The 71,447-nt window shown below is 44.2% G+C and overlaps 3 protein-coding genes across 5 annotated transcripts in view; 1 reads left to right on the forward strand and 2 right to left on the reverse strand.

Annotated features, from left to right (window-relative positions):
• Positions 1-1,006: 1,006 nt before the first annotated feature.
• Positions 1,007-19,837, forward strand: MTG2 (mitochondrial ribosome associated GTPase 2). 3 transcript variants are annotated; one of them, XM_066625123.1, is made up of 7 exons: positions 1,007-1,071; positions 6,576-6,767; positions 10,928-11,075; positions 15,257-15,372; positions 16,362-16,580; positions 17,027-17,165; positions 18,231-19,837. In XM_066625123.1, exons 2-7 carry the CDS (start codon positions 6,582-6,584, stop codon positions 18,623-18,625), a joined length of 1,203 nt encoding a protein of 400 aa, XP_066481220.1. In that variant the 5' UTR covers positions 1,007-1,071; positions 6,576-6,581; the 3' UTR covers positions 18,626-19,837. The 3 variants fall into 3 exon arrangements, with proteins under 3 accessions (XP_066481220.1, XP_066481221.1, XP_066481222.1); XM_066625124.1 differs by lacking the exon at positions 1,007-1,071 and adding an exon at positions 1,860-1,917; XM_066625125.1 differs by lacking the exon at positions 1,007-1,071 and adding an exon at positions 1,943-2,000.
• Positions 19,838-33,452: 13,615 nt separating this feature from the next.
• LOC136648603 (zinc finger protein with KRAB and SCAN domains 3-like) lies at positions 33,453-40,409 on the reverse strand. Its single transcript, XM_066624724.1, has 5 exons — positions 39,996-40,409; positions 39,657-39,777; positions 34,767-34,831; positions 34,358-34,484; positions 33,453-34,048 (listed from the first exon to the last, which is right to left on the reverse strand). Exons 1-5 carry the CDS (start codon positions 40,407-40,409, stop codon positions 33,453-33,455), a joined length of 1,323 nt encoding a protein of 440 aa, XP_066480821.1.
• Positions 40,410-70,436: 30,027 nt separating this feature from the next.
• HRH3 (histamine receptor H3) overlaps positions 70,437-71,447 on the reverse strand; it is a 13,308-nt gene continuing 12,297 nt past the window's right edge. The window contains exon 3 of the mRNA XM_066625666.1: positions 70,437-71,333. Within this exon, the coding sequence (XP_066481763.1) occupies positions 70,437-71,333 (897 nt within the window). The remainder of the gene's footprint in view (positions 71,334-71,447) is intronic.

Consider the following 71,447-nt stretch of genomic DNA (forward strand, 5'->3'; position numbering starts at 1 on the left):
TAGGATTTAGGCCTAAGGCTGTTCATGTTGCTACAATGGTTGTATATTTTGATGGTCTCTCTATAAATCTGTGCTTGGTATTGCTGTTCCCTCGCCAAAACTTGCATCTGGGCCAAGCTGATTCAATGCCCCGTACTCCAAGTATGCTCAGCTACTGCTGCCTTCTCAGCCTGTCCCAGTATACAAAATCTTTGGTGTTGCTTGATTCCAGTGACCTCCTAGTGGTGGCGATGTGAACCTTGCCACACTTGCATGGTATCCTGTGGACACCTGGTGTCTCCCAGGTGTCTGGGGTCTTTCACAGAATGCAGACACTGATGGTCTTTTCCAGTTGGTTTAAAGTCAGATTCAATGTCTGCTCGTCCCAGGATCTTACTAATGTGGTCAGTTACACTTTGACTGTATGGTAGAACGACCCTCATCTTGTGTCCCCTTTGTTCTTCCATACACAACAACCTACCCACAAAAGTGGTGCTCTGGTGGGGAGGCTCTGCCTCACCTGCTTCCCACCCCCCATATGTCCCTGGCCTGGGCGTGTGGGTTGAGAGTGCCTGGGCACCTCACATGGGACTCTGGTGGGAGGCGCTGCCTCACCTGCCTCCCCACCCCCACATGTCCCTGGCCTGGGCATGTGGGTTGAGAGTGCCTGGGCACCGCACATGACGGAGTCCTGTGGGAAGGCTCTGCCTCACCTGTCTCTACCCACCACATGGCCCTGACATCTCCAGTAACAGTCATATAGGGGAGGCAGCCAACTGTGAGGGAAAAAACAAAGAAATGCAGGTGCCTGGTCATTCTATGTTCACAGAAGGGTGAGATGAGAGGCACAAGAGCCCAACATAGAAAATACGTTGGCAACCCCGAAGGCATCCAACACTTAAGGCCAGTAAGTTGCAACCCCGAAGTCGGAGCAACCCAGGCCCTGCGGCGCCCCGCCTCCTCCGCCTCGACCAATCAGGGCGCCACTGCTTCCGCCCTGCCCAATCCGCCCCAGAGCCGAGGAGGCGGGGCAAACGGCGCTCCGCGGTCCACAGAGAACAACCGCTTGGGCAGCGTGGGACCGGCCAGGCGGTAAGTGCGCATGCGCCTGTGCGAGAGAGGCCTTTTGAGCGTCCCACTCTCTCCTCTGCAGGGCTCACTGACGCTGCAGCGCCTTCGCAGTGGGTACTGCGCATGCGCCAAGGCGTGCTCTTCCTCTTTTTGCCTTCGCTTTTGGTTCGCGCGGCGTCACAGGGTACGCGAGTGTGACGTCACTCTACGTGACTTCGCTGTCCTTGCTGGCCTAGCAGAAAATGACCGACCTCGGCTGAGGTTTTGATCACTGTGACGGTCGCTCAGGCCCAGCGCGCCTGCGCAGATCCCTCACGCCGTCGCGCGCCTGTGGAAGGAACGGCTGCGGTGATAGGCTGGGCCGTGCGTCACGTGCCCGCCGCCTCAGGGTGACACCGCCCATCACCCCCACTCTCCGTATCCCCTCGCCCAGATGTTCCCCATCTCGCGAGCGTGTCGTTTGCCGCGCGAGGAGCTTAGCGGGCCTGCGCGGCCCCGCCCCCTCTGGCGCCCCGCCCTCCGCCGGAGCCCCTCCCCTTCTGTCTTCCCGTGGCCTATAAAAGGAGCGTCTGGGAAGGTTTTCCTCTCAGTCTGCCGTGGAGGCACGTGGCTGGCCTGATGTGGCTGAGGCTGGGGTGGCAGGCGTAGAGGCGGTAGGCAGGCGTCGACGCGAGGGCTGCAGTGTGGCAGCTGGGTCTCGGCCGGACCCCCGTCCCAGTCCCCAGCTGCGAAGGCTCCGCTCTCCTCAGGGCCGCCCCGGTCCTCCTGCCTCAGCCGGCCCCCGCTCACTGTAGTCAGGGAGGGAGACGCGCCTGCTGTGCAGAGTCACGGGCGGGAGGCTCTCCCGACAGCCTGGACTCGCTCACGGTGACCGTCACTTGCGCACCTGAACCACCTACCCGGCATGCTGCAGTGTCCCCTGGCCCGAGGGGCTTACATTCCGGAAGACGGTAGAGAAAGATTGGAGGATTCGAGCCCAGGGCTGGGCCCAGTGTCTGCTCAGAAGTCAGTCCCGTTGGAGTCGGTGGGGCTTCCTCCCAGGGAAGTGTGGCTGGGGTGGGCTCTCTGGCAGGAGTCTTATAAGGCTGTAATCCTAACCACACTTTCCTGTGAGTAAGCCCCATTGAACAAAATAGGACTTACTTGTGAGTAGACCAGGTTAGGATCGCGCCCTTTGTTGTGCTGTATGTGGCTTACTGCAAAACAAAGTGCAACAAGGCATGTTTGTAGGTACCTGTGTGGTCCTTTCAGACCGTTCAGGATACTTCTGCATTACAGGTTGAGTGGACTGCTGAGGTCAGAAATGTGTCTGGATTTTAGATTTGTCCAGTGGTGTAGCTGGAGGAGGGTGGAGCACTCAAGCTGGCCCTCCCTTCAGAGGAGGGAGGTGGGCAAGCAGCCCCTCCTTTCAGAGCCATTCCTGGCACATTTCCATACGACTCCTCCATACTCCATAGGACTCCTCCGTTTTGCTCCCCCTGCCGGGAATGGCTCCGAAGGGAGGGGCCGCTTGCCCACTGTGCTGCCAGCTTGCCAGCTTGAGTGCTCCACCCCCCTCCAGCTACGCCACCGGATTTGTCTGGACTTCAGAATAAATGCATAAATACAATGAGAAATGCTTCCTCTTGGTCTTTTCCCTGTTACCATAGTGATGTCTGTTGGCCTCTTGTACATTTTTCAACAGTGTCTGTACAGGTGCACACTGCAGAGCAGAGCATGGAACTTGCAGCCCATGGGCCCAGTTTTGTCCAACTTTCCAGCTCTGATGTAGCCGTGCCAGTGAGTCTTGTGCTGCATCCTGTGGTAGGGGGGCAGCCATGGAGGCCTCCTCTTGTTTAGGGAATGTTTGTTCCCTTTTCTCAGGGCTGCATTGCGGCTGCACCTACACTGGAAAGTTGGATAGCATTGGGCCCTGTGTTTGCACTGTATGTGGGAATGATTACAGTGATTTAGCATTTATGTAACAGGAAGCAAGTCTTGGACAGAAATATCTGTATTTTAGAGTAGGCCAGATTTAGGATGTCCAGATAAGGGTTAATGTACCTGTATCTCTTACTTGTTATTGCTGAGAAGTTGCTTCTTGCATCAGCATCAGTGTGATGGGAGGACCCTTTATTTCAATAGAGAGGCTAGATTATAAATTGGACAGACATGCCTGTTTAAAACCAAATTGTACAGTATAGCAACACTGAAAAGTTTAATAATGAAGCAGTTGGTTTTAGAGATCTCATTGACTACTGCCTCTGTGTGGTTAATCATAAAATGTATAACAGACTTGACTGAACATACCAACTTTCCAGGACATGTAACTGCGCTTCCTCTCAACTCACCTTTTCTGGAAGGCCTTTCACTCTTAGGCTGTGGTACTGTACACAGTCATCTGGGAGGAAGTCCTGTTGAACTCAGTGGGACTTATTTCCGAATAGACATGCATAAGAATGCATTACTATCACTTAATTCTCACCCTCAATTGTTATCAAATTGACAAGAGCAATCCTAGGCATGTCTACTCAGAAGTAAAGTCAATTGCATTTAGTGGCACTTGCTCCTAGGAAAGCATGTAGAAGGTTACAACCTTAGTAAGCAGCTGCATTTGTTCATTCATACCTTACTAGTAGAGGTGTTTGAAAATTGTGTTATTTATCTTACTCATCCCATTTAATTCAGTATGACTTAATCCTGTTTTATTGGAAGCAGACATCCCTACTTACTAGTTTTGTCCCCATCTGGCTTTTCCCCTTCCTGTTTTCCTTTTGTATCAAAATTGAAATTATAAGTAGCTTTAAGGCAATGACCTGTTGCTTATGAAACAACATAAGTTTATTATTTTGTATTTATCTGGGTACTTGATGCTGCCTTTCCACCTCTTAGGAAAGAGACCCTTAAGGCAACTCGCATTTGGTTAAACACACAAAATGCAATAACTAGTATTATAACAGTCATAGGCAGCAAGAAATATATAAACTTAGCTTTCTTCTCCTCCTGCCCCCAAGTCAGTTGGTATTTCCCGGAGCGGGGCACATCTCACCTTTCAAGAGCACCAGCAAGTAGAGGTGGCAGTGGTGACTGACTTTCCTTCTCACAAGGCAGTTGATATTTCCCTGGGACAGGGTAACTGCCTAGTTCAGCTTTAATAGGTTAAATAATATATATTGTTGGTGCTATTTATAAAAAAAGATATTTGCTGGATGAAGGGGTGAAGAACTAGTAGGCTGGGGTGTGGGAGGTTTGAATAGGAGATTATTTATTGATTTGATTTGTAATCTGCCTTTCTCCCTGAAGGGCACTCAAGGTGGATTAAATGAAGGTTATATAGTCAGATGAACTGCATGTAAAAGGTCAGGCAGCAAAAGATCAGGCTTCAGTCCTGTGCACACTTGCTTGAGAGTAACTCAGAGTTTACTTGGGGGTTTATCCTTCTGTAAGCATGCATAGGATTTGGCTGCTTCACGCATGACATTGGACAAATGTGTTTTGTTTTAAATATACTTGAAAATCTAAAACATAACTGAGAAAATGTGCTTGGAAATACATCCGTTATATGTAAACTCAAGACAGTTTTTCCTTCCTGTTTTCCCAAGTCTCCCTTTAATGAATGCCTATGTTTATCACATTTACTTAATACATTTTTAGGTGTACATTAAAGCATCATAGATATACATCTTAGGAAAAAAAAACCAGTGAATACCTTCTTATCAGGGACTGGTTGTGAGTTCCTGTAAAATAGTGGTCTTTAACGGTTTTTGCGCCATGGCCCAAACAAACAGGAAATTAAGAAACTGGGGACTCGCTGTTGTTCTCATCCCCCTCCTGGGACCCTATCCATCTATCTCAGCCCTGTTGCTGCCCACTCTCATTATACTCTCCCAGCTCTGTTCACTGTAACCAAATATTCGTATTAGAGAGAGAAGCGAAAGATACTATGAGGCCTGGCACTAGTGAAAGCTGTTTTAACCGAATTGCTAAGAACCTGAGCAGGACTGGGTCATAAATCTCCTGATATCTGAAGGGGTATGCCAAATGCCTTCCCCTTTACCTGGTGGTGCACTAGTCCAGTGATCTTTAACCTTTTTCTTTTCCTTAAGTTACCATGCCCCCAGAACTGAGGTTTCACAACGCTGTAGGGGTCATGCCTCCAAGGTTGAAGAACACTGCTATAAAGCATACACAACATACAAAATCTATGCCTATCACTGCCAGGTGCCACAAATTAGAAAGTTTTGTATCAAAAGAAACAGTGCTGGATCTAGAGAACTACAGAGTTCTGCTTACACAACAGGGTTCCTACCTCTTTCCTCTTTAGTCCCTGAAGAACAACTCCTGAGTGTTGGGAGACCCTTCAGAATGACAAGTGAGGTGACTCAAGGGACTGCAGCTGGAGGGAGGAATCACTGGAAATCGGAGGAAACCCCTGCCCCTGCATCCTTGTACGAGGACAAGGGGCTTTCTGAATCCAAGTTGTGATACTAAAGGGTGTTTAGTTATGGCACACACTAGGGGTAACAAAAATGAGAAGGGCTTTCAAGAATGCATCGGATGTTAAAGGGATCTGCTCCCTGGAGACTGGGGACCAAATTCAGTGGAACGTGTTTAAGAATGGCTATTAATAAGTTGTGATAATTGCATGATGAAGATATTTTGGCATTTGGGAGGATTTCTGGCTGTTGAGAACACTGAATGCAGCTCCAGTAGCCAAATCATATGTTGACAATTGGTGAATCGGCTTTTAATTGCTTTGCCATGAAGCCCACATTTGCAACTTGATCCTTTTTACTCTGACTGCACAGCTTCTGAAAACCAGTTCATTGTCAGGACAGTGCACGTGAATTGAGTTGTGAGCTGCATTAGTAATAATAAAAGCAGTGTACTGGCTCAGTCTGTGAACTGGAAAGCCCTGCTCAAAAACTCCCCTCGGCAATGAAATAATTATATAACCTTAGGCAATCTATTGTCTCTCACCCTTGGCTCCCCTCTCTGTAATTTGAGGATAATATAAGCCTGCCCTGAATGGTTGTTGTAAGGATTGCTGTGATATTGCATCTGAAGAAGCAGTTGTGATATTGGCTTTTATATATAAAAGAAGTAACCAGTCAGCAGTTCCACCACTTGCCAAAGTTTGACTATGCTCAACCCATGTTCCCAGCATACCCATTTGATTCTGTGAATAGTTTCTGAGTAGAATGCACAAAGATTGGTGTTCGGATGAGATCTGAATCTTTATTGTGTACATAGAATAGTAGGCCTGATTTGAGGGAGTTCCCCAATAAAGAAAGCATTTATGAGAATGCACTTTTCTGGGCAGCAATTCATCCAATTTCAGCGTCCTTGATTTTCTAGCCCTATGACAACCATTATAAATCAGAAATGAGAACAACTGTGCATGATTGGTCTTTTCAAGAAGGAATTTGTGCCCATTTTTTGTTGTGTTATTTTTAACAGTGCTGCTCATATTCCTGATGTGTGCTGTGTAGTATGTTTATGTTACCTCGTTCTATATGTTACCCCTTTCCTTCTCGTCCTTCCAGGCAAATATGCTGCAAATAAGGCCCCTTGGGACTTTGCTGGAAAGCCACTGGAGACCAGCACATTCATATATACAGAGTTTCTTGTTTCAAAAACTGATTAAAGACTGTCACAGGAATCTTTGCACAACCAGCACAAGGTGTTCAAAGAATCGGCGAGTGGGTTATAAAAAAAACATTTCAGAGAAGAAGCTGGTGAGTTTTAAACAAATACTGATTAGCAGCAAATAATACATCAGGGGTCCAATCCTGTCCAACTTTCCAGCTCCAATGCAGGTTCAATACAGCCCTGAGATAAAGGAACAAATGTTCCCTTACCTAGAGGACACCTCTGTGACTACTGCCCACTGCATGATGCAGCACACGCCCCATTGGCATGGCTGCATCAGCACTGGAAAGTTTTATTGGAGTGGGCCCCAAGTGTGTGGTACAGTGATACACTAATTTTTCTTTGTCCTGTGTTAAATTATCTTTGGAAGTAATCTGCTACCAATTTCCTATAACATCGTGACTATCAGCCCAATCCACAGCATGCTGGTGCCAGCAGAGCGAGCAAGCATGGTCAGAAATGTGCTGTAAAGCTGTGGCAGTGTGGGTGAGAAGGCCTGTGCTGCCCTGCTGGTGCCCGCAGAGGAGCAGCATGTGCTGGAGGAGAGCAGAACAAGTGTGGGCAGGGGGTGTAACAGGGTGGAGGAGGGTGGATCAGGCCTGGGAAGGGGGAGTGGGATCAGCAGGACCTGTTCCCACCATCCTACCCCTCTCTGGGGCCTGATTTCTCAACACAAGGCTTGGATTTCTGTCAGCTGGCACAAGCCTGAGTTAGCCCCATTGTGGGTGCTGGGGATTAACCTGGGGCAAGGCATAAATGTTCCCTTGCCTCAGGGAGACCTACAGCAGTCTCCTTCCCCATGCTGGGTACAGCTGAGGCTGTTCCAGTGCCACTTTATTGCAGGACAGGAATTCAGTCAAGATTTTGTTGTAAAAGGCTTTTGACATTTAAGAAAATGATTTTTTTAAACAAATTTGAAATGGTTTGATTACTGTGGAAAGCAAATTTTTACAACGGTTATGCTGGCATGACTACGCTTTGAGAGATCCACAATAGACAATTCCATAGATGTGTACTGGTAAATGTTCACTTCTTCCCCACCCCCTATGTACATAATGCATTTACTTTCTCCTCAACTAGAGCCATTCAAATTTCTCGTTACCATTTTCGTGTTCATCACATTGAAATTAGTAAAGATAAGCTGTTTTCATTGTAGAGGCAAATTGTGTGTTGTCCAGTGTTATTTATTGAAACATTTTAATGAACTTAATTTTCGATCATTTTTATCTTACATTTCTTAATCTGGTGGGAAAGCTCAAAGCTACTTTCCGAATAGTTTAAAGTGGTTTGCATCATTTAAAAAAATTAATGTAATATTGTAATGCAGTTTACTTAAAATCCTGGCATTTGTCTTAACATCCTGTTTTCTTACCCCTCACTTTAAGGCATAAACACTGATTTTGTTAAAAATTTTAATGGGTGTATTTTTTACAGCATAGAATTTTTTTTTCATTAGGCGTGATGCATATAAGTGTTTTCAGGATGCAGATCTCCTCCGTCAATTTTGGGTGCCCATCTGCATGTGCTGTCATTACCAGAAGCACTGTTGGTGGCTACAAGTGGAGGGCTTTCTCTGTAGGGGTGTCTCATTTATGGAACTCCCTGTTGAATTATAAACTGCACCCTTCCTGTTGGCCTTCTGGTGGGAGCTCAAGACCTACTGTTTTGTTCTGCCTTTCACTTTTATAATTTTCTTGTTAGTTTCTGATGCTTATTATAATTGTTCTTTATTTATTTGCTGTTTTGTTTTATTGAATTTTATTGTATTAATACGTATTATTGCTAGCCATTTGGAACCTTTGTTTTGAGAGATAAAGGTGGGTCACAAATGTTTAGTACAAGTTTACAGTACTCCTGCATACAAATTGTCTAAGGCAGTGATCCTGTGCATGGATGCACATACTTTTGTACTATCCATTAAATTGTAGACTTATTTCTGAGTAAAACATGCATAGAATTGGATTGTATGTCATTGTGTGAATGAATGAACCTATGCCCAGGCCATGATCCACTCTGCTCAGAGCTGTATGTACTGGTTGGCTCACATGATATGTTGGCATCCTTCAGTCTCGGTAGACTATGGTGTCACGCTCTGAATGGTGGTTCTGGAACCGAGTGTCCTCTCCAGTGCGCGAAGCCTGGGTAAAGTAGGTATGGAGGATAGGCTGTTACCCATGCAGCAAATCCCCCCTCTCCACGTCGCTGAAATGGTCCAATGGAAAGGCAGAGGCCAATACGGTTGGATCCAGCGGCGTCGCAGGAGTTGCCAGAACGTGACTGTGTTCAGCCATGAACTGCCTCAGGGACTCCGGCTCCGGATTTTGCCTTGAGGTTGACTCCTGAAGCCTTTTCCACAACCGGATGTAGCCACAAGGCAGTGGAGGTTTGGGATCAGAGTTTTCCTTCTCCCAGATGAGCTGCCTTCCCAGGCTGACGAGTCCCATCTACCCGGTGGCTGTTTAGTCGCCTCTTACGACAACCTGAGTAGTAATTCAGGGTACTAGAGTATGCAGGGATATCTGTAAAGGGTAACAGGAGATACCTTGCAGTGGAAAAATGTGGTTGCATGAATCCACTCCCTGTGTTAGGAGGGATACCTTAGAGATGAGTAAGGCTGCAGCTGGTTGACTTTACTAATCCTTTCTGGTAATGTTGAACACTGCAAAGGCAAGGGTTTCTTGTGCTCTTTAAGTACTGTAATTTAGAGCAGCAATTTGCACTTTTAACCACTTGGTGATGCTATGTAAATTTGTAAAAGGTGATGTTTTTGAATACTATTGCTGTTAGATTTATAGATGGCTATCTGCATCTATATTCCTAGCTTATATTACTTTCACTCAAATCACTTTCAATAATTTCAGTATTACTTTCAATCTTAAACGTAGACCTTTGGCAGCAGTGTTTAGTCTGATTGGTTGTATGACAATTCCCTTCCAGCTGCTTGAACTTAAAAAAAAAACTAAAGTCTTGAGTGTAATTGCTAGGCTTATTGCCATAAATTGTTTATTGATTCAGAAAGCAGAACAGAAAGCAGTTAACTATATCGCAATATACCAGGGGTGTCCAAACTTTTTGGCGGGAGGGCCACATCTTCTCTCTGACACTGTGTTGAGGGCCTGGGGAAAAAAATTACATTTCAAATTTGAATAAATTTACATAAATGAATATATTAGAGATGGAACTTGTATGAATGAATGAAGGTCTTGTAATAGCTCAGGGCCTATAAAAGGCCTTGCACACAGCAAGACCAGCCTTTCCTTTCTTGCCACTGCTGCATCACAGATGTGGAACAGCAAGCAGTGGAGGGAGCCCTCGTCCCACAGCTCATGCAAGAGGTCAAACAGTTGGCTGTCACGCTGAGAGCATTTGCATCAGGAGGGCCAGAGGCTCATTGGAGACTGGGGGCTCCCTGAGGGCTGGATTGGACCAGGGTTTGGGCACCCCTGCAATATACAGAAGAGGTGAAAGTGAAATCAAATTGGGTATAATTTTTTGTCATAACTGTGGGCCTTTGCCTCTTAGATTTGTTGATGAACTTTGGTTCCTTCCATCTTTCAGGAGAAAAATTTATAAATGGACTTCATAGATCATGAGATGATGATTGGTATTTACATATCACTTTTCAGCTAAAAGTTCATAAAGCGGTTTACAGAGAAAAAACAAATAACTAATGGCTCCCTGTCCCCAAAGGGCTCACAGTGTTAAAAGATGCAAAACAATACCAGCAAACAGCCATTAGAAAAGACACTGCTGCAGTGAGGAGGGCCATTTAGTCTCCCCCTGTTAAACAAAAGAGGAGCACCCACTTGAAAAAAGTGCCTCTTACCCTAGTTAGCAGGGATATTGGTCCCTAGACCGAGTTTAGTGATCAGTAGAAAACATTTTGAGTTGTTAGTGTTTAATTTTAAGCAAGACAATAGCTAGATGTTTGTTATGGTGCAGCTTAACTGTACAATGAGGGGCATCTTAAGTTCTTGCTAAGCAGCAAAAACCTAAGTCACCCTGATGAGTTTGTGGAGGTGGAAGTTTAAGAGATAAATGCTAGTAGTTTAATTTGTTTGAAGTGTATAAGTTATAACTAACTTATTAATTTAGAACTAATTTGTATAAAATATTGTTCATAAAATTGGAAAATGTGCCATACAATACATATAATTTTATTTCCTGTGTACATTTGAACCTTTACACTTGTTAAAAGAGTATCATGGTTTGCTTTCTTTGAATAGTCTTTTTTTCCCCATTACAGTCCCGACATTTTGTAGACCATCGGAAAGTGTATTTGGTAGCAGGCAAAGGAGGTGATGGCATTACATGTTTTCACAGTGAGCCTAGAAAAGTATTTGGCGGTCCTGATGGTGGAAATGGAGGAGATGGGGGACATATTGTATTGAAAGGTAAGAGGGAATTATCTTTTGTTTAAATCTTGAGGGTTATCTTGTGGAATAATCTCCCATTCTTTTCTATTCTTTTTCTCCCAAGTTGAGTTTTCTGGTAAATGTATGTGCCAGAGAAACTCCTAAAGGTATGTTCTCACACACTTTCTCTCTTCTTTCCCTGTGTTATATATGGCTTGTACTTCAAGCTACTGTGATGAGGCCTTTAGAGTCAGTTACTTTTGTCTGGCAACCCAAGATATTTTGCTCTTCTTCACACACCACAGCCAGTCAAACAGAACACTGTTCTAAATCCATCTCAGTGATCCAGGTTAGGAAAAAGAGATGTAGGGCTATCTGATAAATTCAGGGAAGTGGGAGCAAATGTGAATTCAGGGAGATGGGAACAAATGTACAGGATGAACAGTGATGATCTCAAGTGCTAGAAAGCTAAGTGCCAGAACCACAGATCAGAGGTAACCCACAAATAGGAACAGTTTATTTTTCAGCTCATTTGAAATGCATCATTTCAAATAAGAAATAATCCAGGAAGCATGAAGACGGAAGGAGAATAAAAGAAGGCACATCCCAGCTAGTTGGACAAATTGACTTAAGTTGTTTGAAGTACTACTTACAGGCAGAAAACTACTAGGGAAGCGTTGATAAGATTTATTCACAGAAACTGAAATACAGCAAATATCTTTGACCTTTTCTTCATTCGTGAACATCAGTAATGTTTTTCCTCTTGAAAGCAAAAGCATTATAACATTTTTTGTTGTATTTCTGTAAAGTGCTTCAGTATTGGGATGTTTAGAGGAAAAAAGAACCTGACTTGTGTGGAACTGATTATACTTGAGAATCAGTACAGAACGAACTTAAACGACCATCAGCAGCTTAGCAGTGGATGTCCAACATAAATGTAAGCAAGCTAGATGAAAAGTGTTGGATGTCTTATTTGACATACAGCATTCTATATATAAGTACCTTCTGTTAAAGAACTTCATCTTGTTTGATATAGCCCCAACACTCACTGAACTTTGTAGAACTAAAGTTGGCAGTTTAAATGCTTTAGGGCTCAATTCTGTTGGCATCTAATGCCTTTGGAATGAGTGTCCAGTGGCATAAGGTACTTTCCCGCTATTGTAAAAGGCGATATGCCAGAATATGTGGCCTGGCTGCTACCACAAGCAGCCAGCTCCACACGCCTGTGGACAATAGATGTCCACCAGCACCAGTGAGTATGCACAGGAGGTTGGAAGGGGGCACTGGTGTACAGAACAGGGCAGTGACAGTTGGTGAAGAGGGTAAATTGGGACAAATTTTCCCTCACCCCTAGGAGGCTTGAAATTCCTCCGCAGGATGCAGTGGGTGCCACATTGGCACTACTGCATTGCAGCTTGGGGAGTTACAGTGGGTTGGGCTGCCTGTTACATTAATTTGAATGGCACTTGGACACACTTCACTGTTTCTGCTCAATGTTACATATATGAAACAGGGACCAAATTGTGTACACCTGTTGGCATCCCTCAGTCTTGGAAGACTATGGTATTGCGCTCTGAATGGTGGTTCTGGAACAGAGTGTCCTCTCCAGTGCGCGAAGCCTGGGTAAAGTAGATATGGAGGATAGACTGTTTCCCATGCAGCAAATCCCCCCTCTCCACATCGCTGAAATGGTCCAATGGAAAGGCAGAGGCCAATACGGTTGGTTCCAGTGTCGCAGGAGTTGCCAGAACATGACTGTGTTCAGCCATGAACTGCCTCAGGGACTCCGGCTCCGGATTTTGCCTCGAGTTTAACTCCTGAAGCCTTTTCCATAACTGGATGTAGCCACAAGGCAGTGGAGGTTTGGGATCAGAGCTTTCCTTCTCTCAGATGAGCTGCCTTCCCAGGCTGACAAGTCCCATCTACCCGGTGGCTGTTTAGTCGCCTCTTACGACAAGTACAGCCAAACTGAGGGCCTATTCTTATCCCCAGCCCCCAGGGGAAGTGTACACCTGTAGGACAGGCAAAAGTGGGTTAAACTGACTGCATCATCCTTATTGATCTGTTTGTTGAAGTGATAAGCAATCCAATCTTATACATCTTTACTCAGAAGTAGGTAGGTAGGTCTACATGTTCGTAGGAATTTAATTTCACATAAAAGTGCATCCTTAGCTAGTTTGCTGCTAAATGCTCAAACCTGTATGCCCAAATTACATTTCATGGTTATTTCATGGTAAAAGCTTGTTATATTTGTATTTTGACTTGTATTCAAGAAAGTGTGTTAAACTATTTATGTACTTATCTGTGTAGTAATCCATAGGCCCACATTGTGGTGGCATTGTGTTTTAAGGCTCTTAGAAGCACTCACCCCAGTAGTATCTACTGAACACTTAAAAAACTAGGTACTGTGCAGAGAGAAATGAAAACCACAGGTACTTGAACCCAGGACTAGTTTAAACAGATGAGTCTTGAAGTATGGTTAAACAGAAATAATCTGATAACCATATATTGGCAGATGGTGAATCCCAGTAAAGAGGAGAAATAAGTAGAGGTGGGTGAAAATGGTTTTATGTTTTCATGGATTTTGATGTTTTCCAAATTAGAAGTGCAGAAAGCGGTGTTAAGTGTTTTTATTCCAAGGGCACATTTTTATAAATTATAATTCATAACTTAGAAACACTTTAAAAATGTATTGGGTAGGTGATACAGGTGGTATAGTGTGAACAGATACAGCCACATGCATATCGAGGTGTTAGAGAATGGTTTTTTCGCAGATTTTGGTTTTCTTTTTAAAGAAAATTAGAATTGTAGAAAGCAGTGTAACGTGTTTTATTTTGTTACCACCAAAAAAGCGAAAACCTTTAGTAGTAAGAAAGAAAGCATGAACCAGAAAAAAACAGTGCATAGCATAATAATCTACAGAGAAGTAGCAGTACACAAAAAATAGAGAAAGAGAATAGACAGAAGTCAAACATAAAAGATACATTAGAGCCGGGGTTCTCAAACATTTCAGCATCAGCACAAGCATGGAATGGCTCGATGCCAGGCAAATGGTGACCACTGACGGTGTGCTCATGGAGCTCCTGAAAGAGCCTTAGGGAGCCCCAGGGCTCCTAGGAGCTAATTTTGAGAAATGCTGTACTAGAGAATAGATACATTAAAATGTCCGTTTGGATCCAAATATCCTATTGCAAAAGCAAATGTTGCTTTCACTTCCATAGCACTGCTGATTCTACCCCTTTCTGCTCCTCTGGAGAATCCCCTGTTGTTCTGGATCTAGTTTTCAAAAGATTGAAGACAGGGCAATCTTTGATATATACCTATCCTAATGTGAGTGGCAGTGCCTTCTGCTTGCCCAGTGGGTTCTTTGAATCCATGCCAATATCTTAAATGGAATGTGAAATTGGAAAGTTGTTGGCAACCTTCAATCTCGAAAGACTATGGTATCGCGCTCTGAAAGGTGGTTCTGGAACAGCGTCTAGTGTGGCTGAAAAGGCCGATTCGGGAGTGACAATCCCTTCCACACTGGGAGCAAGTGCAGTCTGTGAAAAGAAATTGGAAAGATAACCTGTAGAAAGACATCAGAAGCAGAGAAACATGACTGTACCTGTATACAGAAAAAGGAAGGAAGCAGAATGCAAGATGGAAACAAAGTCTAAAGAGGGGAATAAGGAAGACCAACTAAAATATCATTATAATAACCCATAAAAGGACACAATAAGAGAGTGAACAAAAATATGTTGGGATATGAAAGGAATGGCTGGATGAACGTTGGCAGTGTTTGCTAGAAAACAACATCACTGTGTAGGATAGATAACGTGGAATGATACCTTCTGATGCAGCTGAAAATCCCCATTGAGTTGAATACAACTTTGCTAGTTGTCCTCCTGAGGTTATGTAAATATTTTTGTTTTTAGTGACCACAAAGTTATATTCTCAAGGGCATTAGTTTTACAGGTATTTTAATGTTCAATAATGTACTGTTAGAGTACTGTTAGCCTCTAAATAGTGTTTAAGAAGGTGAGTAGGAGATACAACAAATAACTTTATGGAATGTCTTGTCTCAGAATCCATTATCAAGTAACTGCAACAGGCTTTGGAATCCTTTGGTGGCTTCTGGCCATTGTCTGGAATTAATTCAATTTGTGTATACAAAACCCAAATTCCTGTATGTGTGTTTTTTTAATATGACATCTAAATTGCTGAACCTTGTTTTACAGTGGATCAACATGTCAAATCCTTGTCTTCTGTTCTCCCATTCTATCGAGGTATCAGTGGAGAAAAAGGGGGGAGCAAAAACTGTTATGGAGCTGCTGGTGAATGCATTTACATTAAGGTAGGCAGCCACCATTTGTTCTAAGGTTGTACAGATTGACTTAGGGCCCAATCCTAACGGGCCTGGGTGCTAGTGCTGAGCAATAGCGCTGAGTGTCGCAAATGTGCCATAAGGCACATTCACAACACCTGGAAAGGAGGGGCCACTAGCTCTGGACCCAGTGCCAGACAGATGCTGCCGGAAGCAAGGTAAGAGCTTTGGGCGGCAGTAAGGGCTTTTGGGGTGTGATGGGGAGGAGGTCTGGGTTGGGGGAGGCAGGGTGGAACCAACCCAGGACTGGAAGAGCCCTGCTCTGCTGTATCCTATTATCCATGACAGGCTGCAAAGCCTGACATGGAGGTTTTCAAGTGTGCTCCAGCAAAATACCTGGCGCAGACTTGAGAAGCCCCATTGCAGGGCCTGGGGCTTCCCTTAGAGGAAGGGTACAAAAGTTTCCTTCCTCTGAGGAGAACCTGTTGGCACTGTTGGCACATAATTGAGACATACAAAATTATGCAGGGGATGGACAGAGTGGATAGAGAGATGCTCTTTACACTCTCACATAACACCAGAACCAGGGGACATCCACTAAAATTGAGTGTTGGGAGAGTTAGAACAGACAAAAGAAAATATTTCTTTACTCAGCGTGTGGTTGGTCTGTGGAACTCCTTGCCACAGGATGTGGTGATGGCGTCTGGCCTGGACGCCTTTAAGAGGGGATTGGACAAGTTTCTGGAGGAAAAATCCATTACGGGTTACAAGCCATGATGTGTATGTGCAACCTCCTGATTTTAAAAATGGGCTATGTCAGATGCAAGGGAGGGCACCAGAATGAGGTCTTGTTATCTGGTGTGCTCCCTGGGGCATTTGGTGGACCACTGTGAGATACAGGAAGCTGGACTAGATGGGCCTATGGCCTGATCCAGTGGGGCTGTTCTTATGTTCTTATATGGGACACTATTTGTACCCAAGTCTAAGTAAACTGTTGGCCTTTTTTGTTGGCCTTCAAGGTTCCCATTGGTACTGTGGTTAAAGAGAATTACAAAGTTGTGGCTGATCTTAATCAGCATGGTGAGGAATACATTGCAGCTTATGGTGGAGCTGGAGGAAAAGGCAATCGTTTCTTTCTGGACAATGACAATCGAGCACCAACTACTGCTACTCGTGGAGAACCAGGTCAAGAAAGTGTCATCCATTTGGAGATGAAGACTATGGCCCATGCAGGGATGGTGAGTGTGTCATGTTTTAGGTGGTCACTTAACTCTGGATCTTCATTTTAATTTAGTGTAAGCCCCATAAGTTCTTGGGGTGACAGTTTGTGCTTACAGATTTGGTACTTGGAATAATATGTAGTAAGATTATGAAATTTGATTGGACTTATTGACTTGCAAACTCATGATATTGATGACAGTGGTAGCTTGACAACTTGGATTCACTTGTCTAGCCTTTATTGATTTGGCACATGACACAGTGGCAGAAGGAATGGCTCCTTCAGATAATAGTTCCAGCTTGCCACACTAGATTAAATAGACGCCTGAAAGCTTGTGGGCACTGCCTTTTTACAAATCAGTCTGTGCAAAGTTGCATGTGGGAGTGCAATTTTCTGGTTTAGGGCAATTAGTGAAGACTGCTAAAATAATCCAGATTTAGCTCTTATTGAATTTCTCTATTTCAGGTAGGATTTCCTAATGCTGGGAAATCTTCACTGCTGCGAGCAATCTCCAATGCAAAACCAGCAGTGGCTGCTTACCCATTCACAACCTTAAATCCACATGTAGGCATCGTCCGCTATGAAAACTATGAACAAGTTGCAGGTACAGTTTATGAGTTCATTTCTGTTATTGAATATGTTGATTTAAGCTTCTTGAAAAAGTTAAAACAACATTCTATAGGTACTAGGCTTGCACTGGACTGCAGGGGTCCATCCTGGAGTAACTTCCACCCTGTGTGAAAAAACCACAGCTCAAGTGAGTGTTTGCTGCTCTTTGCATAATGTGGTTATGTCCAACTGCTCCACAGTTCTATAGCAATTGGAAGGGATGGGAATGAAAGAGATAATGGTCAGACCAGAAAGCCTCTCTCCACCCTTCCCCACACACTTATTTCTTATCATTGTTGTCCTGCACTGGCCCGCCAGGAGACACCTATCTTTATGGATATCCTTGCAAGACAGTTAACAAATAAGTTCAAATTAAAGTAAAACATACTAAATACATTGTAATAACATTGAAATTACAGTAAAAGCAAGAGAGCAGGTCCGTCACATTAAAAGCCAGTCAGTTAACAACTTTGTGAAATTAAAAAAAAATAAAAATATTAAGGACCATTTAATTTTTTCATTTGTAATGTTATTTTAAGGTTGTATTTTTGTTTGTTGTGTGCTGCCTTGGGTCCCTTCCGGTAGAAAGGTGGCAGAGAAATGCAGTAAATAAATAAATTAAATTAAATTTAAAACAGGAAGAAACGTGGCTTGATGGGTATCCACACGGTGATAATTCCAAAGCTGGAGTGCTAAAGATCAGGTTCTAAGCATTAGATGTTAAGGCTCGGGGTCATATGTTCATAGGCAGCCTGCATTCCCAAGCTTATTCAGATTGAAGCCTCTAGGAGAAGGAGGATGGGTTATCTCTTCTCTCTCCCTGCTTTTTGCTTATAGAATGGCTTTCTTCTCTACAGTGGGATAGGGAGATATTATTCAGGAACGAATGTATGTGTCTACTTTTGGCTTTCCTGAGTTTGCAGATGAAGTTCTTTGCCTGCCAAATGGGTGCAGTCTTCTGCAAGATGCCAGGTGTTGCCCAGGAGGCAAACATGGATTTTTGTGACCATTGTCACACTACCAGAACTGTTCTGATCACTTTCTCTCCATCTCTTTGCAGTTGCTGACATCCCTGGAATAATAAAAGGAGCCCATGAAAACAGGGGGCTGGGCTTGGCCTTCCTGAGGCACATTGAACGTTGTCGCTTTCTTCTATATGTGTTAGATCTCTCAGTGTCTGAACCATGGACCCAGCTGCAGGATTTAAAATATGAACTGGACCAATATGAGGATAGCTTGTCAAAGAGACCTTATGCTATCGTTGGAAATAAGCTTGATCTTCCACAGTCTAAAAGGAATTTGCCTCTCCTTAAGGAGAGAGTAGAACACAGAATCATCCCATTGTCTGCTCTAACAGGAGAAAATCTGGAGGAATTATTGTCACACCTGAAAGAACTTTATGATGATTACGTAAAAACGGAAGAAGCACAAAGGCATAAGCCCATGAAGTGGTAGCTGGAAAGAACTCCTCACACAACCACATTTAGATGAAAAAGGGCCTGGGGGTGGAAGAAGAAATCTGTATTGTTCCCAGGATTTCTTCCTATTTTGAGCTGATCATAGAGTTTTCCTCTCTACGAAAGCTAAAAGTACACAGAAAGTAAGTCCCCCCCCCCCGAATTGGGAGCTGAGGCTCACCAAAGAGCGTTTAGTAGCTCTTAAATTGATTTGATGTACGAGGTGGGCTTGTGTGAGAAAGAAGAATCAGTTGATTTTTGTGACAAAACTGAAAATGCCTATTTCTTTTTTTAACTTCATGCATGCAGAAGCTCTGCAGAGGGCTACTCGCACCTCCCCGACCTGCCAGGACTGCAACACTGGCTAGACCCCACTGCTGTCCCTGGCAGCAGTGTGATCCTGGAGATTAGATTGCTGCTTTCCTCCCTCTCCTGCAACAACTTACAGTGCTCCCAACTCTGTTGTAGGAGTTCGGGAAGCACTGTTTTCTGTTCTGGTAGGTGAAGCTCTAGTTTGTGTCCTTATGTTAGTGGGTCTTACTGGGAGTGGGGTGGGGAAAGAGCTACCTTAGATGTCATTCTTCACATTCTCTACTACAAGGTCAAGCAACTTTTACTTTCTGGTATTACAGGTCCAGCCTTGTTATACATGGATTTTTTATACACAGATCTGACTCAACACTGCAAATGAGAAGGAATGTGCTGATCCCTGGAGAAGGGGAAAATGCATCCCTTTAAAATCAGTTTAAAAAACTGAACAGTCCTTTAACAATAGCCTCCTTAATGACAGAGAGAGAGAGGGCAGCTGGCTGGCAGTCCATCAATCCTTCTCTCTCTAGGCAACCCCTCCCTTCCCCCTGAGCAAGTGAAAGAAAGGTGATCACTTTGTGTTGGTGAAGGGAGGGACTGAGTGAAGGGCTTAAGGAGGACTGACTGATGGATTTTCTTCTTAATGACTCTCATCTTACATCACAAAGGTCAGCAAGGCTGTTTTTAAATCACTGGAGCAAAGAAACTTTGTATTTTAAATGGGTTTGCTATAGTGCATTTTTTGCCATCCAGGTGAGTGCTTGGTATGGAATCTACGCGAATAATGAGGCTCAACCTATATTGTTTCTATGGGAGATCTGTTGCTGTATTCCAACTTCTTTTTACACCCCCCAACTAATAAAACATCCACAGCTAAAATAAACATAATAATAAACTAATGAACAGCCACAGCTTAAATGTTTACTTTAAAACAAGAAGTTCTAGTGAATTCCTCCTGGCTTTTATAAAAGTATCTTCTTCAGAGCTGTATTCCCCAATTGCTTTGGTTTTCACTATTGCCTACTATTCCATCAATATTTTATTGAGACATTCCTTCTAAAACAGCAAGAAGTTGTCTTAGAGCAGTGGTTCTCAAACTTTTTAGCATGGGACCCACTTTTAAGAATGACAAATTGTCCAGGACCCACTGGAAGTGATGTCATCAACCTGGAAGTGATGTCATGGCCAGAAGTAACATCATCAAAGAGGAAGTACCATCATTGTGATGACGGAACCAGAAGTGATGTCATCAAGCAGGAAGAATATCTCATGGCGTTTTATTAATTTTTATTGGGTTGTTTCTCAGCTATTTTCCAATAGCAAAGTGTAAGATAAAAGCCTGTTTATAACCTTGACACAACAAAATAATATTCTGGACTGCAGGATTGCCAGATCAAATAGATCAGCTTACCAGAGCCACAGTAAGCCACAATTTTATGAACGGGAAATCCAGAAAAATGAAAGCAAATGCAAACAGTTTATCAGAGCCACCCTAGCAAGCAAGGGTTTCCTACTGTGCCAATCCCGAGTCAGACTTACAAAACTGTCTTGCACACTCTCCAGCGAGGCTGCAATAGAGAGTCCAAGAACAGATTGCTGTCTTGCATTTCAGAGACCATTCCTTGCAACAGATGCTCCTTCCCACCTTCAGCTCTAAAAAGTTAAAGTGGTTTCTAGCTAGAAGTAAGGCTTTCCTCCACTTTTCACGGGAAATGTGAAATGGTATAAGCAAGGAGGGGAGCAGGCTAGAAAATTAGGTTACCCGGGGACTTGGGAGTGGAAAACGGGATTTGACAGTAGTGGGAAGGGAGAAAACTGGGGGAAGGAGAGAAAGAAGTGGAAGAAATGCTCTCAAAATGCTCTCTGAGAACATTCCTGTCCCAAGAGACTGTTTTGTTGTTTTTTAGAGGGCAACTGTCAGGCAACCATCACTATTGCCATCACTATAAGTCTTTCAGCCCATTTCACATACCCCTGCAGATCACCAACTTGCTTAATTAGCTCCCCCCATTTCCCTCATCTCATTTCATGTACTCCTGCAAACCACCAACATGCTTAATTCACTCACCCTGGCAGCTCTTCAGTCCCAAAGCTTCTCTTGGTTGACTGGAAACTTTCAAGAGGGCAGCACCCAGATTTACCAGCTTCCAAGATGGTGCCACCCACCTCATTTGCCATTTTCCAAAATGGCTGTCACCAGCTTATCATGACCCACTGGAGACTGGGTTGCAACCCACCAAGTTGAGAAACTCTGTGATAGAGAAAACAATGTGTAAGCAGTACACAGTCATTTGTCCCAGTGTGCACTAGGAATGGTAGATGAGTTGCTAAGCTGGGACATGATCTCCTGGTACCTGAAGGGATACACCAGATAGTCTAGTGGTCTTTAACCATTTTCATTTAACAGGTTGCTGCATCCCCACAACTGAGGCTTCATGACCTCAAGGTTGAAGAGTGTAAAGCATACACAAAATGGAAAACCTGTGCTTATTTGCATATAATTTGCGAAATAACCTTCACATCTTATATTCAAGATTGCAAGAATATACAGTATTCTGCAATAACTTGTCCAGATTATAACTCTGTTTCAACCATAAAGCAACAGTATAGGAAAAACCTCCAGCTTTTACTGATGCTGAGTACAATAGCATAAGAAGAGCCTTGTTCTTGTTGTTAACATAAGAAGTGCTTTGCTGGATCATGTCAAGGGCCCATCTAGTCCTGCTTCCTGTATCACAGTGGCCCACCAGATTCCTCTAGGAGCGCACAAACAAGATGCCCATATCCTGTTGCCTTTCCTTTGCACCTGGCAATCAGAGATGGACTACATCTTGCAACCTCCAGGTTTCATGTGTGGGGGGAGGGGGTCAGCTCTTCGCTTAGTACCCCTGGGGCTGGCAACCTCCTGGCACTGGTGTCTGAATCAGCGCGCAATTGCCTCCCTGCCACCTCCCTCTCTGGTCTTCTCTCAACAGTCCCACCACAGCACCAGTGCCTCCCTCTTATTGCTGGATCTTCCAGTGGTCAGCCAATTCACTTCCTCGCTGCCTTCAGCCCCTTCCCTCTGGGTCATTTCAGTCTCTTGTGAAGCCACGTGAGGCCCTGGGTGGCTCCCCCAGACACTACTTCCCTGCTGATTCACCCATGGCAGTCTCACACCTGCATCCTCACTGAGCTATGAAATTTAATGGGTGATCTTGAGCATGTCACTAACTCTCAGATCTGCTGCACAGATTGTTGTGAGGATAAAAATGAAATGAGACCTAACAGTTTATGCTGTCCTGAGCTATAGGAATGGTGGGTTAAACAGAATGAATACACACACACACACACACACACACACACACACACACACACACACACACACTTAATCCATTATATTATTATCATCAAAATTATGGCCACCTGTGACAGAGGAGACTAAGCTAAAGAATTCATGAAGTATGAGTCCCACAATGTAATGCATAGTAATTACACCCATCAACTTCAGAGGGCTTAAGCATGTTTAACAGTTGAATCCCTTGGGCAATCCAAGGTATATGAAGAACAGTTTTCTGTTAGTCAAAAACATTGCAAGACAGTGACTGATTGGTTTGGGGGTGGGATAGCTTTTTTGTTTTAAGTTAAGCCTTTTGATTGAAATGTTTTGAATGTGGTCCTTAGTTACCTGTTAGAATACAAAATTCTGCGTAACTAGGGAGGCTCTTTCAGCAACTGTTCTTTCATTTTGCAAGGCAAGTATGCTTTTGTCACTCCTGCTTCCATATCTTAATGGGAGACACTGATTAATCATTGTTAATGTGCATAATTAGGATTGGGCTGTGCAGTACAAAAGAACCCTTCATCTTACATAATGAGGGCAAATATAGTTTGATATCCCCAAGTGTCAGTTGTGCTTTGTCTCCTGGATTGTTTAATGACAGGTTTTTGAACCCCTGGCAACCCAGAGGCATTGCCAGTCCATTTCCAACTTTAAGGTGAAAGCTGGTTATGCACCACCATGTGCTTGATCATGTCACAAATCCCTTTTTAGCATTGGCAACAGTATGCATTTGGAAGTGCATCTTTTCAAATGGTTATCCAAAGCTACATTCTGATCCATTGGCGACCATGCGAACGACTCAAAGTAAGCCAGATGAACAGCCATGCCTGTTATGGGTTCAAAGTATGCTGTGAGTAGATTATCAGTACTGCTAATCTCCATTCCCATCAGAATTCACTTAATCCCCCATAGTAATACTTACAGCCCTTGCCTTTACTCATGTTCCTCTATCCAATTTACTCCACTTAGAATTTACAGTGGAATTCAACAGAGTTTACTTCTTGGTAGACATGAGTGGGATTCTATGTCAATCTGGGCAACCACTGGGAGGAGTCAGTTTGGAAACAGCTGCTTAGTGGGCCTTTGCCACATGCTGTCCCACCCAATTGGGTTGCTGGGGTGGAATTGTTAGCCGCATAACCTGTGAGGCTGATGTGCGGCTGTTGTTGGGCAGCTGCTGCTTGGCGGGCTGCGTTGGGCTCTTCATGGATTCTAGTACAGGAGCAGGAGGTCTGGAGGAGGGCAGGAGGTCTGGTCTAGAGGGTAGAGCCTCCATTTGCCTGAAGATAACATCCGAAGGTTGCCAGTGCGAGGCCACCGGCACCGTGTGAACTTGAAGCAGCTGACAAGCTGAGCCGAGTTATTCCATCTGCGCTGTGCGTGGGAGGATGGAGGCCAGAAAGTGCGACCAGATCAAGAAAGAAACACCTGAATGTTGTGGTTTCTTGAAAGATAGAAACCTTCTTTCAAATTGTAAAAATCCCTACTGGGATTTAATTTGCCTGCCTATGTAAACCGCCTTGAATAAAGTCTAAGGAGAAATCTGAGGACCAAGAAAGGTGGTATAGAAACACCTGTATTGTTATTATTAGTAGGGTAGTACGTTTTACCTTTTGTATGGGGGGGGGGGCATCAGCTGCACATACTGTTGGGCTCTTTGCACTTGAGGCTGCTGTTGCATCTTTGCAGCCTCTATCACCATCAATTAGTAAGCATTTGGTGGGCTATGCTGAGGTTTCCATGGAAGCTTGCAGAGTTACTGGGAGAACTGGGCCAGTGTGGTGTTCCTGTGCTCTTGGTTTCCTCCTCCTGCTTTGTGCTGGAAGGGCTTAGGATGGGACAGACATTGTGCTAAAGTAGCGTCATTGTCAGCACAACCTTTATACAGGATTGCACTGCAGAACTCTGGGCATTAGGCAATTGTAGTGATTTTCAGACTTTACTGCGTGAAATAACAGGAAGTTTTCAGGAACTGTACAGAAATTCTGATACGATATTTTAATGTTGCTTGAAGCAACAACACATGCTTCACAGATGCCCAACACATCACCTATAACAGGTCCATTTATAAAAACAGTTTCAGACTATTCAATTTTTAATCTTCACTTCCGACACAGCAAGCCTCCAAAAATACTTCATTGATTTTTGTTATTGTATCAAACAGTTCTTGTAGCACTTTTACCCATAGTTGGTTTTAATTTTAAGGTGATTTTGATTTATTTGTCTGGACACCTGGAACAACAAAAGCAAAGAGAGGTTGCTACACAAAGTTTGAGGAGGAGAATCAAATGCAGCCACTCTTGACAAGATGGCCTTTGTGATATTTATATTGCAAATAATAAGTCTTCTAGACTGGGGGGGGGGGGAGAGTTCACACAGGTCATTTTTGGTCCAATTCAGCAGTCGCCATAGCAAGAGTTGTCTCCTGAACTCACCGGAAATAATTCACAATAAGTACAACTAATGCTCTGTAAGCATTGTTAAGCTTTAAAATAGATGGATCAAGTGTATCTCGTTGAACGACTGCAGTAACGTCACAGCTGCCCTTGTTCACCTTTGCATGCACCCTGTAAACTTAGAATGAATGAATCTGAGCAGAAGGAAGCATCAGGAGCTGGAAATAGAAAGCCTGATGGTCACTCTTAGCCACTGTGATTCAACTTTCAGGCTGTAGAGGAATAATGACAGCCTTCTGTGTTTGGGGGCTTTTCAAAGCAAATGCCTTCTTGCATCAACCTCTATAGCGTTTCCTTTTTTTTAGTGAACTAAAAATCATTAAAACGAAAACACAACTAAAATCACTCTGCCTGTCATCATGGAAAGGAGAGATAACAAAATGTTAAAGATGATTTATGGAGGACAGAAAGATTGCAAAGAAATTAAATGATCTTCATGGCATCAGTCTCCATTGAAGATGTTGATTAGACACTTTTTTCTACCTAACCCAGTTTTTGTGGGGGAGCACATCTGAACAACTAAGGGTCCAATCCTAACTTGCAGGATAAAGTTGCGAGTTATTTGTGCCTCCTCAAGGGGAAGCCAGGCTGGCTCCGAGAAGCGCCGGCCTGCGGAGGCTGACATAAGCCTCTGCGCCGGCTTCCCCTCAGCTGCTTGTGTCAGCCCACCTGCGCCAACACAAACGGAAAAGGTAGGCATGGGAGGGCTGAGAGGAGGAGGGTGGGTGGTGTTCCTGGGTGGGGGAGGACAGGCGATGGGCAGCCCTGGGGGCAGGCAGACAGGCAGGGAGCAGGAGGCGGGGCTTCAATAAGTGGCTGAAATCTGAGGAGACCCATTGTGGCCAGCAGCCCTTACCTAGAGGTAAGGGGAAATGTTTCCCCTTACCTCTGACTGAGCCGCTTCTGGCCACAATCCTGCACTGGCTTGCCTGTTCCAGCGCAAGTTAGGATTGCGCCCTAAGGGCCCAATTCTATCCAACTTTCCAGCGCTGATGGGATATTTGCTGCATCCTGTGGTGGTGGTGGGGGGGCAGTCACAGAGGCCTTCTCAAGGCAAGGAAACATTTGTTTCCTTACCTTGGGGCAGCAAAGCAGCTGCATTCGCACTGGAAGGTTGGATAGACTTGACTAAGTCAATTTCTACTTGCCTTAGAGTAAAAATCACAAGAGTTGAAGTTCAAGGGCTGATTGACAACTAAAATATTGACAAGTCGCTGGTGCTGAACAGCATACTGAGAATTCATAAGCAATTCAGCAATGAAACTATTGGTCTTCTAATGAAAGCTTGTCATTAAGATTTTAGGATTGTTATCTGTGCACTGCCTCTTAAGAACAATCTAGCCTTCATCCACACTTCTCCCTTTTGTTCCTTAGTGTAGAAGTCCTGCTGTTTGGATTTATGCATACTAACAAATAAGCAGCGGAGTCAGGCCTTTTTTCTGACTCTGGTTTTGCAAAGATTCACCTTTCATCTAATTTTCTGAAATATGTCCCATTTCAAAATTGACGGGAAGCACATTTCTTGCAGTGCTCTCCATGGCATCAGTGGCACAGCTAGAAAGGGTGCAAAGCACTAAGTTTTGCAGGGACCCTCACCACAGCCTGGAAACAGCCCCTCCCCTTGGGAGCCAGGCATATGACTCCTTTTTGCTCTCTCGGCCCAGAATGGCTCTGAAGGGAAGGGTGAGAGATGCATGCATGGCACGGTGAGGCTCCCTGCAAAACTTAGTGCTTTGCACCACCTCTAGCTATGCCACTGCACAGCATGTGCCATGCTACATGCTGAACCTTAACTATTGAATTAATGTTCCACAAAAGTTTTTGGAAGTGTAACTGATTTATTTACATTGCTATACTGTATATAACAATGTAAGTAAATCATATCTACAGTATATATACTGTGTTTGTTACTCTATAGCAGTCATTTCAGTTTTTTTTTGGGGGGGGGGGTCTCTGAAGCCCTTTACATTCCTAAACAGTCTTGGGAAGCCCCATTAGTGCATGTGCCAAGTAGCTCTAGGGCACAGGTGCATGCACAGAGTGGTGCAGCTCTAAGCAGATGGTGGTATAGTGTGCTTGTGGAACCCCTGAAAGGGTCTCAGGGAGCCCTGGTGCTCCTAGGAACACACTTGGAGAAACACTGCTCTATAGAATACCAAGTTATACCAACCTTCTGTGTGTGTGTTGTGTTGTGTCAGAGTTGCTGTAAGATTTACAGCAAAGATAGAGGCCATGTCTGACCACAGTGCTGTACACTTTATTGGCTTCTCACTAAAGAGTTTAGATGGATACAGATACCCACATATAAAACACAAGCATTTTATACCCATTGCAAATGGCACATTCTTGTCCCTCAGTTGTGGAGGAGCCCTGATGCAGGCCCACATTGTGCAATTCAGCCAGTATAACTCCCTGACAGGTCAGGACATGTCGAGGGGATCAGTAAACAGTTACTGTCAGTTACTCCGTGGTGAGACAAACGGTCTGTGATTCTCACCTTTGAAAATGTCCACCGTTAGGGCAAACCATTAGGAAATTACAATCTTCATAGACCATGGCAAATAAGCCCAAACATTTCTTACTACAACACTAATAATGGAACTTTCTTCTGTGTAGACATGCACATGATTGCGCTGTTCACGACATTCAATAGACATGACAGTTAGTACCACAGATGTGCAGAAAACGGAAAAGCAAAGTGGCTACAAATGAAGAACAACCAAAATACAGTCAGTTCTCTTTATCCTTGGGGGCAGAATTGCTACTGTCTCTCTATATCTGCACCTCTGTTCTCATTACCTGCTATGCAGAGACCTTCTAGAGGCTGCAAGGACCTTCAGAATGGTACCTTTGAGCAGTGTAGACCCCTTTAAAATGACTGATGGGAGCTTCTGCCAGTCATTTTAAAAGGGTCCATGGTGGTTGCAGGTGCCATTCTGAAGGTCCCTGCAGCCTCTGGAAGGTCTCTGCAGCATTCAGAGATATTTTGGCACTTCCTGCTGCACTCTGTTGGCTTCCTGAGGGTCTCCACTGGATTTTTCTGATGGCACCCCTTCCTCCCCCCCCAGTGTACCCCTTGAACCTAACCCCATTGATCCCATAGGATCAATGGTTCATTATCTGTGAATTTACTATAAACTAGGATTTCCAGGAACCTAACTCTAGTGAATAATGAGAACTGACTGTACATTATGAGTAGATGCTAGAACTATTTGAGATAACTGCTGACACCTGAAGTCCAAGAAAATTGCTTTTGAAGGATGCTGTTATTGTGGTCTCTCCGCTGCAGCATCACTTAGTTTGTTCTATGGTAAATGTTACCCAGGCATCCCACTATCTGTTATTAGGTATTTTCAGAATCTCCTGGGCTTTGGCTTAAAGACAATTTAGTCTACAAACTTCACAGACATACTAGGTTATTAAAACTCACATTCAAATATAAAAACAACTACAATTTGGGTTTTCTTAAGGAAAAGTATATCCTGTGAATCCAGATAACATTTGTTCTATCCAGCAGCAAATGAAACTATTTGTTTTTGTTTAAGGAGTAAAGTTTGTCTTACAAACAGAAGGTTATTGTCTTCTTTTCTTCTCAACGGGACGCAAGTCATTCCCACCAATCACTATTATACATAATAGTTCAAGAATTGAACAACTGAATTCAAATTTAGGCAAAATATACATAAATATAACAATCTTGCACAGAAATAATGTCCACTCCAACACTTCTAACAGCCTGGTCCTCAGGTCCTAGCGCTATCTGTTTGTAGTGCATTGGAGAAGTGACTTATCCAAGGGCACCATCCATCAACTGTGAAGAAATAACCCATCACAGTAGACCCAATGTTTCTTTTCTCTTCAAACTTAGGCATGAACAGTGGGGAAAGCTGGCAAAATGCAATGCCTAACCACCACACAATGAGCTGCCAGTTACTTCTTTAATGGATTTGTGCCCTGCTTTTCCCTTGCCAGAGGAAGTGTAAACAGGTGGCTTACAAGATGTTCACAAAATACAACACAACAACAAAACTCTCAGGCAGTAGTGTAATTTTAGGGAGGCTGCATGAACAAGCTTTGTAAGTGCCCCCTCCTACTCGCAATCAGATCCATTCTGGGCAGTGAGGGCAACAGTTACTGTCCAGAATGGCCCCCCACGGAGAGTGGGATGAGCTGCTTACATGGTGTGTTGCAGGGCCTGCGACGCTTACCACACTACCCTCTGTAGTTGCATTACTGCTCCCAGGCCAGGGTTGGACTCCATGCGAGCCAGTGTTATAGGCTCCCTCAGGCCTGGACTCCTCTTCTTTTTGACTCTCTGCAGGGTGCACAATTATCTCCTCTGGACTGGCAAAATGGTCAGCTAGGAAGGCCGAAGTATAGCATCATCAGAAAAGTGATCAGGTTTCCACAGCAAGTGTCAGACAGCTGAGTAGGACGTATACACGCGTGTTGCCCGAGTCGCTTTTAATAAGTGCATCAACTTTATCTCAGTGCTTCCTGTCCTTTGAGATGTTTTATGCCACGATTGTATAGGTGTTTCTTCTGCATAACTCAGTGCCAACATCATTACTCTGTATTCTCAAGTACTCTATCACCTTCCTTGTGCAATTGAGACCAAACTTGTCTTCATCGTCTTCTGCATTGCCACGTAGAAAATTCAGCTGTCAGGTGTGAAAAGAAATTGCCCAAGTGAATATTAACAGCCAACACCTTCTCCACCACCAAGTTCTTCTGTGCTCTTCTGTATGCCTTTTCCTGATGCCCATATTTTCCCTGGTCAGGATAAATGTTAAGACAGTGCTCTAATATTGTGAAGAGATGGTGCAGAGTATTAGAAACATCTTGTGCCATGGCAGGCTGGCAAATGGAAATCAGCCATGTCATTACAGTTCAGTGAGCAGCCATAGGGGGAATCTGGCTGTCTCAGCAGCTAGGATTCTGCTTTTCTTAGGAGCCCTACAGCAGGGGTCTGCAGTTCTTTCAAATGACAGCTTCTGATCCAGCTACTCAAACCATCTGCCCACTCTGTCCCCTATCTAACATGATATGCAATGCCACAGCTCTTTCTTACAACAAACAGCTTATGAAGATGCCTTCTACAGAGTCAGACCACTAACCCACCCGGGTCAGTATTGTCTACATCAGTGATTTTCAATGTTTTTCTTCTCTATGGTTTTTGCCTCTTGTAATGTCGCTTCTGCTTCTGGGAGACACTTCTGGCTTCCATGGTTGTTTCTAGGGCAACTGTCTGTAGTAATGAATTGTCCCTTTTCCTCTGCCAGCTCTGACGCAGTTGCCCAAGAAACAGAGCCACAGACCCAGAAGTTTTTCTGTGATTTTTAATGCCGTGCTCCAAACACCTGCGGCACAAGTGCAGACCTTCTGCAGCATGCCAATGTGCTGCAGCACATAAGTTGAAAATCACTGAGTCTGGCAACAGTACTCCAGGGATACAGAGAGGGGTTTTTCTAAACACTTCCAGTCATTCTTGTCCACTCACTCAGCTCCCCTGCCCTGCCTATTCCTCTCCTCCCTGTCCCACTCCTTGGACTGGCGAAAAGGGGGGGGCAGAGTAGAACGGAATATGTAGAAGCCCACCACTCCAGCTCACCCTTTTCCTCTCCTTCTTCCGTTCCAGCCCCCCTTTCCTCAGGGAGTGAGAGGAACAGACATTAGCTCTTCACCAAGTGAGGAGGAACAGTATTCAGCATTCTGCCTCAGGCATCAGAAAGCCTTGGGACAGCCTGACAATGTTCACCTTCCATTTCTCTTTCTTACACCTTGAAACTTTTAATTCTAGCAATTAATCCCAGACATCTTGTCAAAGAAATGGTCCAATAAGACATTATTTTAATCACATTATTGGCTCTCATGTCTGATGCGTTTTCTTCCAGTAAATAGTCGGACACTTGATTCAGAGTGAGACCATGTAAGTGTGAATAGGATTGCTGCCCTAGACTGTTTCTTATAGTACAGTATAGTCTTTTAGGCTCAGATCCACCATAATTTCCTGATTGCAGGCCTGGTGCTAACATTGGCATAATACTTTTTTAGTTCCTTTCCCCCTTTCCACATCATCAATTTATTGAACTTTGATATATATTACTCACCATAAATCAATATAATGGTTGCTATACAATCATAACATCTGGAGCACTGCACCCAGGTCATTCCTCCCCCCCCCCCCATCTTTGTGTACATGGCTAACTCTGAATCAAGATCCGTGTGTATGTGTTGCCCAACCATGTTCTTTTCAGACCAAATTTGTGCATTTTTTTCTCGCCAAGAAAAAATTTCAGCAGCAGCATGTCCACTACAGATGGCCAAAGTGCACCAGAAGTTTTAAAAGGCTATACCCCCTTGCAGGTTCTGGTGCAATTGTTGTTTCATGAGCAGTGCAGCTGGAGGATTAGTGATAGATTGTCCCTTAATTAGTCTGCTTCACTTCCACATAATTGGTTTTATTTACTGCTTGTATTGTTACTTCACTGTAAGAAAGCGAGAAAAAAAATAATGAAAAGAAATGAGTAATTAATGGTTCCACACTGGGAAAAGAAGCTGACAAATTAAGGAACAATGCATCACCAATTCCCCAATCATGCTGAACGGGAAGCAATAAAAGGGGCAACAAAACCTGCTAGGAGGAAGTTCTTAATTAACCTTGCAAGGAGCTTACTTGTAAGAAGGATCTTGGCCAAGGAGACAGGCAGTGCTGGATAAAATAACACTTTATTAAGTGCTTGTGTGGAACCACCAGCAACCACAATTCCAGCTGATTACAGAAACGTAAAACCTTCTTAGTGTTAAAGGGCCCTAATGTAGAAGCAATCTAGATCAATATATTGCTATTTGAATTGCTAACCACCCCCTGAACAGCTTAAAGCGGAATATGAAAAAATTCCTCCTCCAACTGGATAGAAAGTGCAAGTGTTGATGGATTTTGAAGAGCTTTGACGTGGTCTTTTGGAGAAACTGGATTCAGCCAGGGAGTCTCTGAACAATCTGGAGGTTTGAGACCTTCACATTAGCTTGAGAGTATCACTTCCTTTGTCTATAGCTGCTCCGTATCTGTTTCATATAAATGTGTGAATTTATATTCATACACAAATGTGAATTTATATTCACTTATAAATGTGTGAATATATTTATTTTCACTCCAGCACTAAAAAATTTCAGTGAAGATTCTTCAGTGAAGGCAACAGACTGTTGGAATTTTCTAGTATGACATATTGCCCTCATCTTCTATCTTCCTATGCAAACAGGGAAGGATCTAATCTTAATTGCGTATGTTAACTAATTTAAATGCAGGCAAATATATTTTAATACTAGCCAGTGCTAAGGGCAAAAGAGATGTGATTTTAAATACTTTGTTGAACCTGTGTGTGTGTAAATTCTGAGTGGTCTGGATAGGGAGCATTATGTGGAGGAAGAGGGGTTTCAGCCCTTTGTACACAGCTGCTCTCTGCTCCAGGAAGGAAGCTGCAACTTGTACCAATGGTAACTCACCTCCCAGGGCAAAACAGAACCTGAAGGAACTCCGATGTGGATCAGGACCACGGCAGATGTTTTCAATGAGAGAAGAAATCACCAAAGGAAAGATCAGGATAGGATTCTTGTTAATAAAACCTATTAGCAAGCTCAGGTTGTTGTACCTTTCTGATTGGAAGTAAAGCAAGATAATGATTTCTACATAAATAGGGTACTACCAAAGTACTCATAGCACGTAAGGATGTTATGACGGTGTTCCTGTTAAGAGCGAGTGAACCACCCCTCCAATAACTTAAGTTACCAGGGAAGCTGCTGACAACTCACCAACCACAAGCACATTCTTTCAAGAGGTCTCATGAGACTTCCTCTCTCCCAGGTTCCCATGAACAATTACCTTTTCTTCACTGGACATACACACTCTCTCTGATAAGAGTAAAAGAGATTTATGGCAATTTAAAACAGACAGATACATCAGGAGGTTGCCATTCATCTGGCAAAAGGCAGGATGCATTCTTCAAGGACAATACTCAGAGACAGAACAGCAAGAACAAAACAGAATCTAGCTCATTAGATTCTATACTCTATACTTGAAATCTAACCTTCATTACCAAGGGTTGCAGTGCAATTTCATATTAATGTTTTGAGCAGCAGAGCCCCAGGTGGCAGATGCCAGGTGTAGAGAAACACACAAGGAATACCTAGCTAGTTCTTATAGCTAGTCTTTCAGGACCCCACAAGGGAATCATGTCCAATCACCACATATCAAATCAGCTCGCTCATGTCACCCCAAGAGGAAACCAATCAAGAACCTTCCAAGCTCGCTAGCAAAACCCAAACTGTTTTCACCTGGATGCTGTTCACTGGCCCGACATGCGAACTTCCCACCACCCCCACATTAACTCCCACACTGTATGGTTCATGTCTTGTTTCTTAGACTCCCCATGGAGTCTTATTTAACTTATAAAGCAAGAGTGCAGACATCTCACCAGACTGCCCCCTCCCCAGGTTCTGGGGTCACATTAGCCCCAATCCCCCCCAAATTTGTTCCCTTTCACTTATTTCTCTCACTCCAAACCTCATTTCCAAGCCCGCCATTCCCAGGTCCTAGATAGTCATATATAGCTTTGCCATGAAATGACGATTATGCTCCAACTGAAGTGTTTGCCACATTCTAAGAATTTGTTTGGCTTTTCCCCTGAATGAATGTGATGTGAAGGCTTTCCCTCTGACAGAAACTTTCCACACTCTAATCACCAATATGGTCTCTCCCCTGCGTGAGTTCTCTGATGTCTGCCAAGTTTTCCGCTCGCACAGAAGCTCTTTCCACACTCCAAGCATTTATATGGTCTCTCCCCTGTGTGAGTTCTCTGATGTTTGGTGAGGTTTCTACTCACACTGAAGTTCTTTCCACACTCCAAGCATTTAAATGGTCTCTCCCCTGAGTGAGTTCTTTGATGTTGGGTGAGTTTTCCACTCACACTAAAGCTCTTTCCACACTCCAAGCATTTAAATGGTCTCTCTCCTGTGTGAGTTCTTTGATGGATGCTGAGGTCTCCCCTCTTCCTGAATCTCTTTCCACACTCCAGACACTGATATGGTGTCTCCCCTGTATGGCTTTTCCAATGAGCATTAAGCTTGGAATTATTACTTAAGGCTTCACCATGAAGACTGCACAGAACTTTCCCTTGGCCTGAGACCTCAGGGAAGCCACCAGCTTCAGAAGAGCCTTTTCTCCTCCTCTTCTGTTTTCCCTTCATTCTCATTCTCTGCTGTCCTCCCTGCTTACATCTTTTCATCGACACATTTTGTGATTCTCTCTCATTCTCCTGCTCTTTCTCTTCACATCCTGGACAGAAGAGGGAACATCAGAAAGAGCCCAAGCACACAATTAGCCAGAAATCAAAGGAACAAACCCCTTGAACAAATTATTTAAACCACAGAATTGGAAAGAATGGCAGTGGATCCTGCCACATATTAAGCAGATGCTCTTGATGGAGATGACACGGTGTGTTGTTGGGACTGGGACCAGGAAGTCCCACCTTCAGCAGTGAGGTCCTGGGAGGCCACTTTGGACTGACCACTCAGTGTCTGGGATACACACAGGGCAACAGGAGGGACAAAAGTTGGTAGGATGGAAGGACAGAGGGAAGCTTACTCAGAGAGGTCATGTTTTGAAAGTTCTCCTCCATGACCTCCCTGTGCAGGGCTCTTTTGTCAGGATCCAGCAGAGCCCACTGCTCCTCAGAAAAATGCACAGCCACGTTCTCAAAAGTCAACAGACCCTGAAAGAAAATCAAGATCTCCTTCAACACCATGTGACCATTATTCCCAGAATAGTTGCAGTTGGAAGAGAGAATGAGGATCACGTGACTGGTTGTGATAATGCGGGAATCAACCCTTCACAACCTTCCTGTGTGCTTCTCTGCAAATTGCTGAGAAGAATAGATTCTTTGAAGTCCAGAGAGATGTGCAAGAGGCAGACACAACCAGGTGCCCTTCTTCATCCTCTGCCCCAACCCACATGCCCCATGGGAATTCTCCCCACCTGATCCAGTGACACAAACTGTTTCCATTGCAGCCCCAAGAAGAGATGAGTCATTCAGTATTTCTGGTTTCCTCAGTGCATCTCCTGTGAAGGACAGAAGTGTGTTGGGACACTACTTAACACAACATATTTAGAAGACACTGTTCAGTCAAGTTGGGATTGCAAAACCATTTACTTTTGCCTTTTGTGAGGGGTGTTGAAGCAGCCCCAGAATTAGCCACTGCTCATGGGAAGGCTGATTGGACTCCCGAGTTCCTCGCCAGCAGTCTCCAAGCATCATCATCCCACCCCTGCTCCTGAAAGGCCCCACCCAGGCACACAGGTGCCACACAGACTGCACATGTATGTGGCCGCCAGCAGCTGCAGAGTGCAGTGAGAAGCATGTCCTTCAGCCAGTGACCTCCAACTCCTGTGTGCCAGGACTGTGGCAGCGGTGCTGCCAACTGCAGCTGTGTCTGATATGAGCCCTGCCTGCCTGCCCCTGTCTGCCAGCAGGCTCCTGACTCTCTGAACCTCCAACTCACTGTGGTCCTCATTATCCCTCAGCCAGCTTCTCTCCACCAGGCTCCTCGGTTCTCTTGCTCTTCAAGCCTGTCCATATGCACAGAGTTGAGAAGTCACTGCAGAGCCCAGACATGTCATTCTGATGGTCATTTGTTCACATCAGAATCAGGAGGCTGATAGTGTGTGTATGTGCATGTGAGTATGCGCTTTGCTTGGGGTGGTGGTGAATTATTCACTAGGTGGTGAAAGAGCAGATTGAGGAAGATGGGATATAGGGGTGGTTGGGTTGTTAATCTCCCTTTCTTGCCCAGGTTAGTGTTTTCTGCTGTGGGGTTTCTCTTGCGAAAGATGACTAAGGCTAAAACTCTTTGCACACTTACTTGAGAGGGACAGCCTTGCGAGTCGTTGCAGCAAGAACAGAAAAGAGAATTGAGGCACCTTTGGGACTAACAGATTACTGTCAACATAAGCTTCCAAAGAACAGTGGCTACCTATTACAGACTGAACCTGTGCAAGAAGGTTCCAGGGGCTTATGAATGGTGAGAAATGCAGTGGGAGATTGTTCTTATGGGAGGCCAAAGACATGAGATCTGGTTGAACTCAGTTGCTTAACAATGTTGTGAGACAGGAACCTTCATCCCTGTTCAAGCCAAACTGAACACAGTCAAATTTTCTAATCCATTGTTTCTCAAACTGTGGGTTGGGACCCACTAGGTGAGTCGCGAGCCAATTTCAAGTGGGTCCCCATTCATTTCAATATTTTATTTTTAATATATTAGACTTGATGCTACCATGGTATGTGACTGCATCTAGGGAAATGTCACAGACCTGTACTTTTAACAAGCTACTATGTATATTCTTTTAACAGTGATAGTCAATGGGACTCACTTTTGGATAAGTGTGGGTAGGATCGCAGCCTAGGATTGTTAAAAATTTTCCTGCTTGATGATGTCACTTCTGGTCATAACATCACTTCCGGTGAGTCCGGTCAGATTCTCATTCTAAAAAGTGGATTCTAGTGCTAAATGTATGAGATTCACTGTTCTAATCAATTTAAATTCAGTACTTTCTTACTCATGTCTCCCACTGCAATTCTCTTATCCCAAAACAGTGATGCTCAGGTCTTCAGTGGAACATCCTGGGAGAATAAAATGTTCCCGCAATGGTTTTGGAATGTTGCCCTGCTTTGTGGCACATGCGTGCCCACTTAATCTTGAAGGAAAAGAAAAAATCATTTGACAGAGGGTCAAATGCATGTTTGGACATGCATGTGCCACAAAGCAGGTAAACATTCCACTCTCTACATACAATGCAGAGAAAGCAGAGATAACATGGGGTGGGATGTAAGGGGTTTCAGACTATACAGCTGATGTTACCTGGTCATATGATACTGTTTGAATTGTTGCAATGCCAGAGTTGGCATCTGGGCTTCATCCAGGGTGCCTTTCTCTCTTTCTGAGAGTGAACCTCACATAACTCAATGGCACCAACTTCCAAGTACTTATGCATAAGCTTTCACTGTCATCATAATGAAGGGGAGACTGTTTCTACTTAGACTTTCTACCATGTATTCCCAAACTGTCTTTGGGGCATGCCTTGGTTTTTCCAATCTGTAAAATGGACAAAAGTGTTCTCAAATGTCTTCTGAATGCTTAATTGTTGGATCATATGCTAGCCTGCAATTTTCAGCCACAATTTGCTTCATTTTCTGCATGCAACTACTCTGCATGCTCACCCTTCATTCCCATTAATTTTTAACTTAGACAAAAATGTTCCATAAGTGGACACTGAACCAAAAAATGCCACTGGGAAGGAGACAAGAGGAGAGTTCCTGGCTAAGGGTGCATAGGAGGGGGTTTCCAGCAGGATGAGCTGTCAGATTCCTAATGTCATTTCTTCCAACACTGAGCAGTTAAGAACACAGACAGGCCTCTGACACCTCTGCTGGTCTGCCAAAGACTGTTGTTCCCCATTGCATCTGATCCACACTCATCAGGACCACACACACTGGTACGAGCCTCTCCTTCAGTTCCTGCATTCATTCATTCCCCCGTCAAGAGCCTGTCCTGCTCTATTACAAAAAACGGGCCTCTTATTTGCATTAAAGTACAACAGAGAAATATCGTGAGTCACTGAAGGTTCAGAATGACCCTTATTCACCTGAGAAGTGCCACAGTGCACAATGTCTGGTGCCATGTTATGTGTAGGCCAGTGGTTTGCAAATGTTTTAGCACCAGGACCCACTTTTTAGAATGACAATTTGTCTGGGACCCATGGGAGTGATTTCATGGTCAGAAGTGACATCATCAAGCAAATTAAAATAAATTAAAGTAAAGCAAATAATTAAATAAAGGTAGATGAGATGAAGAAGCCAGCTCTGTTCCACCAAGTGAATTCTCTCTGTAGCCTGTACGCAATATCCTCAAGCTCCTCTCCCCAAAAGATAGGTAAGATGTTCAGCCCTACCCAGTACCCAGTTCAATTTTTTTATATATTTAAAGCCAGTTCAGTGTGATTTAGGACAAAATCTATTTTAAATCAAACATGTTTCTTGTTTGGGCTGGATTGAAATTCAAAGCTTCCCTCTAAACAGCATAAGAACCCCAGACTGATGAAGAGAGGAAATGAGGAGAAGGGAAGGAGAAAAGTGTGGAAAAGGCAACAGCTGTTTCCAATAAAGCAAGGGTTCCCAAACCTATTAGCGCCAAACCCACTTTTTAAATGACACACTATCAGAACCCACCTAGCTTTACATGTCTTAAAAAGAAAAAAAATCACCTTACCAGCTCAAGCTCTGTTTTTATCCTTTTTAGGGGGGAGAGGTGGAGGCTGCCTACTGGAACATTTGTTGAGCTCCACTTTCATCAGATTGGGACCATTCTGGTGGCTCTGCATTCCCCTTTGCCACCTTCAATGCGAGCCCAGGTATGTTTGCTTAGTTGTCAGTAAATGCAAACGTGTAGCTTACTTTTGTTTTTCCATAGAGCTTGGAGGGAGGGACGTTTGTCAGCTTGGAGAGAGGGACTTCCTTCTTTGATGTTTTGTGGGGGCTGCATTCATTGGATTAGGACCATTCCAGTGTCGTTGGATTCCTCTCAGCCTGCCCTTTGCAGTAGACCAAGGCATGGTCACCTAACTGCAAGTAAACGTGCAATGTGGAAAGTTTCACTTTCCATAGGGTACCATGCATTTTCTTTCTCAGCTTGTCAGCTTCGGGACCCACCAACAATCAGGTCACGACCCACCCAGTGGGTCACAACCCACAGTTTGAGAAGCTGTGCTAAGCTGAGAGTCATCAGCTCAAGAAATCTCTCAGGCAGCTTAAATGCTCTAGTGAAATACAAACCTAGCCTTCTCCAATCAAAGGCAAACACATTATCTACTACACCACTCTGCCCATGCTTTGGATGGAGTTACAGCGGGTAAGGATGCCAGCCGACAAAAAAAGCTTCTGAGAATTTATCCTTTACATCAGTGGTATTCAAACTGGGGCATCGCGACACCCCAGCCTGAGGGTCCTGGTCTCTTTCCCCTTAAGGGAGGGGGGCAACCAGGAGGCAGGGAGGAGACAGAGGCGCAATCCCCAGGATCACGCCGCTCAGCGGGGCTGCAGGGGCTTGGGTACACTTGCCCAAACCTCCTGCAGCCTCCCAGGGGTGCAGGGAGCCCTGCGTCACCTTCGGCAGGGCTCCCCAGGTCAGGGAAAGTGAGAGTGGGGCGATCACACCTCACCTCCGCTAAAACGGAAGCGGAGCGCAATCGCTCCACTTTCCCTTCTGATGGGGCTGCAGGGACTGGGGTGCACCCTCCAGTCCCTGCAGCAGCTGTCCCTGGGTGCGGGGAGCCATGTGCGAGTTCCTGCAGGGCTCCCCAGGTCAGGGAAAGTGAGAGCGGAGGGATCGTGCTCCACTTCCGGTTTTGCAGAGACAGAGCACGATCTCTCCGCTCTCACTTTCCCTGACCTGGGGAGCCCGGCAGGAACTCGCACATGGCTCCCCGCACCCAGGGACAGCTGCTGCAGGGACTGGAGGGTGCATCCCAGTCCCTGCAGCCCCCTGAGCAACGCAATCCTGGGGATCGCGTGGCTGCCTTCCCCCTGCCCTTGTGGCCTCCCCCCACCCCCACAAAGACTTACTGTGGGTTTCAAACTCCCAGAGAGTCTGAAAACCACAACTTTACATGAATTTTGCAGGACCAGACATTCTCCCCATCACTCTCAAAGTGCTGGTTTCTACGGATACATTCTTAAACTGTGAACATGAAACATTTGTACAATACTTAATGAGTAGTTGGAGATGAGCTGCTTCCTCCCAGAAGCTTAGCAAATCATAAAAGGCTCCTGAAGATTTCAAGAATATCTGAGAAAGAGGGAGAACTACTGGCAATATTCCCCATTCACCCTTACCTAACCAGGTCACACGTCTGTCCGCATTCTGGAAGATCTTGAGGTTCCGCAGTATCTGATTGGCTTCAGGGAGAACCTTCTCTGCTACTACAAAACACGCTTCCTTTAACAGCCTCTGCGCCTGAAACAGAAATGGAGGATCCAGGAAACAAGCAGGGAGAGGAATGAGGAATGAGAGGCAGATAGCAAGCCCTGCACATTAGGAAGTCCCTGTAGGACCATTTGCACAGAAAGGGGCACAACTATAGAGATCACTACTGAAACATAACAATATTTTCAGCTCGTTATAACAATATTCTCAGCTCATAATATTATCAGACAAGGAAGAGATGCCCTCACCTTCTGTTGTTCCTGCCTCTTGTCCTCTGCCTGGCTCAGGAGGAAGCCTTCTGCCAGGGCCACTACCTGCAAACTGGTCTCTGCTCCACAGCCCCTGATCCAGCTCTCCATCCCTGAGGGTAGGATGGCCAGGAACTGCTCCAGGATCACCTGGTCTAGGATCTCCTTCTTGGAGTGCTTCTCTGGCTTGAGCCACAGGAGGCAAAGCTGATAGAGTTGGCTGCAAACCTCTTGGGGCTCCATGGCCTCTGGGTAGCAGAACTGCCGGAATCTCTGCTGCTGCAGATCACAGCTGGGGGTGTCCTCACCCAGGGTCTTGGGTGCAGCTTTTGCCTGGCATCTCCTGCTGCATGCAGCCTGGGTGGCATCAGAATCTCTTTCTGCTTCAGGGCCAGCAGAATCTTCCTCTCCCATCTCTGATCTCTGCTCTGCCTCCAAGCAGGCCAAAGAATTTATGCCCTCTTCTTCCAGTTTCTGTTTTCAGTCACTGACTTCCCAAAATGGTGGGACTTTGCAGTCCTCCAAAGTAAAAAAAAAATGCTTTGTGAGTAAACAATTTCTCTCTTGACAGAAGGAGATTTCTCACAAGCAGAGTCCAGCTGGTGTTCAGAGCTGCTCCTTGCAGGGAATGCAAACAAATGAGACTCTGGAAAGAGAGGGAAATATTCAGGACCAGCTTTAAGCTAATTGGGACAACTCCTCCCAATTGGGCCCCACACCTAAAGGGCCCCTGCACTAGGGTAATGTCCTCTAGTCTTGTCAAATACATGCAACAACACATTGCAACAGACACATAACATCACCACATTGCAGGTTTTAAAGAGAACAGCAATGCTTTTAATTTTCTGCTGAATTCTTAAAAAGTCAGTAGTGTTTTTTTATATTATGAATTCTTTTTTATTGTAAGAATTAAATATGGTAATTAGAAAACAGCATAAAATTTGATTTCTCTGAAAAACGTTTAATATAACTATTTAATTATATGTATGCAATTCTTATTAAAATGTGCTTAGTTCCATATAGGGCGCAATCCTAACCCACTTTCCAGCACTGGCATAGCTGTGCCAGTGGGGCATGTGCTGCATCCTGCAGTTGGGAGGCAGTCACGGAGGCCTCCTCAAGGAAATGCAATGTTTGTTCCCTTGGAGTTGCATTGCCCTTATGTCAGTGCTGGAAAGTTGATTAGGATTGTGGCCTTAGGGCCCAATTCTATCCAATTTTCCAGCACCAGTGCAGCTGCAATGCAGCCCCAAGGTAAGGGAATAAATGTTCCCATATCTTAAGGAGGCCTCTGTGACTGTCTCCCCACCACAGGATGCAGTGCATGCCCCATTGGCACATAGGATTGGGCCCTTAGTCCACTAACCCACAGGCACTTTTTAAGTGCACAGTTTGATTGCTTCCCATTCTACCATAGAGATATAAAGTGTATAATAAATTTATTTAGCTCTCTATGATTCTGCAGACCTTGGCTGTGAATCCCCCCCCCCCCCACACACACAAAAGGCTTCCGATTGAGCCCCGTGGCACCGAAGGCCAGCCCTGGAGTCTTGTCCCTTAGACAGACACAGATCAAAGTTCTGAGTATAGTACAGGGCAGCCCCCTGCTCACTGGCTTTTCCAAACAACTCTCCCCTTACTCCTTCTCTGTCCTTTCCCTTTTCCCTTCCAAAACACCTGCATCTGCTCCATAGCCTGATGAGGCAGTTCTAATTTCTTTGACCCTGTAACCAGCTGCTAGAAGGGGGCATCTTGAGCTCCTATCTTCCATAGGTCTTTCCCGGCCACACCCTGCTGGCTTGTCTCCCTCCCCTGGCCTCTGAGCAAAGGCAGGAAGGACTGACATAACCTCAGCCTCAAGGCCTTCTCCCTCTTTTAATAATCAGTCACCAACAGGCTAGAATTCCAGGACACTTCCTTCAGGCATTCAACACATGTCAACCATGTATTAATGAACACTTCCTGCATGGACCATGTGACTGCACCCCAAAGGCCTCCGGGCTTGGGCTCTAGAAAACAGGAGGGGCACAATTTTGCAAGCCCCCGAACAAAACACCAGACCCAACCTCCCTCTAAATGCATCCACCCAGCTAAGCCGCTGGACACTCCCTCCAATATAGACTCAGCAGTCTATGTAGGGCTTCCCCAGCCACACCACCTGGCTTGTCTCCCTGGGCCCCTGAGCAAAAGGCACGGAGGGGGTTGATAGCAGGTTCAAATTCCCACGTAGTCATGAAGCTTCCTAGGTCACTAGCTTCTAGTCACCATCTCTCAGCTTCACCTACTTCACAGGGTTTTTGTGAGGACAATGGGAAGTGAGAACATAAGAACAGCCCCACTGGATCAGGCCATAGGCCCATCTAGTCCAGCTTCCTGTATCTCACAGCGGCCCACCAAATGCCCCAGAGAGCACACCAGATAACAAGATACCTCATCCTGGTGCCCTCCCCTGCATCTGGCATTCTGACATAACCCATTTCTAAAATCAGGAGGTTGCACGTACACATCATGGCTTGTAACCCGTAATGGATTTTTCCTCCAGAAACTTGTCCAATCCCCTTTTAAAGATGTCCAGGCCAGATGCCATCTCCACATCCTGTGGCAAGGAGTTCCACAGACCAACCACACGCTGAGTAAAGAAATATTTTTTGTCTGTCCTAAGTCTCCCAACACTCAATTTTAGTGGATGTCCCCTGGTTCTGGTATTATGTGAGAGTGTAAAGAGCATCTCCCTATCCACTCTGTCCATCCCCTGCATAATTTTGTATGTCTCAATCATGGCCCCCCTCAGGCGCCTCTTTTCTAGGCTGAAGAGGAACTGTGTACACCTATGTACAACTATGGAGCAATAATGTTACAAAAAACAAAACCAGTAACCAAAGGGGGAGAGGGAATAGGCCTGCCTGAGCCTTTAACAGCTTACAACATCCTAGATGTAGGCATTACGGTTACAGTGATGCAACATTTTGTTTCAAGTCCCTTTTTGTTAAGTAAACTAGAAGCAAACTCTGGTTCTTGGGTCCCACACAGTTTGGGAGCAAAATGGGGCCACTGACAAACACATGGGAAGTTTCTGCACACATGGGCATCCCCAAAGTATGCAGAAATTTATTTCCTTCAGCCCTAATCACCCTACAAAGTGGCCAAATTCCTTCAAAAGGAAGACTCCCTCCCACTGTTGTGGAATCCTGGCAGCTTGTAAAACCAGACTCTGCCCTTTGACACACCAGGTGGCCAGCAAGGGAGATTTTCTAATTCTCAAGTTAAAATGTCAAGTTTACTGCGGTTACAAAAACCCTTCATACATCCCTATAACAATAACAAAATAGCATCTCAAAAATCACAACAGTCTTGTATAAGCTCCTCCCAAAGACTTGTTGAAACACATGAATTTGTTTCCAGGGTGGACATTCAGCAGTTCAGCAGTCTTTGTTCCATAAGAGAGAAGGTAGTGCATTTCATGCACACCCGCTGCACCACTAATGGTGAGAAGACCATGGAACAGTCCCCTGACATTGATCTCCACGTTCAGAGAGATTCTTTTGGGAAGAGATAGTTCTTGGGATGTTCTAATCCCAAACAGTTTAGAAGAACTTTAAAGGTCAACACAGTACTTTGAATTGGGCTCAGAAACAGATTGGCAACCAATAAAAACAACAAAATGTTAGTTATTGTTCTGACCTGAAAATTTCAACTGACTGGCCAGCTGAATCTTGAACCCGTTGTCATTTTCAAACTGTCTTCAAAGGTAGCCCTGTGCAGAACATATTATGTTAATTTAATCTGGATGTGATTGGAGCATGGATGACAGTAGCCAGGTCTGATGCCTTCTGGAAAACATAGGGGGTTAATTATTTTGCTTTACCAAAGACCAAACAAAAGTCAGTCAGTCTTTTCAAGGGCATACAAAGCCATTCTTGCTACCTTTTGCATGCACATTAATCAGCCATTGACGGAATTATAGTTGTTTACTGTTTAAATCCAGATGAGTCAATCTTCTCCCTAAATGTGGACAAATCTTGTGCAAGTAGATAGTGTTATTTGCATGACATAATATAATTGCTAAAGCAATGGTTGTTGGTGGAGACAGCTGCAATATTACAGATGAAATATCCATGTTTTGATTATCTTATTCATAAAATCATTCTGTTTTGCGACTATTCATTTCCTCTTGTTTTTTGCATAATAAAAATCAGAAAGTTCAGCCTGGATGTTGAGCTTCTTTGTCTAAGCAGGCTGATCATTTGTCATATTTAAAAAGAAGCAAGAAATTTGCCATTTTATTAAATAAAATGACCTTCTGCTGGTTTAATATTTTTATTTTTTTTAAGTAATTTTTTTTTTGCATAGCCTATTCTTCTGGTCTGTGAGGTGCTGGGATGAAGAAAATCAGCATGTTATTAATTTTCGATTAAAGAACGTGGCCATTGTTCCTTGTTCAGAAAAAAAACCCTTCTTTGTCAAGAAGAGTTCATTCCCATATAGAGATCAGAACTGCCTTTACAAGTAATCCAAATAATCCTGAAAAGCCTCTTGATTCTATTACCTCTCACCAAGAAAAGGTGACAGGAAGCTGGACTAGATGGGCCTATGGCCTGATCCTGTGGGGCTGTTCTTATGTTCTTATGTGACAATTCCTTACTTAACCTGACCAACAACCTTCCCATAAGATATTAACATCTTAGTTCTTATGATCCTGTGCAGTTTGGGAGTGTAATGGGGTACTATATTGTGGGTCTGTGGCTTTTTCCAAATGGTGGTCAGGCTTTTGTTCATGGTCCCAAAATGGCAAAGAAAAAAACACTCCAAAATGCTGCCAATCTTCATGTTGAATAAAGCACCCAAGGAAGTCAGAATTCTCGGTTTTCAAATTGTCCACGTTATTGAAAGGCTCCAAAGCCTGGAGTGGTGGGTACAACCTAGGACTCTGTGTACACATTAATAATAGACCAGCAACAAAGAGCACAGTGCATAGTGTATAGTCATGAACAAAAAAGAGCTCTTCCAGGAACTATTAGCTATGATAGAAAAATGGAACCTCCATGTTTCAGAGAGGGGATTTAATCTTTGGACAGTCCCATCCTATGCTGTTCTGTCAGTGGCCATTTTGGGAGTATTGCCACAAAAGGTGAGAGTGCTCCCAAAACTTCGCCGGACCTCGTCACGTTTGCTGAATTAGGTAAGGCAACAGAGGGGAGGGGCAAAATGGAGAAGGGTGGGGGGGTTGGCTCAGCGGCAATGGTGCGCTCTGGATCCTATCCTCCTTTTTGGCAGTCTCCTTGCCCCCTTTCTTTCCTTGTGCCAGCTAAAGAGATGGTGCAGGTCCAGCGATGGTGCATGTCCAGCGAGTGGGAGGCTTACAGAGGGGTAAGGGGATTTAAATCCCTTTTCCCTTCCAGAGCCTCCCAATTTGCCCCCCTTGCTGAATACAGCATGTGCCTTTTCAGCACATGGGGAGGAGGATATGATTGGATTCTGAATGGATAAGATGGGACGGGCAGCTTCCTTTCCTTCATGCTCGGCTTGAAAACTTCCCAAAGACATCTGGTGGACCACCATTAGAAACAGGATGCAAACAGCTTATCTCAGCCACACTAGCAGCAGGAAGGGCTTCCTACTGCAAGGTCAGGCTTAGAAAGCTGTGGCTACAATCCTATCGACACTTTCCTGGGAGTAAGTCCTGTTGACTATAATGGGACGTACTTCTGACTAAACATGCATAGGACTGGGCTCCAAGCCTTGCTCACATGCCAGCCAGAATTTTCACTGATGAGTAAAAAAAACCTAAACAGCAGGTTGAAAAAGAGAGCATGTACATTTTCACCCAAAAGAATGGTATGCTACAAATAGGCCTGTATGAATGTACCACAAACACTAAGCATCAATACACCCTTGATAATCCAAGTCAGTGAATCACTGCTATGTAACTCAGCAGTATGTCTACCATAATGCTCGATGGATTCTCCTCAAGTCACCTTTACAATCACCATGCTTCTCAGGTATGTAATAAAAAAGCTACAGGTATGTAGCTTTTTTATTATTTTAATGTATGTAACAAAAAAAGGTGTGTACTTAAAAAAAAATCCTATCCCATTAAGAAACAACAGGAATTCAGAAACAGCTAAAATCCCTGTGACAAAAGCAAGATGACCAAAGACAGCAAAGGGATGGATGACAGAAACACAAGTCGCAGTTCCCCTTTCAAGAAGGAAAAAAAATTCTCTCAGACAGCATTGGCAAGGACTGGCAAGCACTACCACGACCCTCTTTTACGGAACAGATGGTGGGGCCAAACAAACTGTCTTCCCTGCCACCACTCCCCTACCCTCAATGAAGTCTTTGAAGTCGAGGGGAACCTGAGACCCCCACAAGTTCTTGCAGACCTGCCTGCATAAGAACCTAAGAAGATCCCCGCTGGATCAGGCCAAAGGTCCATTTAGTCCACCTTCCTGTATCTCACTGTGGCCCACCAGAAGCCTCAGGGAACACATGAAACCACAGAGACCTGCGTCCTGGTGCCCTCCCTTGCATCTGGCATTCTGAGGTAGCCTGCCTCTAAAACCAGGAGGTTGCATGTACCCTGGGTAAAGTAGGTATGGAGGTATGGAGGATAGGCTGTTACCCATGCAGCAAATCCCCCCTCTCCACGTCGCTGAAATGGTCCAATGGAAAGGCAGAGGCCAATACGGTTGGTTCCAGCGGCGTCACAGGAGTTGCCAGAACGTGACTGTGTTCAGCCATGAACTGCCTCAGGGACTCCGGCTCTGGATTTTGCCTCAAGGTTGACTCCTGAAGCCTTTTCCATGACTGGATGTAGCCACAAGGCAGTGGAGGTTTGGGATCAGAGTTTTCCTTCTGCCTTCCCAGGCTGACGAGTCCCATCTACCCGGTGGTTGTTTAGTCGCCTCTTACGACAAGTACAGCCAAACTGAGGACCTATTCTTATCCCCAGCCCCCAGGGGAATGGAGCTTACTCCCAGGTAAATGTGGATAGGATTGCAACCTCATTCACCACAACCAAACCCTTTATGTCTAAGGAGGGCTTTTTTGGGGGGGGGGGGGGTCAATTGTGTTCCAATCCTGAGGACATGGTTTTTAGAAAGATCCCTTCAATATCTGAATCACTGATTCCAACACACCCTGTTGTGCTGTGTTGTTTTGTTGTGTTGTGGAAGTAGCAGAGAGATGTTGCGAGGTAAAATGCAAAGTCCGCAGCAAACTTCAAAAACAAACTTTAAAAGTAAAGTTGAAAACAAACTCAGTAGGCAAGAATGGTGATCCTCTGCAAGCTTCTTTATTTCGTTGCCAGCAACGGGCTTCTCAGGGACTCTTGTCCAAAGTGATGAGAGCACTAGGAGCTAGGTGGGAACTCTCAGTGTCTCCAGAGAAAAAGCAATGTTTCAATGTGAATCCTTGATTTATATAGGATTCTGACTTCTTTGTTTGAAAAATCTCACTATCATTGGCTGGGGGTTCATGACATCAGAAATGGAGCCTTTCTTAGGATTGGCTACAAGATCACAAGCATCTGATTGGTTAGTCTCAGATGACCAATAAAAAAACCAGACATTTACATTGAAACATATGTATCCAACAGCCACTAGGTGGCACTGTTTACCCATTTATTACAGGACTAATTTGAATTCTTCCTTATCAAACAATGCAGATGCTCTATAAACCTCTGGTTTTCTATCATTCTCAGTATGTATATTTACTCAATTCAGTACAAAACAAACTAAATTCCTACTGCAAACAAGGATTTTTAAGAGACTTTCTCTCTGTTAAATCCTGCTTTCTTAGAGTTCAGACAGTTTCTCTGGAATGTCTTTGTTAATCAGGGCTTCTAATGATATTTTCCAGATCAGGCAACACTCTTAGGAATGCTCTTTGCTTATCTGTTCTTGTCTCAGCTGATTTGTAGGTGTTTTGCCTGTCAAACAAGATAGACTGTCCTTTACATTAAACTTCTTCTGACCCCAGCTATCTGCTTTTGGCGCCAGGGGAAAGACATTAATTTTCTGATCACTCCCTAATTCTCTGTATGTTGTACTTTCCTAGTTCCAATTATAAGTCTTTAAATCTGTCACCTGAGTCTACAGAGTTCTTATCTGTGAGATGCAATAAATTCTGAAAGACTTGGAGTTTTCACGGTAACAGGGATACATTTTCAAACTAAAGACTTTAAGTAAAACTTAATAGCTTTCTCCTTTCTTGTGTATTTCATCTAACTAATTTTAACAGAACTATTTTAACAGCTAAAATTCACTCTTTCATTTATATTGTTAATTGTATTCTCTAACCATTAAGGCAGTGAAGAATATTAACGCACATGCTGACTTTCATGATTCATTTGGCATTTCTATAAAACTTTGGGTGTGAGGCTTTGGCAGCTTCCAGATATCTCCTTCTGTTAATTTACAACTCTAGGCACTTCTCATTACACTTTGCACAGTAGCCTATCAGTAGCAGGTTCTGTAACATTTTCCTAAATGCAGTCACACACACCATGATGTTGCCTTTGGTAGAATGCATACACAAAACATGAAACCTTCCTGATAGCTTTGCCAGTGCACAATTTGGGTTTTAAAGAAAGCTTATTTAATCTCTACATTGCTCTTTATTTAGAAACTGGCATTCAAGTTTTTAAAACAAACCTACTCTGGTCAGCCTAGCTTCATCCATCACTCTGACAGCTGGTAATTCCTGTCTCCTCTTATCTGATCGTTTTATTGCTTGGTTGGTTGGCAACCTTCAGTCTCGAAAGACTATGGTGTAAGCCTACAGTACCTGGTATTCCCGGGCGGTCTCCCATCCAAGGACTAACCAGGCCTGACCCTGCTTAGCTTCTGAGTTCAGGAATGTGCAGGGTAACAGTTGACAGGATTTGACATATCACTTAGCAATAAAACATCTTCTGATTTATGACTCTTGCCTTGCTTCTTTGCTGTTTTAAACTTCTTCAGAGGGGGCAAACATGAATCCAAGCCTGTTTTTTTGTGGACATGCTGAATATAACATTTCCCTTATTTCTTACTTAACTAATTCACCCATTGCATTAACGTTATTAAGCATTTGTTTTAAACTGATCCACTCATAAATGACTTGGGTACTCTCTGGCAAATTTGTCTCTATAAAAGAGCAGGAGGGAATGTATTTCTCCTCAAAACTCCCTTGTGTTATCTGCTTGGAAAGCCAAGGAGACATTCCTCTGCTTAATTTATTGCCTGCCGTTCGCAGTTTGCAGACAAAGGCTGTCTCCCTGAAGCTTCTGAGCAAAATGGATTTAAACTTATTTATGAAATGCTCTTTTTAAACATTTGAACAAAACATATACAGTAAGCATTTGGTCTGTTAGCATTTGTTTGGCTTTTTGGCTTTCACCAGCTTGCTTCAGAGATAGGCACAACTCCGTAAACGTGGCTGATGAGGGGCCAACATGTGCTCCAGTGGGGAGGGTGGGCAGCACAGGGTGGGGCTCGTTCCTCCCTCAGAGCACTGCCCATAGCAGACAGCTGGAGCGAAATGGTCGTGACCATTGCTCTGCTCACTGGTCTCGTGCGCTGGGCGTGGCCTTCCCCCCAACGGCTTTTCAAACTTCTTTTCAAACGGCCATTCAGCAGGCTCCCCTCAGGCTCAACTTCTGCGTCTCCTCAGGGGTGAGGGCTTTTCCTGCCAAAAAAGCAAGCTGCTGAGCCATAGAAAAAGATGCAGGGAGAGGCCTACTGGTGGGGGGAGGGGCGAGGCTGCACTGGGTGCTCTGTGCCCTCTATAAATTGGCTGGACCCACACTTTTTGATGCTGATTGCTGGATACACTGGCTTTCCACCAGGGACATGTGGTGGGTGGGGAGGTAGGTGAGGCAGAGCCTCCCCACCAGAGTCCTTTGAAAATCAGTGACATGCGCTGCGTGTGGGTTGTGAGTGCTTGGGCACTTCACACGGCAGTGGTTCTGCTTTTTGAAGGACTCTGGTAGGGAGGCTATGACTCACCTGCCTCTCCTCACAGCACATGTCCCTGGCCCTGAGCATGTGGGGTGTGTATTTGAAGGACTGTGGTGGGGAGGCTCACCTCACCTGCCTCTCCTCACACCGCATGTCCCTGGCCCTGAGCGTGTGGGTTGTGTGTGCTTGCTCACCTCACAAGGTGGCAGTGGTTTCCGGTGTGGACAGTCTGCCTCACCTGCCTCCCCATCCACCACACATCTCTGGCCCTGAGCGCATGGGTTGTGAATCTTTGGCACCTCACACGGTGGCAGCACTGCTTTTTGGAGGACTCCGGTGGGTAGGCTATGACTCACCTGCCTCCCCACGCACCACACGTTCCTGGCCTTGAGCACGTGGGTTGTGTGTGCTTGCACACCTCACACGGTTCTGGTGGTACTTTTCAAAGGACTCCTGTGGGGAGACCCTGCCTCCCTCCCCACCACACATTCCTGCTTTCTACAATATTGTAAAACACCCAGGGGATCTCCTTAAACACCAGAGAATGCATTAATGTAATACATTGTGTTGAATAACCACCGTAGATACTCAGGTATAGTAGGTGAAATTTTTGCCAAGTAATCAAGCTCCACTGCTACACTTGAGGTTTCTATTAGGCTCCTGACAACAAGACTAACCGATATAGAAAGGCAAGAGATTTTGGCTGCAGCACAAAAAAAATGTTCGCCCCTAGATTTCCATCTTAACAATACCTTTGGTCAACAACCAAAGTACCTGACCTTCTTAGAGTGCCGCTTTGCAAGGAGGGCTTTGCTTGCAACACGTTGCCTTCTAAAGACCTACTTGGTAGGTTTAGAAATGCCCTGAAGGAAGAATGATTCTGCAATTGTGGCCTCAGAGAGGCAGACTTTCTTCCACACATTGTTCTGCATTGTGCTTTCAATCAAATATCTCCCTTCATTGTCAAGAATCAAAAAAGGTCTCTCTGAGAACATGGTTTTAAAACTTCTGCTGGCGGGGCTGGCGGGTGAATCTGAATTAGTGACCCTTCCAGTTGCTAAATTTTTATATTTGAGCAACTTGAAGCGGGCTAAGCTGCTGGCCCTAAGCAACTTGGAGCAACTCTGTAAGTAAATTGTTGTGTTTTAACCCTTATTTTTTAATCTCTCTTTTAACATATACTTTCATACATGATTGTCTGGAGATATTAGTTGTAAAACTATATGCCTAATAAAGGTTTGTTGTATGTTGTATGTTGTTAATCAAGCTCCAATTATCACTTAGCCTTATCTCCTGGTCAATCAGAGGGCAGAGCCTTTCAACTCTGAACAGTTGGCAGACAGACAGGTGCCAAGTTTCTCAAGCAGCAGGCAGCTGGCACAGCTCCTTAGAAGCAATTTGTTAACCTTTAATTCTCCTTCCTTCTGCTGCAGCCTGGTTCTGCTTGATAAATGCTTGCAAAGCAGGTCTGTTTTTTGAAACACCAGGATGGGACCCTCCTTCCCAGGCTACAATTCAGTGCACCATTATTTAAGAATAACACCCATGGAAAGCAGTGGGTCTACTTCTGAGTAAAAAGGGTTGCAAATATATGCAGCTGCATTTCTCTGCTGTGAATTGAATTGCACACTCCCAGTTATGTGTTGTATGTAGAGCTTCTGGCTTAATACACCAGACACCTTAATGGTGGATTTGATTCATGGTTCAACCTTTTTCACTTGCATATCCTTTGGCAGCCCATTTCCATAAATTGTACCCTTCCTATTAGCAAAATGTTTGTAATTAATAATACAAGTCCTCATCTCACCCATATGAAAACCCAGACTTCGTGTATTTATTACAGTATTTTCTCTTTTCATCTGTTTGAAGAACAGAAGACTCTGCCTTTGCAATGTTTTGCACCAGAAGTGTGCTGAGAAACTCTGGGTGATTGATCACTTTCCATATTATGTTTCAACTTTTTTACTGTGCTGGTTTTCAATCACTGGTGCATACATGATTTGATGACCAAAAACTAGCTATTGGTGGGGCTTTCACAGTCAACTAGCTACCTTCCTTCCTGCCTAACTGGCCCTGCAAAGCATTCTGGAGCATGACCTGCCTTTTTCTGCCATTATTCCATTCTTTTTCAAGTACCCCTACAGGTCCTGTTGAGTGTCCCTGGGAGTACATGAATACCAGGCTGGAGACCACTGTTTTACTGGTATGTTGTTTACAGTGCACTTACTCTGATAGTGTTTACAAAAAGGTGGTGAAGACCAGAATTTAAAAAAGAATAAAAATGTATCTTATGATCTTTTATTATGTTTTTAATAAATTAGACACTACAGTTCTTAGGTAACAATTAGTGGTAGGTTATTTTTCAGGATCTGGCCTCAGGTAAAATCAGACAAAACTATAGTCAGACACCCCCCTAAGTTTAACCCTTAACTTATCTGAGGGTCATAGAAAATTCCATGATTGTTGGCTCTAAACCTGCCCTTGACTTATCTGCGGGGTCGACTTGTTGCAAGGTCAGCAGCAAAGTTCAAAAGCAAACTCAGTAGGCAAGAGTGGTGATCATCTGCGAGCTTTATTTCGTTGCCAGCAACAGGCTTCTCAGGGACTCCTGTCCAAATGAAGAGAGCAATGGGAGCTATGTGGGAACTCCCAGTGTCTCTAGAGAGAGAAACATTCCAGTGTGAGCCTTTTGCTTATATAGCATTTTGGCTTCTTTGTCTAAAAATCTCACACTGTCATTGGCTGGGGTTATGACATCAGAGATGGAAGCTTTCTCAGGATTGGTCAGTTTCAAGTTACAAGTCAAAATTTACATTTGAGACATTGTTTCCAATCAACCACTAGATGGCACCCTTTACTCATTTATTACTGGCCTTTGGTATGTCTTTGTTTATTTCTGCTAACCTCTGTTTAAACTAAACTTTTTGATCTTTCCTTTATTAATTCTCTTTATATGACTGTGCTATTGTGATGCATAGTGTCATAAACTTATATTTAATTCAAAACAAACTAACTTTATTGTAAATAAAGATTTTAAGAGACTTTTCTCTTTATTTTAATTAAATCCAGCTTTCTCTGTCAGCTTAGAGGCTCTGACAGAGATTCTCAGGAATGTTTTGCCAATTAGGGGCTTTTTCATATTATCTTGTTTCTGTCCATTTCTGCTTATCTGTTCCTGTCTGTTTCTGCTGATGTCTGTATTTGTCAAACTCTATTTTAATTAGCAACAGATTTACTGTCTTTTCCAAGGTCTTCTTCTCTATTAAAATGTCTCCTGACCTGTGTATAAACTCTTAGTTATCTGCTATAACTCTTCCTGATTAACGGTGCAAGTGTATCCTGACTTCTTATCTGTCTCTCTTTGTAATTCTTTCTAGTTCCAATTAATTCTGTCACCTTGAGTCTACAAAGATATAGAGTTCTTATCTGTAAGGAATACAATATTTCTTAGACTCTCTTAATTAGCTTCAACCAGACATCTGCCTCTTACAGGGATACAGCTTCCATATTCCATAGCTGCAAGACATATTACTTCTGCCAAGGTTGCATCAGACAGACTTAATAATTTTCCTTTTCTGTGTATTTCTGTACTATTATTTAACTTTCAATAACATCAGGCTTTACTCTAATAGCTAATTTATATATTGATTACACTTAAAGCATTGAAAAGTATTTGCAAACAAGCAAGCATTATCTATGAAACTTTGGTCTAAAACAGCCTTTCCCTGCATTTACCAAACTGCATTTGGTTCAAAAGGAAAGCCTGTTTGAATTATATTTTAAAATGTAAAATGCTTCTTTTCCCTTTTCAAAGGCTTGAGATGACTTGGGGTGCTTCTCAACAACTCTGTGTTTCAAGCAAAAGGGAGTATATTTTTTATTCAAAAGGGAACTAATCTGTTCAGTTTAGTTTCATTTATCAATTCACCAATTAAACTTGACAGCTGGAAATTCCAGCTTCTTAGTGCTTAGTGCTCAAACTCGTATCTAATGTCCTTGCTAGTATGACAAATGATTTACAGCCCGCTTGCAATTGCTATTTCAGGCCTCTTCAGACTGGGAGACAGCAAAATGGATTTTTTGTGAGTCTTTGTGAAATGCTAAGCATATTTGTTTGTGAAGTGAATAACATTTTGTTTCCAACTAATTTAACTATAAACATCCATAAACATAAACATTTGAACATTTTCTCCATTAAACTGCCAAACACTTGCTCTGTTTAAATGACTTGTTTTTGCTTGGTCCATGGCCTTCACCAGCCTGCATCAGACTTATAGGCAAGTGTCTAAGGTAGTTGTTTGAACTCTGGCCTTGCACTTCAGTGGTAACAGCTAGGGTTACCAGATACAAAGGGGGTGATAGAATGCCTATACCTTTAACCATTGTATAGAAGAGGGAATGTTGGCAGGTGCAACTCAGCACTGAAGGGTTTAAAATGCCAAAATTCCCTCTTGTATATAATGGTTGGAGGTACTCTGTCCCCCTTTGTGGCTGCAATCCTCTCCAAACTTTCCTAGGAGTAAGCTGCATGGACTATAATGGGGCTTACTTCTGAGTAGATAGATGATGCTGATAGTATTGCTGTGGTTCCCAAACTTTATCGACTGTCTGCTCCCTTGACCTACTGGGTTATTAGTAGTGGCTCCCCATTAGGGCTACAATCCTATACATAGGATGGTGGGTTTCTTGTGAGGATTCTGCAGCTCCCCTGACTGGTTTTCATAGTTCATTGTTTGGGAACCACTGATATAGGTGCTTTGTCCTCACTTGTATTACTAACAGTATTTATTATTATTACATCTGGTGGGATATATATATATATATATATATATATATATATATATATATATATATATAGAGAGAGAGAGAGAGAGAGAGAGAGAGAGAGAGAGAGACTCCTTCTCTGGTCTTGTCCCAGCTCCAGAGCAGCCCTCAAGCAGCCTTCCAAAAACCTCTCATCATCAACCTCTCATCATTGCTAGGGTTTTGAAGGTTCAGTTGGAATCCCTGAGACAGTGCCCAAGGTGGTGGGCCAAGTCTGGAAATGGACACAAATGTGTCTTCTCCATGGGCCAATACCAATGCTTGTTTGATGCAGCACCAGCATAGTATTCGCAGATAAGAAGAATAGATAATGAGAAATAGGTGACAATTTTGTCTGACTGTATGCTGCTTTTCTCTGGTATATTTAATATGTGGTATAACACCAGATCTATACAAGTGGTTTGGGTTGCAAGGAGAAATCTTATTTATTATAAGCAGAGAAGAAAAACTCTGGTATGTCCTGGCCAGTCGATAGCTACTCGCTTCTTGATTTTGGAAGTTATCCTGAGCCATGAACTCTCATTAATTAGCTCGGGCGAGTGTGTTGAACAAAGGCATGTGCTCCTGCTGCTCCTTTTTCTTTGTTGCTAATGAAGTCTCTGTGATGTATTTGGAACAATGGAACAATTTATGTAATGACAGATTGGGTAAGAGAACAAACTAAGAATCAGGAGAAGAGAAGGGTGCAGAGCTTGGGAGTGTGGGGGCAAATCTCTCGCTTTCAGAACACAGACGTCTCATTATCACTGATTGGGAAAGGAAGCATTCTGGTGCTGGGAGAACAAAAGTGTACGTTTTGATAGTTTTCAACATGCTGATGCTGCAATGCAAAGGGACCAAAGATTTTCTTATTCTGACCTTTGCATCCGCTAATATTTGTTGGTAGTAGGAAGTATACTAGAAGTGTATTTGGAGTGAAAGACTTCTACTACAAATAGGTGAAGTACAGCATCTTTTTCTCTAGAGAGGAAAGGATAGTGTCTGTGAGATGACATCTTTTTTTGATATCCAAATGGAACTAATTCCTCAGACTTTGCCAGAGCTGGACTGTTAGTATGTGGGCACGTAGAGGTTTGGAAACATGAATTCTTTTTAAGGATGTCTCCAGGCTCTAGATTATACCGATATGATTGTCTTATTCAAAGGAGGGAAATCTGGAGTCAGACCCTGTGGCGGACTAGGGTAGTCTTGTAGCCCACTTGGGAGTAGAGAATGACTCTTATACCCAAAACCTTTGATAGAAATTCTGCACCAGGAGGAACAATTTGCAACTTCAAATCTAGGAGAAACTGAGGCTCCCTTCCTAACCCTACCTCCCATCTAAGACAACATCAAAAGACCGGTGTACCTTCAGTACAGAAGCCAGGGGCTATAGAAGCAATCTAGAATGCCAACTGACCATGGTAACCCTAACTCCTCTGCATTCACAAAAGTCCCGGGTAGAGAAAATCTTGAGCAGTTGTGGGGGACAAAGGGAGCTAATTAGTAGCTTGTGGCAGAAGAACTGGACAAGTGATTTTATATAATAAAAAGGGGGGATAGTGAAAATGAAGAAAAAGAGCCACTTGCAACTGGATAAAAACAGTTTTTAGAATTGGGTAAAAAGCGGGTCTTGTAGATAGCCACAGAAAAGGGTCTCAAAGTTTGAAAAAGACCAAGTCTTGCAGTTAAAAGCAAAATGAAAACAAAATTCTGAAGCAACTAGCTATACATGGTCCAGTCTAGGTGAACAGTTACTTCACTGCAGTTTTCTCATCCTTCAGCATCTCCCCTTTAGCTTGTGAGATTGGTTAGATACGTACAGGCTGACTCTGTGAGTTTCAGAATCAACAACAGCCTGGAGCTTATTGTACAGCTCTACTGTAAGTAACCATCATTAGCGTCGTTCATTTGTCTTTCTGATTGGGGGGGGGGTCAAGATAATCTGAACATGTCTACCTCCCTCAGATCTGGTCAGGTGGTTTTGTGAACTGGACTGGCACATACCAACTCAGCAGGAGGACTGGCTAGGAACTATTCTTCTTCTGGCTTCCAAGTGAAAATAAACATACACAAAATGGCTGTTAGGGACTGACCATGCAGCCATCCTTAATGATGGAAGGCCTTGCTTGACTCAGCTGAACCACATGGGGGTTCCCATAAACCCTTGACTATGGTGAAGTGAATGGTCTTGACCAACAGCCTGGCATTAACAAAACTTAGCAAGGTCAGAGTCTCTGGTGTCCTCAGTACATTGTTGGAGTTTGGAGCAACTCCGTCTGCTGTCCAGAGGTGGCAGGATACTGTCCAGAAAGGGTTAAGCTATGGCCCAGTGACCCTACTCTTTACCTGTCCCCTTGTGACCTTTGTGGGGGTGTGGCCCAGACCCTATAACCTTCCCTTCTTCTCCTCTTCCTCTCTGACCACTGACCTGTTGAGATGGCACACAGCAGGGATCTGCTGGCTACGCCATTTTGAGCACATGGCATGCAGGGCGAGGCAGCTTTAGGGCCTTGCTATCTTTAAGTTAGCTGAACCTCTGATCATAATCAGATGCTGTAAATATGCTTCTTATGGAACCGTGAATAAATGACTTCATCTGTAATTTCAACAAGCCATTGTCCTTTGTCTTTTATTGATTAGCAGTCAGCCGGGTGTGGGAGCTTCCCTGGGTTGATACTGCTGCTGAAATTACTCTGCTGCTCCCCAAAAGAGGAAACCACTTTTTAAAATTCCTCCAACATACATATCCTACTGCTTCTGCATGTGGTTAAAGGAGTCAGGGTGGCAGAAAGGGACCATGCTGACTTATCCCAACCAGCACCATGAAGGCTTTCTGCAAGGAGGAAAACATGAGGTCCTTGTCCAGAAACTGCCTCTGTCAGCCTAGTCCGGACAGGCTACTCTGGAAATAATTATTTTTGCTGCTTCATGTTTGATATTTCAGCAAGGCAAAGTAGTTATTCTTTGGTTGGTTGGTTTTGTTTTTTTTTTTTGGGGGGGGGGGGGGGGGCTCATTTTTTTTCCTTCCAGCCACAAACTCAGTTCTGCACACAATTCAAATGTAAAAACTGCCTGTGTGAACTTTTGGGTATTTGCATATCAGTCATTGGCCTCTCTGAAAAGAACTTCAAAAATCAAAAGTATCATTTCTGCTTTATTTTGGATGTCAGAGATTTTTGTAAAGAACTCTTCAGGCTGTGCCTGATCGCAAGCACTGTCATGAAGAGTTGTTTTCCCTAAGCCCCATTACAGGAGCTTTTTATTGCCACAAGCTATCATTTCTTGGAAAGCATCCTTTGTGAAAGACAATGAATTGAATTACAGTTCAGTGAGAAATTACCCCTTACAGTTGAAAGGTTGTAATGGAAGATCAGAAGATCATCAGGTGGATGATGTGGTGTTGACAGCTGTTTGACAGCTCTGGGAAGGGCAGAGCTGGCTCCACAGCTGTAATCAATCAAGGCCAATGGAGACTCTGATGGACACCTGAGCTTCATTTGACCTTGATGGGACTTTGAATGGACATGGACTGAAGAGATGGCTCACCTGAGCCTAATTTGGACTTAACAAGGGGCTAACAAGGTAGCTCAAAGGTGAGCTGCGTTTTGGATTATGAGACATCCAAGGATAAAAGGAAGCTTCAGAAGGTGACAGAGCTACCCTGACCCAGAGGAAGATGCTACGTGACCAGAGGGACCCCAGAGGCTACCTGACCCAGACCTACAGGAGAAGGGGACTGCCAGGACTCGGCTAGAGGACACAGAAGAGATGAGTGCCAGAACCCTGCTGGAGAGGACACTCTGCTGGAGAGGAGGGACTCTGCTTCAGAAGACTGGACTGTGCTTTGGAGATTGGATTGGACTTGGACTGGAGGCTCTGGACCTTTACCCACTGAGTTAAGTGGAGTTTTGGGGAGGGAAAGCCTCTGGACAAGAAGACTTGCAGGAGTGTCTGTGTTTGTAGCAATAAATTCTTGTTAATTGCTCAACTAATAAGGAGTTCTGTTCATTTCTTTGCACACCACAGCTGTTGTTCTTGGAAAAGGAGGGTGTTATTTAGCCAAAAGTGGGCATTAGAAGGGAGTTGTAATATTTGGATGGGACAAAGGTGAACAAATAAGTTATTTTCCTCTGAGGAAGAAGGAATACTTTGGCTTCCATGCTTTAGCAAGAAATGTTTTATTAAGATTAAAAAAATAAGCACTTGGTTGCAGAGTTCGGCTGTTAGAGAAAAGAAAAAAAAACCCAGTTCTAATCCTAAATACAAATAAAGTTGTAAAGCTGATGATTGCTTAAACATCCAGGGAGTTGCTGTATTGTGTATAAAAGCTATGAATAATTTGGAATTTAGCTTTGAAAAAATTTCCATAGGTTTCCTAGGTGAGCAAGTTAAATTCTTTGCTTACGCTGCGTGGCGCTTCCTAACATATCTTCCAATAACTACCGGTAAATAAATTCCTCAATCTTTAATTGCTATGAAATCATTTGGCTTAAATGCATGATCCTGCAAAGTATACTCCAAATAGATTTTTTCATTTGTTTGATTTTCTCAGTCGCCTCCCCCTCCCATATTGCTATAGCATTCCTTATATAGCACAGAATTAAGATGGAAGGAAGGACATAGCTTGCTGTAGTGCTCTGCCAATTTTACAGAATAGAGCAGGGGTGTCAAACATAAGGCCCACGGGCTGAATGTGGCCCCCGGAAGTAATTTCTCTGGCCCCTGTTATAATTGGGCTTTCCCAACTGGATAAGTGGACTCTCTCATATCTTCAAAATAGGAACAAGATTTGCACATTTTCTCTTCTGACATTTGCAGTGAATGAGTTTCTATGTGAGAACAAAGTACTTATTTCTGGCCATCATCTGCTTAATGATGTCACTTCTGGCTCTCAGCAGGCAACATGAAAGCTAACTTCGGCCCTCTGTGTGAAATGAGTTTGACATCCCTGGAACAGAGAAAATAAAATTGATGATGATGACTTTTTGTTTTGATTTAATTTTTCAGAGGTGGGTTGGAGTTGAAGCACTGAAGAACAGAAGTGTCCAGACTTCTAAAAAAATATTTTTAATGGAAAAATTTTTTTTCTTGAACTTCAGTGGTACATGGTGGAGTGTTCAGACTCCCAAGATGCAGAAACAGTTCTTTAAAAACTTTTTTTTTAAGGCTAGCAAGGCTTTAAAATGAAGGAGCATTCAACCATGTCATTCTTTAACTGCATACTGAATGGTACAGTTTAAGGAAAACCACGGCATATGCATTTAACCTGGCTGTGTCTATTCCTCAGTTAATAAGAAATTCTTTTCTTCTTGATCTATCAGGGCATATATGCACTAAAGTCATAAACTAGTAAACAACCAATATAACTCTCATTGTCCTCCCTGTGAGTTGTTCTAAGGGTGCTAATTAATCATTTCTCTGTTAAAGATTCTTCCCCTTCCAAAAACCCCATTATATATCTCAGGACAGTGTTCCCCGGGAGGCCATGGAAACCGACGAGTCACAGAATCCATGTGAAAGACTTGCTGCCCTATACCACATAAAGGATTTGGTCCAGTAGATCAAGGGAACCGTCAGTCAAAAATGTTTGGGAACAGCTGTCTTAGGGTGATATCTCAGGACTGAGAGAAGCAGTTTGTTGCCCAGCATGCTTTGCCAATAAACACACCAGGACTGTAGAATCCCAAAACCAGTTTATTTGGTTAACCAAAGGGTTCAGGGAGAAATGTCCTCTCAAATCCTGCACACTAATCACAAACAATACATATCATTTAAACAGTGTCCTCATCCCTCTTCCTCACACTCAACACTCTTGCTACATGACCCTGACATTATCAGTCTGCAGCAACTAGATTTTTCATGTTTCAGCCTTTGTACATTTGGGTCACTCCAGGAGGGCAGGGGAGTCAGGGGGAGGGGGGGCTAGTAAGGAGTTACTGCTTGCAACAAGGGTTTCCCCAGGACAGAGAATGATTATTAAACCATTTTACATCCATGCAAATAGTTCATCTGTAGGTTTATTTACTGCCAGCCAGTTCCACATGTGGACGCAGGTGTCCATCAGCAACTGGTGCATATGAGAACAGGGGCTCCAGAGGTGATGGTGGGTGCTGAAGCCTTTTAGGCTTACCCAAGGCTGGTACCGAGGAGGAAGAGCAGCAGCAGCTCTAGCTGTCACCATGTGACAAAATACAGAGTATTGCTTGTTTCTCCCTCTGGGAATGCCAATGGTTTGCACAGGGCCTTACTGATCAAGGGGTCCAGAGAGATTTCAGTGCCAAACAGCCCACAAAAACATGCTTGGCTAGCCCTCCTTTGGCCACCTCATTTATTCTCAATTTTCAAGGCCCTATGCAAAAGCTTTGGCAGTCCCGGAGGGAGAAACAAGCCGTATTTGGTCACAATGGTGGCAGCTAGGGCTATTTGGTTTTTGAAGCAAATTACAGTCAACAGCAATACTCTGGTATCCAATAACATGGCACTCCCAATAGTTCCACAACAAAAAGTCCAGGGTTTGACAATTGGTCTGAGCTGCTGCAGCTGCCCAAGCACTATAGGCAATATCCATTCCCTCCACATCTCTTCCTGTCCTGCCCCAGCCCTGCTGGGAGTGGCAAGAGGAGCCATCTGTGCTCCCTGCCAAGGACCGCTCCAGCCTCACAATTGCAAAGTAGGCTCCTACCCAGCCCCCAATGCTGCCCAGTGCCCCCAGAAGGTGGCCCCCCCCAAAAAAAGATTCTGGCCATACTAGTGCTGCAGACCACAAGCAATTGTAAATATACAGTACATACTGTAAATATAATTGCTAGGCCACAGTATCTCCTGCTAGTCCAAAATTTGACAATCTGGCACCACCCAGGTCCTGAAGGTGTTGAACCTGACGCCTACTGGAGTTTAACTGTAGTTGAGGACCTTCAGTTCTGCATCAAATTAGCTTGCAGCTGCTTCACCTGTTGATTCTAAATTGATGAGGCAGCTTGATTTCTTTTTGCTTAGTATTTAACAGTAATTTTTTTTCTTGGTGGAAGAACAAATCAGGCCAGAGGCTGAGATTTCACGCACAAACTCTTCTCATGCTGTTTCTTCACCAGTCTACCTCCCTGACTGTAGAGACCATTTGTGGAATCCCACTGAACATTATGCCTGTCAGCAGCACTGCCTGCCTTGTGCCGCAGTTGCAGGAGGACTTGTTAAAAATTCTGTTGATGATGTCTTTTTCAGTTGAGCTATCATTGGAAAATGTCACCTGTAAGTGTGTATGACAACTCTTTTCTCTCTCTCTCCCTCTCTCTCTTTCTCCATTGGTTTGGTACCGTGGGAGGAGTAAAGGGAAAAGAGAGTTGACAAGACTGGTTTGCTCCATTTTGAACCAGTTTCAGCCACTTTAGGCTTTTTCTTTTTCAGTTAAGTCAGTTTTCCTTCTTCTGTTGATATGTATTGAGAGAAATTGACTGGTTAGATGTCAGAAGCTGCTAGGCTGCAGTGCCAGGTTGTTATAAAATAGTTGTCTATGATATAAATCTCTGTCAGCCGCCATACTCGTGTCTGACCTCAATCTGAGCGCTCAATGAACCTGACTCTGCTCCAGGCTTGCGTTGTATTTGTTTTCTGATGGCACCTGGAGATTTCCAGGCAGGGAACTGTAGCCAAGCTGGTAACTGAAGTAGGAAGCAGTCAAAGAACAGACTTTTGCAGGTGGGGAGGAGATAAGGAGAAATACCCTTCTGGATTTGCCAGCATTCATTTGTAAAGCCTCTGCCAGGCCTGCACCAGGTCATCAGGTGCCAAGACAAAAGTGTGGTCCATCATCAGTTGGTCAAGTAACTTCTCAGGTTCAGGAGAGGGAAGAGCCTCTGCCACAGCCCTGCCACACAGGAGTTGGAGTTCACCAACTGGAGAGCATGCTCCTCATTGCACTCTGCAGCTGCTGGTGGCCACATGCACGTGCAGTCTGTGTGGCACCTGTGTGCTTGGGTGGGGCCTTCCAGGAGCAGGGATGGGATGATGATGCTTGGAGACTGCTGGCAAGGGACTCGGGTCTAGTCAGTCTTTCCAGGGCGGTGGCTAATTCTGGTGCAACTTCAGCACCCCTCCTGGGAAGGCAAAACCTAGTTTTAACAGTGCATGGCTTTGCGATCCCAACTTGACTGAACCGTGACTTATAAATACAGAGTTGTCCCTCTGTATCTGCAGGTTTGGGACCTATGGATTTCACTATCTCTTTGCCTCCATGGGCCTCAATACCCTGAATTGCCTCTGTTTCTCTCGGCAATTTGCAGAGAAACACACAGGAAGGTTGTGAATGGGTTGACTCCTGCAGGACCACAACCAGCCGTGTGATCATCAATCTCTCTTCCACAGTAACTATTCTGGGAGTAATCACCATTTTGTGTTGAAGGAGATCTTGATTTTCTTTCTAGATGTGATGATGTTTGAGAATGTGTTGTGCATTACTCTGAGGAAGTGGGCTCTGCCTGATCCTGACCAAAGAGCCCTGCACAGTTTGGTCATGGAGAAGAACTTCTGAAATGTGGCCTCTCTGAGTATGCTTCCCTCTGTTCTTCCATCCAACCAGCTCTTATCCCTCCTGCTGCCCCGTGTGTACGCCAGACATTGACTGGCCAGTCCAAAGTGACCAACTAAGCCCCATGGCAGACCTGGAGCTGAAGGTGGGTCTCCATAGTCCCACTCCCAACAGCACACCAAGAGTCAGTTCATCTCCATGAGAGCATCTGCTTAATATGTGGCAGGATACACTGCCATTCTTTTCAATTCTGTGGTTTAAATAATTTGTTCATGGGGTTGGTTCCTTTGATTTCTGGCTGAGTCATACTCCTGGGCTCTTTCTGATTTTTCCTCTTCTATCCAGGAGGTAAAGAGAAGGAGCAGGAGAATGTGACCCCAGCATTTCACGGAGGCAGCAAGTCTGGGTAAGATTGGCAAATGTAAGATCCTGGGAAATTTCTGGGCCCACTCTTCTGGTTCCTGGGCCCAATTTATGATCCTGGGCCTGGGTACAAATTATCCCCTTTACCTCCTCTCATGGGCCTTGTCGTTATGCCCTGTACTCGAGGGTGCTTGAAAGAATAGGGTGCAGCATCTTCTTCTCGGAGTTAAGAAGTGACTGCTCTGAGCGTTGCAAACCCCTCACCCCAGGTGGTTTAGGTATTGGAATTAAGACAATTACAACATGAGATGTAGTACATGGGTAGAAACAGGTTGAAAAACACTGGCCTAGAGCCTTTCTACTTGGCATTTGCAGGTGAACTAAACCACTCAGTTCTGCAGATGAGTCTGAAATTCACAAAATATTTTTACTGCCATTTTACTGCCAAGAGTTCTTCAGTTTACAGGTGGTAGCTTTTGTGGTGTTGACTTTGTGTAACGGGGGCCATCTCATCATTTGCCTTAGGCTGCAGAATGTCTTGGGCCAGCCTTGGGTAGGGCTACTGTCTTCATGCTTGTAGGCTTCTTGGAAATACCTGCTCAGCTTCAACTAGACTAGCAGGGTTCTTTTTATGCTCTTATTACAAGGGTTGATAGTAGTTTGAGAGCAACTCCTCTGCCCTTGACTTGTCCATGTATATCTTTTGTCCTATGGCCACCACTGGGAAAATAGTTTTTGCAGGTTTTTGAAACCATACAGATGTGTGGCTAATTAAACCAGTCAGGCTTATATGGGCTTAACTGGCAGGAACACAGTGGCGTCACTAGGGTTCGCGTCAACCAGTGCAGGATACATACATTAATTTTAGTTTTCTACTTTTGAGGGAAAGAAGGAACAGTGTTGTAACATAAGACTGTTTGGAATCATAGAGTTGGAAGGGATTTAATAGGTCATCGAGGCCTGTAGCAGGAAATCCTCTTAGAGCATCTCCAACAGGTGTTTGTCAAGCCTCTGCCTGAAGATCTCCACTGAGGGAGATTTTCCAGTGAGGGAGAGTTTAGGAGTATTGGGGAATAGGGTTGAAAGTTGAAATATGCATTTTAAAATTACATGTTGTTTTTCTAAAAAGCATGCCACAAACATGAATCTAAGAAAATATTTTTATTGAGTTTCTTACAGAAAGGTAACAGAACAAGAAAAGCTTACAACTGAGACTGAACAAACAGGCAAAGAAGCAGATCTCTATACTTATTACATTGCTACAAAAGGCATATTGTTGTGTTCTGTATGCACTTAGTCATTAGACTGAGCCTGTTACCAGGGCAAAATATTGCACACACCAGACAGAACGTTTAGACACTGCACTGCTGAAGGCATATTTATCTTACCAACAAAGGACATGGGAGATAACTTACAATTGCAATAGTGCCTTAATATCTAGCAAAGATCAAAGAACACAATTATGTTTATGGTAACAAAACAGAGCTGTAGTGGATTAAAAATAATTGCAGTGCTTTAAAGCAAGAATATTTTTTTTGTCATGTATATATGTACTTACAACTATCAGATGAAGGACCTCTTAATTCCTTCTGGAAGGCAGTTAAATTCGAGCTCTTTATTTTTGAGTACATATTGTACTCGGTTATTATTAGTCTGTAGTGAAATAAGAATTAGGGTGCACCTAGCATTTTTTACAGCATACCAGAGAAGTAGCAAAGCACCTTACTTTCTTCCATTGAATATCAACCATTAATGCAGAAAACATTGTCCAAACATTCATTTATATTCACAGAAGTGGTGTAAGGGCACTTCTTCATGGGATTTATTTTGGGTCTTAGGTGTATTTATTTTGTCAACCCTAAACCTGTTGGCCACATGGTGCCCATATGCAGGTAACCCCCAAAGGCTAGTCAGCCTGCATGGCAAATGTGTAGAACTGTGCTAAATAAGACCTTCCTTTTTGGTGGCAATACAGTTGTGTTTACTTCTGTTGTGCACTAAAGCACACATTGGGAGCAGGAAATTAAGTGGAACTCTGTTTTCTGATGCAATCCAATTAGTTTTGGACTCTGCAGATACTGCTCAGTAGACAAGACAGCCTTTCACAACTTGTCTGAGGTGTAGTGATTGTGGAGTCTGTTGCTCATTGGACCCCATCAGACGAATAAATTCAATTTGGGTGCAATCCTAACCTGTGCTGGAACTGCCAGGCCAAGTGGCCTGTGTTGTATTCATCACAGGCTAGGTGCAGGCTGGAGGTCACCTTGAGTAAGGGGATATTTTTCCCTTTACCCTGTGTTGAGCCTCAGCCTGCCCTCTGGGGCAACTTGGATCTGCACCAGCTATTTAGCTGACACAAATTTAAGCATCCCATGTAAGGCTGCTCAGGTCAGGGATGAAGGTTAGGAGGTGACTTGCTCTGCTATGGCCGAACTTGCCCTCTCCCAGGCCTGATCTGCCTCCCATTCCACCCTCACCCACCCAGAAATGCCCCTGTCCACTCTTGGAATGTCCTCTCTCAACTTTCTCCCACCCCCTGTGCTGCCCAATGCCGCACTCACTTGCGCTGGCCCCCACGGGGCTCTGGGCTGGTGCCGGCAGGCTTTCTCACATTGTTGTGCCAGCACAGCCGCTCACAAGTCATGATGCAAATGTTGAGTCTGCACCAGAGCAGTGCAAAGTTTGGCTCAGGGTGCCCATTTCCACACTCAGTGATTGCAAAAGAAGATACTCAAGGAGAATGTGGGGCTGTCAGAATCTCCACATGTACATACAACATGCATACCCAGACGACATCACAAGTTCCAAAGTGAGTCGGTGATGCTGTGGTAAGCTATTATATGACCAAGGAGCAAAGCAATTAGGCTTTGTCAATAGATCAGGTCCATTCTTCCTTGCTTTGTGTAAGTAGCAAACTGTACTGATTTATGACTTTGGCTGATACTGCTGCATGCGCACTGCAGTTCATTAGGTCAGTAATAAGATCCCAATTCTAGAAGAAGGGCATGTGTTTTTGCAAAACTCAGGCCTTTTTCTCTATTGCGCCACCAATCCCACTGCTGAAATTTTCCCTCACCCACCCACTACCCACCTCTTCTTCTCTGGGAACTGTAGTTCTGTGAGGTACACTACAGATCTTTAATAGAGTATTCTAAGTGCCCTCACCAAACTACATTCCCAGGATTCTTTAGAGGAAGTTACAACAACCAAACAGGTACAAAATCAATAAAAGTATGTAGTGCAGACCTGTCCATATATCTTCCTTGTGACAGTGTCACCCTAAGGTCTCTGCACAGCAACATCTTGCATGGGGCCTGCCTGTCCCATCCAAGCAGTGGAAGCTGCCTTAACCCTGCCCAGCCTCATCTGATAGTAAAGACTAGGAGTTGGGTACAGTGCAGTGGCTTTGCCTGGCAAGAACATAAGAACAGCCCCACTGGATCAGGCCATAGGCCCATCTAGTCCAGCTTCCTGTATTTCACAGCGGCCCACCAAATGCCCCAGGGAGCACACCAGATAACAAGAGACCTGCAAGGCTACCTGGGAATTGTAGTTAAGAACATAAGAACAGCCCCACTGGATCAGGCCATAGGCCCATCTAGTCCAGCTTCCTGTATCTCACAGCGGCCCACCAAATGCCCCAGGGAGCACACCAGATAACAAGAGACCTCATCCTGGTGCCCTCCCCTGCATCTGGCATTCTGACATAACCCATTTCTAAAATCAGGAGGTTGCGCATACACATCATGGCTTGTACCCCATAATGGATTTTTCCTCCAGAAACTTGTCCAATCCCCTTTTAAAGGCGTCTAGGCTAGACACCATCACCACATCCTGTGGCAAGGAGTTCCACAGACCAACCACACGCTGAGTAAAGAAATATTTTCTTTTGTCTTTCCTAACCCGCCCAACACTCAATTTTAGTGGATGTCCCCTGGTTCTGGTATTATGTGAGAGTGTAAAGAGCATCTCCCTATCCACTCTGTCCATCCCCTGCATAATTTTGTATGTCTCAATCATGTCCCCCCTCAGGCGTCTCTTTTCTAGGCTGAAGAGGCCCAAACGCCGTAGCCTTTCCTCATAAGGAAGGTGCCCCAGCCCCGTAATCATCTTAGTCGCTCTCTTTTGCACCTTTTCCATTTCCACTATGTCTTTTTTGAGATGCGACGACCAGAACTGGACACAATACTCCAGGTGTGGCCTTACCATAGATTTGTACAACGGCATTATAATACTAGCCGTTTTGTTCTCAATACCCTTCCTAATGATCCCAAGCATAGAATTGGCCTTCTTCACTGCCGCCGCACATTGGGTCGACACTTTCATCGACCTGTCCACCACCACCCCAAGATCTCTCTCCTGATCTGTCACAGACAGCTCAGAACCCATCAGCCTATATGTGAAGTTTTGATTTTTTGCCCCAATGTGCATGACTTTACACTTACTGACATTGAAGCGCATCTGCCATTTTGCTGCCCATTCTGCCAGTCTGGAGAGATCCTTCTGGAGCTCCTCACAATCACTTCTGGTCTTCACCACTCGGAAAAGTTTGGTGTCGTCTGCAAACTTAGCCACTTCACTGCTCAACCCTGTCTCCAGGTCATTTATGAAGAGGTTGAAAAGCACCGGTCCCAGGACAGATCCTTGGGGCACACCGCTTTTCATCTCTCTCCATTGTGAAAATTGCCCATTGACACCCACTCTCTGCTTCCTGGCCTCCAACCAGTTCTCAATCCATGAGAGGTCCTGTCCTCTAATTCCCTGACTGTGGAGTTTTTTCAGTAGTCTTTGGTGAGGGACCGTGTCAAACGCCTTCTGAAAAAAGAGCAGAAGTGCCAGCTCAGCCTGATTTTTGGGATTGGATTTTGCTGCATCTGCTCAAGTGAAAAAGGAACGCCTACAGATAGGACTGAGCAGCTGTGTACCTTCCCTTGTATGATGTTGGTTTCTGTTGCAGTGCCAGGTCTGATGTTCTCCATAGGAAAGCAGACTTTTTTTAAATGATACAAAGTATGGATAGAAGCACCTTCCTTGTGAAAATGCCTGTTTTGAAAGATAGCTGTATAACAAAGGATGTACTTGTGTCTGATCAAAGCAGACTAGTCAGAGCAAACCACCAGCTGGAAGCTGGGGAAACAGTTATTAGTGCTGACAATGAGTCTGGGTACTTTGTTTTTTCTCCCTAAAGACTATGCGTGATCAATCTGAAATTCTTGATACTTTCCTATACATATATAATAGGCAGGCTGTGCATTGAGAGCCTTAGGGCGCAATCCTTTCCAGCACCGGCATAGCTGTGCCATTGGGGCGTGTGCTGCGTCCTGCAGTTGGGTGTCACTCACGGAGGCCTCCTCAAGGTAAGGCAAAGTTTGTTTCCTTTCCTCTGGAGTTTCATTATGTCAGTGCTGGAAAGTTGGTTAGGATTGCGGCCTTAGGCTCACTTCAAGAAATAATAGTGCCGCTTATGCTTTTTATTTCACTATCAATATCCTTTGCATTTGCACTTTTAAATCCTACTAATTGAAAGGGAGGGAGCCATAAGCGTGTGCTTATCTCCTGCAGATATAAATGGGATTTACAAGGGTCACAAGCTGGGTCACACCCACATTTTTTTCAGCATTCTGCCATTCACATTGGGTACACAGCAAAATTAAGATACACTGGAACTGTCATGAAAATAACACTCCTTCACTAATACTGTTCTAAAAATTGTGCAGGAACAGCAAGTCACTCCTAAAATAAATGGATGAAGAAATAATCATGGCATGGCTTTTGTTTGCAAGCCATTATATCCTTTTTCTTCTTCTCCACCCTTAAATGGATTGTGGCTGCCCACAGAATTTTCTATTAGTAGTTTGTGCTATTCATTACAACAATACTTTGTATATCTTTAAACACAGTGACTTGTAGTTGATTAACAATTAACATTGCAAGCCTAACCCCATCTCTAAGGAATGGGGAGTCTGCAGGAAAGTATCACTTAAGTAGAAACTGAACCCAAGGCCAACAGGCTGTGTGGCTACTGTCTCACCATTGCAATAGACAAGCAAGCAGTGTCTATTAATGATGTTGTAGAGAGTAAGGAATGAGGTAAGGTATACCAGAGTCCCAGGTCCAGGATCCCTGCTGCTTAACTGTAATCCCCCCACTCCAGGGCCCCTAGCAAGACTGCCGGGGGCCAGGAAGGTCTGAGTGGGCATCATGAGGGCTTTATAGGAACCACTGCTGGATCACATATGCTGCATGTACACTGTCCCAGGTTCCACCCTGGCTAAGAATTGCTAGACTGGGGGGGGGGGGGAACCACTTCAGCATGATATCTTGGTGTGTCACTGCTAATAAACTTAGGGCCGAATCCTATCCAACTTCCCAGTGCTGATGCAGCTGTGCCAGTAGGGCATGTTCTGCATCCTTTGGTGGAGGGACAATCATGGAGCCCTCCCCAAGGTAAGGGAACATTTTTTTTCCCTTACTGCAGGGCTGGATTGCGATTGGATCAGCGCTGAAAAGTTTGACAGGATTGAGCGCTTAGCTTCCTTGTTTCTAGTAAGTGTGATTTTCAGCTATGCTAAGTAGATATCTTTTGTGGGTGGGTTTGGAGAGTACAGATTTAAGCAGAATGCCTACCTGAAGGACCCCTCCTGAAAAATATTCCTTCCTGCATCAAAATCTCAAATTAGAAATTAACTCTGTAACATCCTTAGCCCCTGTGTGACAGCTGTATTGTCACACCGCTCAAGAGAAGCTTGCAAACTCAGCAAGAGCATTTTCTAACTTTCTCTTTAACTTTCAATAGATCTGACCAGTTCACTTCCAGCATTTTTGGGGAGAATTGTGAGGCTGAATCTTTAATTTCTTGGGGCACAAGAGTTTAACAAATGCTCTCCGGAAGCTGCAGTGACAGAGTGGATAAAGGATGGGGTTGATGGCAGAATTGACCCACAGGAGCCAGAAGGAAGTCTCATACCAGTACTCCCGGATGCAGTGGCCATGACAAGCAGCTCGGATAATCATAAGCAGTGTGTATGGTGCCCAACAGAGACCAAAAATGCCCACAATAACAGCTAGTGACTTGGCTACTTTCTTATCCCTGGTGAGCCTAAAACGTTGCGACATGTTAGGGGAGACCATCTTCATTCGTTTCTCTAGAGACAGAGTGGACACCGAATGTTTATAGCTCCTTTTGCTAGGAGGTTTCAGTTTGCTGCCTGGAGGCTCTGGGCTGTCTGTGCTTGAAGTCTGCAAGTATTTTAGGTTTGTATTCTCTTTGGTACTTTCTTCTTGACCATCCCACTTTGGGACATCTGGGGTTTCTGCCTGCTCTCTCTGTTCCCACTTACAGCATTTCAGGGAGAGTTTGACTTCTGGGTTCATTTCTATCTCCTCCATGCAGTTCTGGCTGTGGGTTTCATGAAGGACATCCAAGCGAATTTTGGTGCGTTTCTGAATGTTCAGGTAAATGCTCAAGTTGAAAAACATCACACTGATGAAAGGGGTGAAGAACTCAATTGTAGAGGCAGTGATGAGAAAATACCAGTTGTAGAAAAATTCTGCATAGCATTCCCCATCGGGTATGATGCTTCGACCAGATATGTATTCCCAGCTGATAATTGCAGGGCCATATAGCATGAAAGCTAAGACCCACACCAGCACCATCTTGGACACAGCTTGCTTGGTGTCTCCCTGCTGAGCTCTGTATGAAACCTGCAAAGAGGGAACAAGGAGGTACTTTCATTATATATGATCAAAGCTCACCCACCAAAACAATATTTTTTGGATAAAAATCTATATATCCAAAATCTTTATTTTTTTGATATA

The sequence above is a fragment of the Tiliqua scincoides genome, chromosome 4, assembly GCF_035046505.1.
Source record: "Tiliqua scincoides isolate rTilSci1 chromosome 4, rTilSci1.hap2, whole genome shotgun sequence".
Taxonomy (NCBI): Eukaryota; Metazoa; Chordata; class Lepidosauria; order Squamata; family Scincidae; genus Tiliqua; species Tiliqua scincoides.

Coding starts and splice junctions, on each gene's coding strand:
- LOC136648603 (XM_066624724.1), bottom strand. CDS start 40,409: ATGGGAGAGGAAGATTCTGCTGGCCCTGAAGCAGAAAGAGATTCTGAT. Junction 39,778..39,995: donor AGAGGCAGGAACAACAGAAG/GTGAGGGCATCT, acceptor TTTCTGTTTCAG/GCGCAGAGGCTGTTAAAGGA. Junction 34,049..34,357: donor TCAAAACATGACCTCTCTGA/GTAAGCTTCCCT, acceptor TCTTCTGTCCAG/GATGTGAAGAGAAAGAGCAG.
- MTG2 (XM_066625123.1), top strand. CDS start 6,582: ATGCTGCAAATAAGGCCCCTTGGGACTTTGCTGGAAAGCCACTGGAGA. Junction 11,076..15,256: donor GGGACATATTGTATTGAAAG/GTAAGAGGGAAT, acceptor CTTGTTTTACAG/TGGATCAACATGTCAAATCC. Junction 17,166..18,230: donor AAACTATGAACAAGTTGCAG/GTACAGTTTATG, acceptor ATCTCTTTGCAG/TTGCTGACATCCCTGGAATA.